General features: G+C 36.4%; 2 protein-coding genes across 2 annotated transcripts; both read right to left on the bottom strand.

The window, feature by feature from the left end:
* Positions 1–36803: 36803 nt before the first annotated feature.
* LOC104215094 (COP9 signalosome complex subunit 4) lies at positions 36804–44678 on the bottom strand. The gene is made up of 14 exons (XM_009764841.2): positions 44446–44678; positions 43973–44124; positions 42789–42892; positions 42628–42688; positions 42024–42116; positions 41839–41939; positions 41319–41427; positions 39744–39788; positions 39505–39573; positions 39324–39415; positions 39182–39224; positions 38588–38647; positions 37901–37960; positions 36804–37378 (listed from the first exon to the last, which is right to left on the bottom strand). The coding sequence occupies exons 1-14, from the start codon at positions 44573–44575 to the stop codon at positions 37304–37306; spliced, it is 1194 nt and encodes a 397-aa protein (XP_009763143.1). The 5' UTR covers positions 44576–44678; the 3' UTR covers positions 36804–37303.
* Positions 44679–47659: 2981 nt separating this feature from the next.
* Positions 47660–48073, bottom strand: LOC138890476 (uncharacterized). The gene has a single exon (XM_070173865.1). The coding sequence runs from the start codon at positions 48071–48073 to the stop codon at positions 47660–47662; it is 414 nt and encodes a 137-aa protein (XP_070029966.1).
* Between the last annotated feature and the right edge of the window lie 24016 nt (positions 48074–72089).

Below are 72089 nucleotides of genomic sequence, written 5' to 3'. Positions count from 1 at the left end.
AAATCTCCTAGGAATGGATTTTTATATTGACAGTAATTAAGATTTCACCATATCCTTTCTTATGCGTGTGCTGATTATAGTATTTGTACTACATTGGTGATGAATACTTGTTCTGAAAATCATCATAATAGTTCACGGATGTATCTATAAAAGGTCTTTTACAACTTCTGTGTTGGTACTTGGAATATTTTTGAAAATACATTTTCATTTTTATCATTCAACCTCTGCTAATATCAGTCACTATCTCTTTCTGAAACTTCACCTTTGTAAGTTTGAGAAAAGCATATTAGCTATTCTAGGCTTTTTGTTTGCACCGGATTACACCTTACATCTCTTTTGTAAGCTTTTACTTTAACAACAACAATGGCCAGTGTAATCCCACTAGTGGGGTCTGAGGAGGGTAATGTGTATGCAGACCTTACCCCTACCCCGAGGGGCAGAGAGCCTATTTCCAGGAGACCCTCAGCTTAAGAGGACGACAAGAGACGATATATTAGTACCATCAATAGAGTCATAATAAAATAACAGCAATATAGGAAATACGAGATAGATGGAAAGTACAATAATAACCAGTAGATGATGCCATGCATCAGTAGATAACCACTAGCATCCTAAAACAAAATCCTAACTGTCTAGCATCCTAAGCTGTTACTTTAAGATAAAAAATAATACTAGCTTGATGAATGATATGGTATTGTAAAGAAAGGCAAAAGTTTTAAAAGGGGAGCATGACTCTTAAATTTTGAAGAACTTTCTAACAATGATGCCTGTTATTTGTCCGTAAGGAAGTTGCCTTCACGACTAGGTCCTTGTGCTTATTCTAATATTAGAGGATGCTGGCTATGTAGTTGGAACACGAATCTTGGAATTTCTCTACTACAGGGTATGAAATTGCTTTTGCAATTTACTTCCTGCTATTTTATTTTTAAGTATAACCGGAGAATATATATATCTAGAGAGTCGGGAGGCTGGAAAAATATAGAAAAGGAAAAAGCAAGAGCAAGAGCTTCTGCTTCGGAGGACTCTTCTTAACATTCTTTGTTTGGTTCAGTTCCAACATCCAATCAACGCAGTTATTTTCATTTGGAAATTAGGTAGTCTATTTACTAAGCTTGTGGTATTTTAGTTTACCTTTCATTGTATATTGGCCTTTCAAAGAACCAGTAAAAATGAAGTTAATAAGATTTTTGGTTTAGTAGGATCATTTTGGATCGTGAATACATATTTGTGGCACCACATCACTACTGGATGAACACATACATCCACTTGCGCAGAGAACTTTATCAGAAATACCAAGAACCTTAGCTTCAGTAATGTCAAGGCTATGTTTTACTTAAGAACAACGCATATCGGCCCAAAAAAAGAACATTGTTTCCAGATGTTTAAGCAAGCAAAACTGATGCTTATTTGTAGTAATCTGAGGTGACAAGCATCGACTATTGTTTGTAGTAGTTGTTCTGAAATATTCATAATGTTGCAGGGAACGGAGGAGACTACAACTTGGCATTTATCATTTCTGCATAGTAGATATATGTATATATATATTGGCGCAGTCCAAAAAAAAATATAGGAGTGATCTGCCGAACGTGAATATCCTTTGTAAATTCTGAAGATCTATTTAGTGTTTTGAAAGACTAGAGCTTGTGTAGACACCAAAATGATAGAACATAAGAAACATTTATCTTACTAGTTTTTCGGCACGCGCTTTGCGCGTGTGTTCCACCTCGTAATTTTTGTTTAAATCATAAAACCGAATTCATAAAAAAAAATTATGTTTGATCCATAGAATAAAAAGTGAAAGACAAACATTTAAATACAAGAAAATAATTATTGTTGACTTTGTTTAGCTAACCAGTAAAGGACGAAACTCTATTTTGGAAGTCATCCGTCAAAATTGTCAATTTAAAATTTGTTCAAGCTTTATAATTTCTTTAAATCAATTTTATAAGTTATCATGCTTCCTTTCTAGTTAGCAATAACATATAATTCTAGAAAATTTAAAAGTTTTTATGAATTTTTTTGGAAAGCTATTTATAATTTATTCTTAAATACACAAACATCGTCAACCAACTAAAAAAAGATGCCTTTTCTCTGGGCGAGCAGAATTTTTTTTTGTTTATTTAATATATAAAAGAAATACTATAGGAATTGTCTCAAGCATATTAGAAAAGCCAGAATCCAACATTTACATTTTGATTAATCTATTTTTTCTTGATTTTACAAATAATCTCTATCCAATAACATAACAATGCATTAGATATTATCTTTGTTTAAGCGAAATTTTGTCATTATAGTTGAATTACCTAGTGTTGATGGATTTTAAATATGTTAAGACTATCCTAGTTAGTGAAAATATGGAATTCATATTAAAATAACAATTAGAATTTATTCTTTCAATCTATTCCAAAAGATATTTATGTTTTAGTTTTTTGTGTATGTCTATAATCGGTTCCCATTTAAGTAGGAACCTTTTAAGAGTAAATCTGGCTTCATCAAAAATTTATATTTGTTATTTATCTTTTCTACACAATTGGTTCTCATTTAAATAGAGGCCTTTTAAAAGCAAAACCTGACTTCATCAAAAACCTATATTTATTGTTTGTATTTTTTGATAACATTTTAAATATTTTATGAAAATTATGATTTTTTTAGTTCTATTGTATTTATATTTTTACTTCATAAAACATATTTATGAATGTTTTTCTATCAATCATAACTTTAGATTTCTTTCCATTATTTTGTTTTCACGTTTATGGCAAGTGTTTTCCTTCACGCGAACAAATGCATGACAAAAACAGCACAGAGATTATACTCCTCTTTCTCTTTTTTAATCTCCAAAATAGATAAAGGAAAGAAATTAAACCAAAAACTGATTTTTATGATAGTAATATATAGATGTCAAGCTAAATCAACATATGCAAGGGAAAAAATTAACATCGCGTGCTTCAACATATACTAAGTAATGAAAGTTTTTTTAATTTATTACACATGAAAAGTATTGAATAATAAAAAACAATACAAAACTATTGACATGAAAAAAAATTGTACTCCTGCATTTTTTCTCAACCACAAACAACACCAAAACAATCCTATAAATTAATAAGCCACAACATACATCGAAGGTGAAACAAGAAATAGCCACGACAAGAAGAAATAAAAAAACAAAAGAAATAAGTTCATCCATACTTACCATTGGAAGAAAAATATTCAGTGCATGCATTTCTAAAATAATGAGGCAACATTGCAGCTAGTGATAGATTTGGAACTTCAATAATATGTAGGAGTCTTAAAGCATATGATAATTTATGTGTTATTAATTTTTGCCGGTATATTAGTGTTATTAAAATAGTAAATAATTTTATGGATATTTTGTATAAATCTATCAAAAGAATGAGGAGTGACAATTTGTAGTTTAGCTTTGGGTAGTGACGATTTGTTTCTTTAACTTTGGGAAGTGGTTATTTGTTTCTATTTGGCTATGTAAATGGAATGGTCGTGACTATTAATGAAGGGGTATGAAGCATTGTTTTGTCGGTTCTTTACAGCGTAAGTTTTTTATTTTTTATTTTAATATTTAGAAGGGTATTTTTGTAATTTAACTTTTTGGTTTTGGGTTTCCCACTTTTAATATAGTATGATGATGACGGGAGTCATATTGCCAAAACTAAATCTGACTCATGTTTGAAAAAAATTTGCTCCCGTTGGGCCCGTTGCGATGCACGGGCAAGCCCTGCTAGTATAAGAGCCCGTTTGAATTGACTTATTTTAAGTACTTTTAAGCCTAAATAGCTTTTAAGTCATTTTGTAATGTTTGGATAAAGTAAAAAAGTGTTTTTAAGCACTTGTTTTTAAGCTAAAATGACAAAAATAAGCCAAAAACTAAAAGTTAAAATCTCTTCTTAAGGATTAGTTACCTCCTATAGCAAGTTGATACCTTATTTATTTTGAATAAATACTTTTTAAAAAATTATATTTCATAGCTACCTTTATATTTTTTGGCCAAATATCTATTTATAGTCACCTCCTACCCTTAAGCCATAAAATAAGCTTTGTATTATTTTTCTCTCTCCCATCAAATTCTAATAATCACTAAACATTTCTCTAATCTAATTGCACGTTCTCCCTCTCTGCCCTTAAAACCTAGAGGCTTAGGGTTAGGGTATCTCTCCAATACAGTAGAAGCCAGAGAAAGCATAAGAACATGGCAGCATCAGCGGCGGCTCCGGCAGCGGCAGAATCAGTTCAATGTTTCGGGCGGAAAAGACGGCGGTAGCAGTAACCCACTGCAAACGCGGGAAAGGCCTCATCAAAATCAACGGCGTTCTGATCGAGCTAGTCCAGCCTGAAATCCTCCGTTACAAAGCTTTCGAACCAATTCTCCTCTTAGGCCGCCACAGATTCGTCGGAGTGGACAAAGACAGCGGAGTTGGGGGCTGAGCAACTTGAATTTTCTGTTAATATATTTCAATGTATTTTCAATGTATCTTGCTGTATTTCATTGTAGTCAATGTCTTTTTTCATTGTATTTCAATGTATCTCGTTGTATTCTATGTATTTCATTGTATTCATTTGTCTTTTTTTTCATTGTATTTCAATGTATCCCGTTGTATTCTATGTATTTCATTGTATTCACTGTCTCGCTATATTCCATGAATGTATTTATATATTTTTTTCTAATTAATATGATTTATGTATTCAGATGTATTATATAATTTCTTTGAAAATTGCTATGTTTTTGGGGTGTTATTCGGTTGAGAATCTTTTTTATAACTGGAAATACAAAAATTGTGTATTATAATTGAGTTTGTTGAGTTATATTAGGAGTCTATTATGTTAATTGATTCACTTTCCGTTTAAAAACAGTGTAATCTCTTGTTTCACGCCGTGAATATAGTCGAATACAATAATCTATCCAGCTGTAATCCCATATTTCACGCCATGAATACAGTCGAATACACTCGAATACAAAAATCTATCTAGCTGTAATTCCCTGTTTTACGCCTAGAAATGCTACTGTATTCATGAATACAGTAGCTTAAATACACCGAATACACTCTAAAAATCTAAAAACATAGCTATAGGAAGTAATATAATAAATTGTAGCTACAACTAGTTAATAACCACTAAAACATAGTGATTTCTGAAAGTTTCTCAATTCTTAACTTATGGCTTTTAGCTTAAAAGTCATTTAGAACAAGCACATCCAAATGAGCTCTAAATATACCGAAGGCATAAAGATGACTTAGCACCACTTTCTTTTCTCCTTTTCTTCGGCTTTCCCTTCTCATTTCTTTGTATATGGTATTTTTAATAGCCCAAAATTAAGCCACTAAATACAATTAGTTAACTTTTTGGGAAGTGTTGGAACTGAAACCTTTTGTCATGTTTCCTCTTCATATATTCAATGTCTCGATATCAAGTAATTGAGAACTTACACCCCAAGTAAAATAGAATTTTTTGTTTAATCATTCTAGAATTAACCCAAAAATATTAGCAAGTCAAAGTATTCATCTGTGGTTTTCAGTTATGTTCTGTGCCCTTGGGTGGTATACCTTGCTGCACTCTATTCATTTAGATCCCTTATTCACTGGTACTCTCTCAATACTGTGGAAAGGTTTTTTTTCCTTTTTTCTATATCTAGAGGTTATTTGATCTAATTTTACGTATTTGTTTGCCTTTATGGCTAAGACTGTGAAAGCAGAGGTGAATACTTTTCTGTAAGGACAATAAAAGAGAAAACTACCATTTTGATGATTAATCTTCTTCCTTCAATTCTTTTGGACAAAAGAAAATGATTTGATAATTGCAGCACAATGAGTCAATGATTATATAGGATTCAACTGAAGAAAGGTAAATATCTTTATATACAGAGAGAACTGAATGGGGAGCAATTAATTCTGAAGTTTGGTGATTCTGTCAACTAGTATACATACCCGCGCGATGCGCGGATCATTTTAAAGGGAAAAAGAGCGAATGAATATATTAGAAACAGATGTATATTGCTACAGAAGTACTTGGCTTTAAACGGATTAGTACACCTGAAAAAGTAAAAAAATTTGTCTCAAGTTATGATTAGAAAAAATAAAGGACAGTTAAACACATCTGTAATTCACAGTAATTAAGACAACATCTTTTGATGTGTTGTACTTTGGATCAGAAGTATATGAGAACATGAGCAAGTAATCATGTTGGTCGATAATATAAACGACGACTCGCATGGATAATCAAGATCTCGAAAATACTCAATCCTGGGTAGCAGAATCTATATAACAGTTTTAAGTCTTAGATGAAATGCATACAATAAAAACATTAATTCTCATCAAGATTTTATGTCAATTACCGACATAGCAGTGATGTTGTTGTACCAAATGAAAACACCTTCATCAGAAGCTACATGTTCCTTTACAGCTGAGGCAAAGTTCTTTGTTGCATGCTTAAGGTAACTTTTCTTACATTGAGAAATAAATGAATATTGCAGACTTTACTTACAATATGTAGAACATTTGGTATTCTTAGTGAAACAAAACAATGTGAAACATCAGCAGACTTTACTTACAATATGTTGCCTTTATTGCTCCAGTTGAATCCACCCCCAACCACTCATACAAAGTTGCATAAAGGATGGCAACATCCATTACATCCATTCCAACGACTATCAATGCTGAAAATCTACTAACACGGACAACTATCTACCTTCAAAAGATCTCAAGTCAATTTATACAACAAAGGACCTTAGTGTCGCTCCTGTTGAAATTATTTTGAGAAGTGAACAAAAGATCCTGCAAAGCCTCTCGAATATACCCAGTGTTATCAAAGGCGAAAAGCGCAAAAAAACTTTAAGGTCTGTTGGAGCTTTAAGCACTAAGCGCAAAAAAAACGTGGACTTTAATGAAGAAAGGCGCTAATGGAGAAAAATGATAAATATGTATATGTAGTCCAAGACTAATATCTATAAGCATGAATACCAAATATACAGACAAAGAAATTGAAGAAAATTTACGATAAAGTAAAATATCAATTGTTTAGTATCATCTCTTCAAGATTACGCTCATTGGCAAGGAAAAATATACCTTAGAGCCTTGATGACAACACTGAAGCACCCACAAAGTGAGGCAAAGTGCTTAACATGTTTTGAGTCTCGTTTCAGGGCTTAAGCGCGCCTTTAATAACACTGAACATACCGCCTTGCTACACCTGATACTCGAACATTAGCATGTATTGACATCCATATACCAATGTTTCCAACAACACCAGAACATTGAGCACTGAAAAGAAAAGTAGAGACAGTAATATAAGGTCTAATGTCTGTATTTTTGTTTGTTGCAGGAAAATCAAGAAGAAGAAGAAGTTCTTAGGTTTGTTCATACTACATCTAATATAAGAGAATTATGGTATTCTTAAGAAATCAAGCAATCAACAAAGACATGCTCAAAAGTAGAGTGTACGCGAACTTTACCCCTATCCTGGGGTAGAGAGGTTGTTTCTGAAAGATCCTCGACTCAAGAAGAAGAAAAGAAACAATAGACAATAGATCAGTGACAACAACAGAAATCAAAAAAATAAAATAATATCAGTATCGTAGAAACCAAAAATAAATGTAAAAGCAATAACAATAACAAGTACTAATGCCATAGGAAAAAGTGTGGCAGCTACCCAACTGTGCAATTGCTAAACTGTTCATTCATTATTAACAAAAAGAAGATATTTGCACCCAGTACTTATACCAATTTTAATAAGTAGTAATATAAATTTAAGTGTCCCAAATTAAGCTGAGAACCATGGTGAGAAAGAAGGGGAAAAGACCATGCGCAACAGCACATTTTGCACCCCAATGATTAGCAGTCCTCTTTCCAGTAAATTTTACATCCCTTTATTACATTTATGAGCACGTGATTTTTGTCTCATACAAATTACTCCAAAATAATTCCCAAAATTAGGTCATTTCTTTAATTATGTGTTATTTTTAGCAAATATTGTGCGATTTTCCTGTTTGTTTGCATAGATCTGTGTGCATGTTTAATTTTATTAATGCATTAAAAAATACAAAAAATATAGCATTTGCATTTAGGATTGGATTTTTATATTTTGGAATTAATTAATAATTAGGTGTTTTACAAAAAAATTCACAAAAATAACATATTATTTGTATTTTGGTCAAATTGTGTGATTTTCTTTTAATTTAAGTGTTTAATTATTTGTGATGGGTGTTATTTAAAGTTAATTAATATTTTTAAGTTAACTTAGGTCTTCTATAATTTAATTTATGATCTTTAAGTTTAATTTTTGAGAGAAAAAGAAGAAAAGAAAAGAAAAAGAGTTAATAAAAAGAGAGGAACTCAAATTTGGGCCAGAAGATCCTCAAGCCCAAACAAAATCCGTCCAAACCCACGCCAAACCAGCCTAAACCCGTCTACCATACCTGGTCCACCCCCACCAGAACCAAACGATGTCGTTTGGACACGTTTCAATCTGGACCGTTGATCTCAGCCGATCAAACGGTCCCAAAGCTTTGACCAAACCCGACCCCCGACCCACTTACCCCGAACCACACCCGCCCCAGCACTACCCCAAAACGACACTGTCTCCCTTAAATGAACTAATCCAGGCCATTGATCGTGCCTGATCCAACGGCCAGGATTAGACCATCCCTTCCGTATATAAACCTAACCCTCTCCTCACACCCCCCTCTAAGCCATACCCTGTTCATCGTCTCTTTCAGAGACGAACCCAAGCAACCCTCCCAAACCCTAGCCGCTCTGAAACCCCTTCGCTTGAAAGCCGGCGGCAACAACGCCGGTGACCACCAAAATAACACCCCTGAACCTCCTAACCACCCTCTCCACAAATTCCTTAACCGTTTTGCTCGAATCAGACTCCAGCTTCTCGAATCTTCAATCGAAGATTCGAGCAAACTTGAAACCCACCCCAACCAGTCCCAAACTCACACCAAGGCACCCCCTGACCACCCTCGTTATGGATCTTTTAACCATTGTCCTCGAATCATCATCGACTTCTTCGAATCTTCGATCGAAGCTCAGGACCCAAAACCCTAGTTCATCTAATGAACCCCAAACTCACACCAGCTATCCACCTGACCTCCCTCGTGACTAAAACGCCCTTGGTTTGGCTCGAACCTTGCCAGAACTGTTCGAATCCCAAATCAAACAAACAGAACCCTAGAAAAAACCAAAACTGGTTTCTGTCCGAAGTTTGAGGCAATTTGGGTGTTTAACTGACCTTACCGTTTGACCTCAAAAAAGTTCAAATTCGAGTCGATTCGAGTCCGTCTGTTCCTTGTTCCATTTAAGGTATTTTTCCTTTTTTATTTTATTCTATTTTCTGATGTTTTAAGTGTCTGTTTATGTGTTTAGTATTGTTATATTAATTTTTCAGTTTTGTCGATTATTCTTTCCTTCTCCACCAGACCTTTTTATTTGGTCGAATTTGTTTTTGTTCTTTGTTGTGTATAATTATATGTTGTATGATCAATTCAAATAAGTTTCGTCGATTAGTTGTTTTATTATAAACCTCTGTTCTTGTCAATGCCGATTGAAATTGCCTAATTATCTATTTTTAGATTGATTGTTATCAATTGTTGTAGGTAATCGGTTAATTAGTTCTCGTCGATTAATTTGTTCTTGTTTGTAAACCAATAAGTTCGTCAAATGGCTGTTGTGTATGCTTGATCTGTGGACACTTAGCTTCAGGGCATTGTCAGTAGGCTGACAATGAACCTGCATTCATGTTCATTTTTTTATTCAGTTTTCAGTTTCAGTTATAATGATTTTGTTGAGTTCTGTGTTGTGATTTAAATTCAGTTGTTAGGAGAATTGGCTATAGCTGTTAATCAGAATTAGTTTTAGACAATTGTTAGTTTGAACAAGATTTTAGAGTTAAAGGTTTTAATGTAGATGAATGCTTTGTATTGGGACAAAAATATTAAGGGGTTTCAGGGGTGATTTGGGAATGAAACAGTTAGGATAATATTTTAATGATAGTATTTTGTTAGTGGGATATTAGTGCCTTTAAATTAATATGGTAATGGGGAACAAAAGGGAATGGGGCTGAAAATAAGGAAAAGTTTTCCTTAGTGGGATTTAAAGTGGAATGATTCAGATTTTAGTGGGAAAGGGGGGTAAGGCAGTAAGTTAAAAAGGTCGGGCAGGCCTGTATAAGAGGGAGAATCAGGTCTGTAAAGAAGGGGGGAATTGGAAGAGCTGGGAAAGTTGAAAAATAGCTACTGCATTTTTCATTGCCTGGTTTAGGATCTGAAATAGCTAGAACTTTCTCCCTTTTACTTCTGCTATATACTTGGGGAAGTATAAAACTGCTGGTTATTTGTTGCTGCACTGCTGTTGCAACTTCTGAATGCTACTGCTGCTGTTGGTTACTGCTGATACCTCATTTTTCTGCTTCCTTCTTTTATTTCCAGGTACATTTTTATTCTACCCGCTGTAAACCCTTATGTGAAATGGAAATCTGAAGCATGTTGGCCATTTAACCTCATTAGAAGAGTTTAATTCTGTCTTTATTTCAAGTTTTAGTTTGAACATGTGTTGCGTTTGAATGTTGGTCAGTGATAATGCTTCTAGAGGTTGAGTTTGGTTTAAAATAGATATGGGATTCGATTTTGGTCGAATATTCTGTAATCAAAAACCAGCATTGTGTAAATAGACCAGGTCATAATGTTTAAACCTGTTTAAAAAGTCAGGACATCATGTTTGCTTAGTTAGGTCATTAATGGAGTTCTGCATATAATTTTGAGTAGTCATTTGCTTAATTAGATATTGAATGATCAAATATCACTAGATATGGTAGCTTCTGCGCAGCAGCAACGTGATTTGTTGCGTTGTTGTGAAATTGAAATGGCTAAATTCCATTCCCTTTTGTTAATCGTTGAAATTGGAGTGTAATCCTGCTTTCATAATCAAACCATTATTAGGTTTGATTCGTTTGGCTTTTAAGTTTGAATGGAAATCTGAAGTATGTTGAATTACGATCCTCCATTTCTGCTGCAATGGATTTGTTGTAATTTCGAAATTTGGTTGGTATATGTTTGTTTAAGTTATTTCGATGGCTATTCTCTTTTAAGGGCTTTAGATATAAACTAGTAATCATTTTAAGCCATCAATAATCGGCAGATTTGTATTGTTCTCTTGGTACGTAAGAATTGAATAAATATAATTTGCCTCCTCTGTATTTATTTAATCATTTGCTAGTATTCATAATTTTGCTACAATATTATGTAGCTTCTATCTTTAGTTGGAAAAATAAGTTGTTTGAAAAAATGTGAATTTCGTTAAATTGAATTCCCATTGCCTCACTAATCGATAGGCTGCTTGGTTAGCATTTACTTTGGTTAGGCCGTTTGTTAATCTTAGGAAGATACAAAAATTTGATTGGGATTAAAACAAATATGATCTATTGGTTCGAGCCATTTCGCATAGGCATTGGTAAAGCAATTAAGTCATAAAGCTAGCATATTTTCCCCATTTAGCAAAATAATCACTTATGAACATCCTTAGTTCGTTTTGGCTGAGTAAAACAACTCGAGGTGTGCCATGTTGAATAAAATCCCAAAACCCATGGCCCTCATTTAATTAGTTTTAACTCTTTAGAAATTGAGATTTGCCATTTTGTTAAATAATCTATGGCCCTCAGATAATTAATAATAACTCTTTTATAATTGGGATGCGTCGTGCCAAATAAAAATGACAAATGCGTGGCCCTCATATAATTATTTCTTTCAAAAAACTTAAAATTTGAGTAATGCCACTTAGCTAATTTTCAGGTCCCTCGCAAAGTTAATAACGTGTTAGTTGCTTTAGGCACGTCTAATATACTGTCGTGGTTGTGGACACGTTCGCGTGACATGATTACAATTCTAAAGACAATTCGGAGTATGCGTTCGCGCAACTTCGAACAAATCTTCTCAATAAAAAATGGGTTTTCGGGGGTTATTAAATTAAATTATCTCATATAGTCTGAGGCGCGCCGCGTACCATTTAATCATACAAAAAATGACAAATGTTCGTAGTTTGTTTTAAGCACGCGCAACTTCGGCCAAATTCGTTTTTTATAATAAAAAATGTTATTAATTTAATTATGTACACGTACGCGTGACATGATTCCTTACATACAAAAAAAATAAAACGAATATACGTACGCTTGATTCGTTTCAAGACAATTCTATAATTACAAATAATCAAGCTAAAAGCGGTAATAAAAGTTAAAAATACGCAATAATTTTAAAATGTGTAATAAGTCAGATAATTAGGCCAAGTATAAATTGTTAAGCGACCGTGCTAGAACCACGGAATTCAGGAGTGCCTAACACCTTCTCCCGGATTAACAGAATTCCCTACTCGGATTTCTGGTTCGCGGACTGTTAAACAGAGTCATATTTTTCTCGATTCGGAATTCAATCGGTGACTTGGAATACCATAAATCTCCCAAGTGGCGACTCTGAATTTCTTAAAATAAATCCCGTTTTGATTGTCCTTTAATTAGAAAAAAAAATCCCTTTACGTATACCCTTTTCCGGGGTGTAGGAAAAAAGAGGTGTGACAGCTCTGGCGACTCTGCTGGGGACTTTATCAACCCAGAATCTCTGGTTCAGGATTCAAGAATTCGAGCTTAGAATAATTGTATTATTTGGCTTTATTTATTATCTGATTTTTACATGTTTGTGCCTAATGTGCTAAATGTTGCTTTTTACCGCTTTGATATTATCAGAATTGTATATATAAAACTGCTACGAAACCATTCTTCTTTCTGAGTCTTCTGAATTTATGGTGCACATGTGCGCGTGGCCCACCTTTCTATTAGAAGTCATACCAAATAGAACGAAGTTGGGACAAGTAACTAGGTCGGGTAGACTTTCGTGCTCCCGGTACGTTGCCCCCACTTCGGCTCAAGATGTTCGCTTGGATAAGCCAGGTCTAGAACAGTATACCCCAGGTTTTTAACTTAGAATAACTCAGCTTCATGCCGGATCCCTAGTAGGAACGTTGTTTGCATCATGTGCATTTGACTTCGGAGACTTAACACAGGGGTTGGGTCTGTCTAGGACAGGTGCACCCAAAATAAAAAGACCATCCTGATGCATCTTAATTGCTAGTTGTGCATTCATTTGTTTTGGATTTGCATTTTGACCAGCTTATAGGAAAAGTTAGAAAAGGAAAATCAATGTGAAAACCAAGAAAGAAAATTGGCTGTTTTCGAAAAAAAAATAATTTCCAAAATAGTTTGAAATTCTGAAAAGGAAAGGAAATGTCGTGTTTTTTTAAAAAAATGGTTTTATTATTTCGAACTACGTAAGTTTGATTCTCGCCAGATGTGAGATACGTAGGCAACCCACATCGGGCCCAATTATTTTTTTTAAAAAAAATAGATAATAAATAATTAAAAGTGTGGGTACATAAATGTCATTGTGTTGTAATAATTAAGGCGATGCCATTCTTGTCCAAAATATGTCGAATGTCCCCAAAAGGGCGCCGGAAGGCTGTTTTTGCAAGAACAACATCCTTTGGTCGTTTTTCTTCAAAAAAAAAATATTTTACCGGTCAGCAAACACAGCCTTTAAACCTTCTTCATCGAATTTTTTTTTTCATATTAATGATTTTTTTTTCAAAATGAGTCTTGATTTTGGGTTTTTAAAATTAACATCGCTCATAGGTACAAAATGAGCACCATCCAAAACTCATCGTTCACAGATGTAGATGAGTTTCTATTTCGGCTTCAGATGTGGTGGCATGAGTTAGGAGGAGATGGTCAGAAATGGGTCATTAAGTATTTCGGAGCTCTGACAGATATTATGAAAGTTAAACCACGCAATGATTTGATTACGACGCTAGTGACTTTTTGGGACCCTGTTCACAATATCTTTCGCTTCTCTGATTTCGAGCTTCCTCCCACATTGGAAGAAATAGCTGGATATTCCGGTTCTGACGGAGATTTGAGAAGCCAGAATCTTATATTCCCAAAGGCTCCCTCAGTACACCAACTATTTAGTCTTCTGAATATCAATAATCAAATCAGAAAAAGCAACGTTGTCAAAGGGTGTTGTTCTTTCAACTTCCTATATTAAAGGTTCAGAAAGCCGGATGGATTTGAAATTCATGAAAAGGGCCTTACCAACAAACAAAACAAGGACACCTGGCAGATTCACCGACGCTTCGCTTTCATGGTGGTTTTTCTGGGAATCATGGTTTTCCCAAACAAAGAGCGGACGATTGATATTCGCATAGCCAGAGTCGTACAAGTCCTCACTACCAAGGAACGTCACACCCTTGCCCCAATCATTCTCTCAGACATTTATCGGGCGTTGACTTTGTGTAAATCCGGGGCAAAATTCTTCGAAGGGTGCAATATTTTGTTGCAAATGTGGTTGACTGAACATCTCCGACATCACCCCAAGTTCATGCAGTATGGTCCAAGCAAGGACAATTTCATCGAGAGTTATGAAGCAAGAATAAAAGATTATAAATCTCCAGAAGAGGTGGAAGCTTGGATATCCCATTTAAGATCTTTAATGGCAAGTCAAATTGAGTGGACTTTGGGATGGCTCCCGGTAAGAGAGGTGATACACATGTCAACCTTGAAGAGTTATTTGTTGTTGTTAGGTTTAAGAAGCGTCCAGCCGTATGCACCACAGAGAGTTCTAAGACAGCTAGGGAGATATCAAGTGGTGCCTGATGATGAAGATTTGAGTATGCAAGTGATCGAGCTACACCCCGAATCCACTCTCCCTGAGGATTTAATCCAGTAGATTTGGAATGGTTGTCGATACTTGAAAGATGATACTCAAGTTCTAGATCCTGCGAAAGGCGAGATAAATCCGGGATATGCTAGGTGGTTTGAGAAAAGATCCCGCGTGGATGATGCACCAGAACCTGATCTTAGAAGGCCCATAAAAAGACCGCATGTTCAAACCTTTGATGACAAAATCCAAGAACGGTTGGCTTGGGGTGAAAAGGAAAAGGGGTACAAAGCAACTATTCATGCCTTAGAAGAAAGCCTGAGGAACCTCAATTTGGAGAAAGACTTACAAGCACAAGAAGCAGAAGGTGAAAAGAAGAGTCTGATTAGCGAGAATAAAACTCTCCGCGCTCAGTTTCAACAGATGAAGAAAGCCTCTGAAGCGCCAGTGAGAAGTTGGAAAGATCAGAAAATCATTGCCAATCTGATGGAAAAAAATGCAAGATTATGACTCCGTCTTGACAAAGACTGAAAAGGCGTTAGATAAAGCTAAGGGAAAAATCATACAGTTAAATGAGGAGGCCAAATCTAGTAAGGAACGCCAAGTAATAAGATTCGAAGAAGACATGGCTCAATTCAAGAGAGAGAAGGACCATTGGATACATTCAGAAGCTCAACTCCATGCACAGTTGGAAGAAATAAAAAGGTACAATAGAGAACATCAGCACGCAGATATTGATAGGGAAAGAGCACAGGCAAGACTCGATCAGGCCAGACTATGAGCTCAATTGGAGTCAGCTTTAGATCGCGAAAACCGCATAAGAGATATAGCCACCACTCGCCAACAGCAATTGCAAAACCAAGACCAAAATCTCCAAGATTTCAGAGCACAAATCCATGATTTGGCTGTTTACACCTCTCAAAGTTATGTAAACTGCCAAGGGATGGATTATGAAAGGTTTCTAGAGCATGCACCTACTTTTTCCCGTCATCTTGCAATGGAGTTAGAAAGAATGTACCGTACACTAGGAGGTCAGCCAGGTCAAGCCCCACCATGAGCAGATGTTCCAGTGATTGAAAGCAAAAGATTGTGGAGTGGAGCATAGTCATAGTTGTTGGAACTTTTTATATAATAGTCATGTTTTAGTTTGAGTCCGTGTCAAGTCTTTTAAACCATTTTCTTAAAGTGTTGTCCAAATGTAATGTCATTTCTGTCTTTGTACTGTTTCATTTGTTAAAAAATAAATAAGAGTATTAATAATTGTTTCCGCCAGAACTACGCACGGTCTGATTCATACGGGGACATGATACGTGGGCAATCTCTATAAGATTCGACCACAACCAAAAGAAAAGAATAAAATGAAAAAGGGGAGGGAAATAAAGATAGGCGTGAGTGACAATAAAAGGAAAGATCAGGAAAAGCTGGGATGACACAAGCAACCGAGCAAATACATGATAGAAAATGGTTAATTGCCTAGGTGCATTGCATCCCAACGTGTAATTGCATATGTGTTAAACTCTAAAAACTAACAACTTTGTTGTTTTCCAGAATTCAAGCAGTTAGTTTATCTAGAGTATACTGGCACATTATCATTACCAAACCAGATCAAAAGGACCAATACCGGAAATCATGTCTATCCCGGATGTCGACGCAAGTGTTGAGGTAGAGGAGCTGGACGTCAGTAAAATGAAAGAGGAGATGCTTAAACTTAAGCAACAGATGGCCGAGATGTATCAGGCCTGGTCTAAAGGACAATCACCCCCAGCTTACTCTGCTAACCCTGCTTCCACCCCACCACCGGCTCAAACTCAGGATCATCCTGCCACCGATCTATCCTCGAGCTTTCCCATTTACCAGCATTACCGGGGCACCACTTCTCATACACCACAATCTCCACCCCCTAAACCAATTCCATACCCTCCTCCACCAGTAACTCCTGTCTTCGTAGCACCTCCACCAGCTACACTCCACAAATCTCCTAGCGTGCCTATATTCTAGGCCCAGGACAACCAATACTACCCCTCAGAGCCCACTTTCAAAGCTTCAGAAACCCACTCATATACTCCTCGCTTTGACCTCCCAATAGAAGCTGATAAACCAGTCAAAAAAAACGAACATGAGGAGATGTTTAGGAAAGTTAAAAGCTTAGAACAATCGTTCTGAGACATGCAAGGGTTAGGAGGGCAAGTCAGTGTGGCCTACAAGGACCTATGTCTGTTCCCAAATGTGCAATTACCAGCCGGTTTCAAGATTCCCAAGTTCGATCTGTACAACGGGCACGGCGATCCAGTAGCCCACTTGAGGATTTTTTGCAGCAAGATGAGGGGAGCTGGAGGAAAAGATGAATTGTTAATGGCTTACTTCAATCAGAGTTTGAGTGGATCAGCATTGGAATGGTATACCCGCCAAGACCATGGGAGATGGTACACATGGGATGATCTGGCGCAAGCATTTGCTTGTCACTTCCAGTACAATCTTGAGATCATTCCAAATCGACTGTCCTTGACTAAACTTGAGAAGAAGCACAGTGAAAGCTTCAGAGAATATGGTTTCAAATGGAGGGAGCAAGCGGCAAGAGTAGATCCCCCAATAAAGGAAAGTGAGATGGTAGATTACTTCCTACAGGCTTTGGAACCTACTTACTATGGCCATTTGGTCTCAGCAGTGGGAAAGTCATTCAACGAAGTAGTAAAGATGGGGGGCATCGTAGAAGAAGGCCTCAAGTCGAATAAAATCATGAGCTATTCGGCTATCAAAGCGACTACTCAGGCTATTCAAGGCGGCATAGGAGGGATTGGGAAGAAGAAAAGAGAGGAAGCGGCAATGGTTGATTCAAGAACTTGGTCCGGATCCAGAGGTTCACCTTACCACTAGAATCAACCTCGACCCCACCAACAAACCTATCACCATAATCCACCCCAACACTACTATCCCTCATCGGAACCTCATTTTTTCGTCCACCATGCACAAGCCTACAACCAACCTCCTGCCCACGCTTAATGGCGCGCTCATGTCCTATCAAATACTTATCCACATCTACGAGCCTACCAAAATACTCCCGGACCAAGTTTCAGGCCGAGTCAAGCACTCAAGGGTGAAAGGTTGCAGAAAAAGAAAACCTTTACTCCATTGGGAGAATCATACACTAGTCTGTTCCACATGCTAAAACAGCTAGATATGCTAAGGCCGATACAGTCTAAACTGCCAAATCATCCTCCAAAGAATCTTGACTATACTGTCAGCTATGAGTATTGTTCTGGTACTCCGGGTCATGATACAGAAAGGTGCTGGCACTTGAAAAATGCGATACAGGAGCTGATTGATACCAATAAAATTGAAGTTCAAGCTCCCGAAGCACCCAATATCAACAGGAATCTGATGCCAGCCCATCAGGAGGCGAATATGATTGAAATAGTGCATGTGGAGGGGGAACCCAAGAAGCCATCACAAACCGTCATGATGATTCGGTCTAGTGGAGTGAAGACAGATGAACAATCAGCAAATGAGATGTTGGTGCTCAAGTAGAGCAAAAAGAGTGTTGAGTCATCTGTGGTAGTTGAAAAGGGGTCTTTAAGCAAAGTTGCAACGAAACATGAAGGGGTAAAGGTGATTGTACCGGGAGCGGCCAGCAAACCCATCATAATCGTGGAAGGAGACCGCTCAGATCGGGTTATTATCAAGCCAGTAACCCAGCTACCAGTAATCAACAGCAAGGTTATTCCATGGAATTACGAACAGGTAACAGTGATGTACAAAGGGAAGGAAGTCAAGGAAGAAATCTGTGAAGTACTGGGTTTTACTCGCTCGGGAAGGTGTTTTACTCCCGAGGAGTTAAGAAGAGCTAAAAATAATCCAACACCAATGAAGAAAGCCGTAACTGAAGAAGAAACAGAAGAATTCTTGAGGAAGATGAAGCTGTATGACTATTCTATCATGGAACAATTAAGAAAGACGCCCGCTCAAATTTCATTATTGTCATTACTGATCCATTCGGACGAGCACCGTCAAGCTTTAATGAAGATCTTGAATGAGGCACACGTTCCCGATAAGATCTCCGTGAATCACTTGGAAAAAATAGCCAACAAAATCTTCGAAGCAAACAGAGTCACGTTTTCTGATGATGAATTGCTTGTAGAAGGTACTGAGAACAACAGAGCTCTTTACCTCACATTAAAATGTGAAAACTCTGTGGTGACCCGGGTATTGGTTGACAACGGGTCAAGCGCAAATATCTGTCCTCTCTCCACTCTAAGCAAGTTGAAAATAGAAGAGGAGAGGATCCATAAGAACAATATTTGTATGCGGGGATTTGACGGCGAAGGTAAAGATTCAGTTGGGAACATAGTGCTGGAGCTGACGATAGGGCCAGTCGAGTTCACAATGGAGTTTCAGGTGCTGGATATAGCTGTTTCCTATAACTTACTGTTGGGTCGACCCTGGATCCACGCCGCTAAAGCGGTCCCATCAACACTATACCAGTTAGTCAAATTTGAATGGGATAGACAAGAAATAGTTGTGCATGGGGAAGACAGTTTATGTGCTCGCAGCAATGCCATCGTACCAGTCATTGAGGTGGAAGATGACCAGGGACCATGGGTTTACCAGGTTTCTGACACGATGTTGGTAGAGAATGTTTCGGAGGGGAAATACATTCCAAATCCAAAGATAACCGCCGCATCAGTCATGGTAGCCTATGAGATGTTGAAGAATGGTTTTGTACTCGGTAAAGGTTTGGGCTCGTCTTTGCAAGGCATCATACAGCCGGTGTCTCTTCCTGAAAACTTGGGAACATTTGGTTTGGGATTCAAGCCCACTGCTGCAGACATAAAAAAGGCCAGAAAGCTAAAACAGAAGGCCTGGGTCATTCCAAAGCCAGTCCCACGTCTTTCCAAATCATTTGTCAAGTCCGGTACCAGAAGTCGCCCGGTAACAACAATTCCCAGTTCTATGATTAATCCTGACGAGGAGTTAATTGAAAGATTTGAAAAAAGACGGTGTGAACATGGTGGAAAACGGTGAAGGTCCTAGCAACGCAGAAATTCAATTCGTTGGGCCAGAAACAAAGCTTAATAATTGGAAAGTCACTCCTCTCCCCATTCGAAGGGAGTCTTGGTAGTTTATTTTGATTTTTCTTCTGTTTATTTGGGTTATTCCAGGGTTGTAATCCAGATTTTTATCTTGCAATATGTTTGAAGTGTGCAAACCTTGTTATCTTTCATCATTCAATGAAATGCAGTTTCCCTTTCTTTATCACTCCTGATAGTTTTTCTTTTGTTTTTCTTTTCTTTTCTGTACAGTTCTTCTTACGCTGGCTCTAGTGATATGACATGCATAAGGAATCCTCAGCCCAGTCTTAAAAATCAATCTAATTCCAAAATAATAGTTCAAGAAGTAGATTGTGATTACGAATCAGAATACGATGAGGATGAGGCCTTCGAAGAGATTAGTAAGGAGTTAAAACTTTGAAGAAAAACCCAAACTCAACCTGAATGATATAGAAGCCGTCAAATTAGGAGACAGATAATATCTGAGAGACTAAAATAAGTGTCCACCTCGAGCCAAAGATCCGGGAAGAGTTAATTAAAGCACTCATCGAATTCAAAGTTTTTTTGCATGGTCATATGACGACACGTCGGGTTTGAGCACTGATTTAGTGGTCCACAAATTACCCACTGATCCAATGGTTCCTCCCGTCAAGCAAAAGTTGAGGAAATTCAAAACTGATATGAGTGTGAAAATTAAAGAAGAAATCACCAAACAGTTGGATGCAAAGGTCATTCGGGTCACTCGATATCCTGTTTGGTTGGCTAATGTCGTTCCTGTGCCAAAGAAAGACGGTAAGATCAGAGTATGCGTCGATTACCGCAATCTCAACAAATCAAGTCCGAAGGATAACTTCCCATTACCCAATATCCATATTTTGATCGATAATTGTGCCAAGCATGAGATAGGATCTTTTGTGGATTTCTATGCCGGGTATCATCAGATTCTAATGGATGAAGAAGATGCAGAAAAGACGGCATTCATCACACCATGGGGAACTTATTGCTACCGGGTAGTGCCATTTGGTTTGAAGAACGTCGGGGCAACTTACATGAGAGCAATGACTACGGTTTTTCATGATATGATACATAAGGAGATTGAGGTATACGTGGATGATGTGATCATAAAATCAAAGCATTAGGCCGACCACGTTGGGTATTTGAGGAAATTCTTCCTGAGACTTCACAGATACAACCTCAAGCTTAACCCTGCCAAGTGCGCATTTGGTGTTCCATCTGGAAAGCTGTTGGGATTCATAGTCAGCCGGCGAGGCATCGAGTTGGACCCATCAAAGATCAAAGCCATCCAAGAATTGCTACCTCCGAGGAACAAGACTGAAGTAATGAGTCTGTTAGGGAGTTTGAACTACATCAGCAGGTTTATTGCTCAGCTCACGACAACTTGTGAGCCTATTTTCAAATTGTTAAAGAAGAATGATGCGGTCAAGTGGACTGATGAGTGTCAAGAAGCATTTGATAAGATAAAGGATACTTGTCAAACCCACCCGTGCTGGTTCCGCCAGAACTAGGAAGACCTTTGATTCTTTACTTGACAGTCTTGGAAAATTCATTTGGTTGTGTACTGGGGCAGCATGACATCACCGGCAGAAAGGAACAGGTCATCTACTATCTTAGCAAGAAGTTCATAGCTTATGAGGTTAAGTACACTCATCTGGAAAGTACATGTTGCGCCCTAACTTGGGTAGCTCAGAAATTGAAACATTATTTGTCATCCTACACTACTTACCTCATTTCGCATTTGGATCCGTTGAAGTATATCTTTCAAAATCCTATGCCGACAGGGAGACTTGCGAAGTGACAGATATTGCTCACAGAGTTTGACATCATCTATGTGAATCGGACTGCGATGAAAGCCCAAGCATTGGCCGATCATTTAGCCAAAAACCCGGTCGACGAAGATTACGAGCCATTAAGAACTTATTTTCCCGATGAAGAAGTTATGCATATCGATGAACTGGAGCAAATTGAAAAACCAGGCTGGAAACTCTTCTTTGATGGGGCTGCTAACATGAAAGGAGTGGGGATAGGAGCCGTGCTTATTTCTGAAACAGGGCATCACTATCCTGTTACAACTCAACTTCGTTTCTATTGTACCAACAATATGTCTGAGTACAAAGCATGCATTTTGGGTTTAAGGCTAGCTGCAGACATGGATGTCCAGGAAGTCTTGGTCTTGGGAGACTCGGATCTTCTGGTACACCAAATTCAAGGAGAATGGGAAACACGAGATTTGAAGCTCATACCGTACCGACAATGTTTACATGATCTTTGTCAACGGTTTCGATCAGTGGAGTTCAGGCATATTCCTAGGGTCCATAATGAGGTTGCCGATGCTTTGGCTACCCTGGCATCAATGTTGCAACATCCAGACAAAGCTTATGTCGATCCACTGCATATTCAAGTCCGAGATCAGCACGCTTACCGTAACATGATTGAAGAAGAACTTGATGGTGAACCATGATTCTACGATATCAAGGAATACATCAGAATGGGGATATATCCAGTGCAAGCCACAGGGGATAAAAAGAGAACAATTAGACGGTTGGCAAATGGATTCTTCTTAAGTGGAGGGGTTTTGTATAAGAGAACACCAGACCTTGGATTATTAAGATGCATAGATGCTAGACAAGCTACGGTTGTCATGTCCGAAGTACATTCAAGAGTTTGCGGACCACATATGAGCGGATATGTGTTGGCAAAGAAAATTCTCCGAGCAGGCTATTATTGTCTTACCATGGAGCGAGATTGTATCAATTTTGTGCGCAAATGTCATCAATGCCAGATACACGGAGATTTGATTTATTCTCCACCATCGGAATTGCACACAATGTCAGCATCATGGCCCTTCATTGCTTGGGGAATGGATGTCATTGGACCAATTGAACCAGCAGCATCCAACGGGCACAGGTTCATTCTGGTAGCCATTGATTATTTTACCAAGTGGGTTGAGGCCAAAACTTTCAAATCGGTGACCAAGAAAGCAGTGGTCGATTTTGTTCACTCAAATATCATCTGCCGATTCGGAATCCCAAAGGTGATCATCACAGATAATGGTGCTAATCTTAACAGTAACTTAATGGAAGAGGTATGTCAACAGTTTAAGATTACACATCGCAATTCTACCCTATATCGGCCGAAGACGAATGGAGCAGTCGAGGCAGCCAACAAAAACATAAAGAAGATACTTCGGAAAATGGTAGAAGGTTCAAGGCAATGGCACGAAAAATTACCATTTGCGTTGTTGGGATATCGCACTACTGTTCGCACTTCGGTAGGTGCAACTCCTTATTTGTTGGTATATGGCACTGAAGCAGTAATACCTGCAGAAGTTGAAATCCCTTCCCTTCGGATTGTCGCTGAGGCTAAGATTGATGATGATGAGTGGGTCAAAACCCATTTGGAGCAGTTGAACTTGATTGATGAAAAACGATTGGTAGCAGTATGTCATGTTCAGTTATATCAAAGAAGAATAGCAAGAGCATACAACAAAAGGGTGCGTCCCCGAAAGTTTGAAGTGGGTCAGCAAGTGCTGAAACGTATTCTTCCACATCAGGTTGAAGCAAAAGGCAAGTTCGCCCCGAATTGGAAAGGGCCATTCATTGTGACCAGAGTATTATCCAATGGCGCTCTATGCCTAACAAATATCGAAGGAAAATGCATAGACATGGCCATCAATTCCGACGCGGTCAAGAGATATTATGTATGATTTCTTTGTTATAATTGTTGATTGTTTGTACTTGGCATTGTTTCAAATATTGGAATGACGAAGGCAATTTGTTCTGCTATCTAAACACTTTACCCTTTGTTCCCCCTTTTGAGCCGCATTTCTTTCTTTCATACCCCTCTTTTGGAATCAATAACAAAAAGAAAAGGAAAAGAAAGAAAAAGAGAAAAGAAAAGAAGTGAAGAGAGAAAATATAACAACAAGGAAATTCAGGTGTGAACTACGTTTGACCTGATTCCTGTTAAGGATACGTAGGCAGCCTCACGGCTCGGTCATAGTAAAATAAAATATCAAAAAATCCCCAAGCAAGAAACTAGGGCAGAAGTTGTACTTGTAATAAGAAATGTGATTCCAAGAGTTGTAACTTTAAACCCATGTCAAATTGTTTTGAGCCTTTGATACCCTTTCTTTCTAACCCCATCCAAAAGCCCACATTACGGTCCAAAGAAAGACCTTCCGATCAGTCTTCGAGAGATGCCAAGTTGAGCAAATAAAGGTGATTCATATCAGGATAACACTCTGGTCTAAGCAGGAAAAGTAATGAAAATGAGAGAGTCTTATTGGTGAAAACCCTCATGGGCACCATGGGGCGAAAGCTGAGAGAAAGTAAAAATGAGAGAGTCTTATCGGTGAAAACCTTCGCGGGCACCATAAGGCGACAAGGAACTGAGGAACAAATGAATGAGAGAGGATTTGTCGGTGAAAGCCCTTCAGGGCACTGCAAGTCGAACAAGGTCCGTAAGTTGGCGGAAAGTAAAATGGGGTTGTGGAAATCTTGGAGAACAAAGTAAAATAATTGGAAAAGAGACTGGTTAAATAGACTAGGCTGATTAATCCAAAATGCATACCATGATCATTGGTGCCAGTGACTCCACTCAGATAAGTTCCTTGTTTCTATCTCCAACAATCATCCAAATTTGGATTTTCTTCTTTATTCTTAATTTTCAAAATCGTCGCATTTCATTGCTGTTAATTTTTACTCCTCTAAAGCTCTTCTGAGGTTAGCCTTGTTCCAACAAATAAGAAGGAATGTCAAGGTATACTACCAAGATTCAAAATTGCACAAGGCAAGATACGGCTAGGATATGCTGGAGGCAATATGATGAAAAATGAGACATAGGGTGTAAGCAAAAGTTAAATCGATGAAATGGTTCAGTAATTTCATGAGAGATGTATGGTTACGAATAGAAGGGTCAGAAGTGAAAACAACAGTTGGGGATCCTGCAGTTAAGGATCAATCATGAGGTTAAAACAGTCCTTTCGACCGGTTCAAGGCAGTCTGATGAAGCAAAGCAAGGCAAAGAAAAAACCCTCCCCAGAAAAAATGCCACAACTAACTACCACGTTTTAAACTGACAAGATTTTCTTTGATTTGAAAGCAAGGGCAAAGACGGCATTTGTTTTAGGAAGCACCCTGTGAGGAAAGCAAGTACCATGCAGGTTTGATCGTATAAATTCTCAGGACCTTCCTGGAAAATGCGACTTAGCTTTAATTCAAAACATTTATGAATACAAGATCTGGCATAAGCTCTACTTCGTGAAAATATAAGTTGGTTTGAATTTTTTTAAGACAAGACTCAATTAGAAACTTCAGGACCCTCCTGGAAAATGGGACCTAGGTTAAACCTTAAAACAATCATAAGTAGTAAATGTAGGACAAATGTGCACCAAAGGGAATATAAGTTGGCTTCAAAGTTCGCGTAAGAGTTATCAGGACCCTCCTGGATAATGGGACATAGTTTAAAACTGCTTTAGATAACAAGATTTAGTAGAAGTCATGCCTTTAAAAGATATAGCTTAGATTTAAAATTGTCATTAATTAAGAGTTGTCAGGACCCCCTGGATAATGGGACATAACTTTCAAATTCTTAATAATATTTGGTAATATGATTTAGTTTTACAATCACATCTGTCCCCAACTACCAAACTGGGGCAGAAATTTTTCTTTGCTTTTGTCTATTTTGTTGAAATCAGGCGTCCACCTGGAGAACAAGGAACAACAGTTGAAGTTTCAGCAATTAGGAGCCCACCTGGAGAACAAGGGAATACATTTCGAGTCGCAGCAATCAGGAGCCCAACTGGAGAACAAAGGAATACAATTCAAGTTTTAGCAATCAAGAGCCCTGGAGAACAAGGAACAATAATTCAAGTTTCAGCAATCAGGCGTCCACCTGGAGAACAAGGAACAACAGTTGAAGTTCCAGCAATCAGGAGCCCACCTGGAGAACAAGGGAATACAATTCAAGTTTCAGCAATCAGGAGCCCACCTGGAGAATAAGGGAATACAACTCAAGTTTCAGCAATCAGGAGCCCACCTGGAGAACAAGGGAATACATTTTGAGTCGCAGCAATCAGGAGCCCACCTGGAGAACAAGGAACAACAATTCAAGTTTCAGCAATCAGGCGTCCACCTGGAGAACAAGGAACAACAATTGAAGTTTCAGCAATCAGGAGCCCACCTAGAGAACAAGGGAATATATTTCGAGTCACAGCAATCAGGAGCCCACCTGGAGAACAAGGGAATACAATTCAAGTTTCAGCAATCAGGAGCCCACCTGGAGAACAAGGGAATACAATTCAAGTTTCAGCAATCAGGAGCCCTCCTAGAGAACAAGGGAATACAACTCAAGTTTCAGCAATCAGGAGCCCACCTGGAGAACAAGGGAATACATTTCGAGTCGCAACAATCAGGAGCCCACCTGGAGAACAAGGGAATACAATTCAAATTTTGAGTAGTCAGGAGCCCGCCTGGAGAGCAAGGGAATGCAATTCAAATTTCAAATAATCAGGAGCCCGCCTGGAGAATAGAAGAAAGGAAACAATAGTCAAAGGAAGACATTTAAAGGGTCGGCAGTCAGGAGCCCGCCTGAAAAACGGAATGGTGTTATATTTTTAAGAAGTTGTTGAAATCAGGAGCCCGCCTGGAGAATGGAGGTGCTATATTTTAAGAAGTAATTGTTGTTGAAGTCAGTAAAGCAGCGGGAAACAACAAAAATCCACAGCAGAGGAAGGCAGTTCAAGATTCGAAGGAAAATAACGCGAAGGAAATAAACTGTTCGAGATCGGCGATCAAGGGAGAATGCAAGTCAAGTCAGAAGTAAAAGCAACATCAGAGGAAACACAAGGCAACGAGGCAACACCAGTCACATGACCAAGTTTGAGAATAATTTTTTGCAATGCATAGATCATAGCTTATTATAACATCTTTATCTTTCATCAAGGTGTAATAAGGAGGTCAGTAAGAGGTAACAACAGTAGTAACAGCAAAAGGCAGTCCCATGGTAGTCTCAGCTACCCAAAACTTTCCGAACTACATTGACCTGATTCCTTTATAGTCAAGGATATGTAGGAAACCTTTGAAGTAGAGGTTCGGTCAAATCTTTCAAAAAATGCTTCCCACGGAGTATTCAAACAGGCAAAAATCGCTCGTATCCGCTCACTTTATCTTTGCACGAAAACTCTTCGTGTTTCCGGACAAAGAGGGGCAGCTGTGAGCACGTGATTTTTGCCTCATACAAATTACTTCAAAATAATTCCCAAAATTAGGTCCTTTCTTTAATTATGTGTTATTTTTACGAAATATTGTGCGATTTTCCTATTTGTTTGCATAGATCTGTGTGCATGTTTAATTTTATTAATGCATTAAAAAATACAAAAAATATAGAATTTCCATTTAGGATTGGATTTTTATATTTTGGAATTAATTAATAATTAGGTGTTTTATAAAAATGAAAATTCACAAAAATAACATATTATTTGTATTTTGGTCAAATTGTGTGATTTTTTTTTAATTTAAGTGTTTAATTGTTTGTGATGGGTGTTATTTAAAGTTAATTAATATTTTTAAGTTAACGTAGGTCTTTTATAATTTAATTTAGGATCTTTAAGTTTAATTTTTGAGAGAAAAAGAAGAAAAGAAAAGAAAAAGAGTTAATAAAAAGAGAGGAACTCAAATTTGGGCCAGAAGATCCTCAAGCCCAAACAAAATCCGTCCAAACACACGCCAAACCAGCCCAGACCCGTCTACCATACCTGGTCCACCCCCACCAGAACCAAACGACGTCGTTTGGACACGTTTCAATCTGGACCGTTGATCTCAGCCGATCAAACGGTCCCAAAGCTTTGACCAAACCCGACCCCCGACCCACTTGCCCCGAACCACACCCGCCCCAGCACTACCCCAAAACGACACTGTCTCCCTTAAATGAACTAATCCAGGCCATTGATCGTGCCTGATCCAACGGCCAGGATTAGACCATCCCTTCCGTATATAAACCTAACCCCTCTCCTCACACCCCCCCCCAAGCCATACCATGTTCATCGTCTCTTTCAGAGACGAACCCAAGCAACCCTCCCAAACCCTAGCCACCCTGAAACCCCTTCGCTTGAAAGCCAGCGGCAACAACGCCGGTGACCACCAAAATAACACCCCTGAACCTCCTAACCACCCTCTCTACAAATCCCTTAACCATTTTGCTCGAATCAGACTCCAGCTTCTCGAATCTTCAATAGAAGATTCGAGCAAACTTGAAACCCACCCCAACCAGTCCCAAACTCACACCAAGGCACCCCCTGACCACCCTCGTTATGGATCTGTTAACCGTTGTCCTCGAATCATCATCGACTTCTTCGAATCTTCGATCGAAGCTCAGGACCCAAAACCCTAGTTCATCTAATGAACTCCAAACTCACACCAGCTATCCACCTGACCTCCCTCGTGCCTAAAACGCCCTTGGTTTGGCTCGAACCTTGCCAGAACTGTTCGAATCCCAAATCAAACAAACAGAACCCTATAAAAAACCAAAACTGGTTTCTGTCCGAAGTTTAAGGCAATTTGGGTGTTTAACTGACCTTAGTCGAAGTGTTCTCAGTTGAGAACACTCGATTAAGGTCCGTTTGACCTCAAAAAAGGTTCAAATTCGAGTCGATTCGAGTCCGTCTGTTCCTTGTTCCATTTAAGGTATTTTTCCTTTTTTATTTTATTCTATTTTCTGATGTTTTAAGTGTCTGTTTATGTGTTTAGTATTGTTATATTAATTTTTCAGTTTTGTCGATTATTCTTTCCTTCTCCATCAGACCTTTTTATTTGGTCGAATTTGTTTCTGTTCTTTGTTGTGTATAATTATATGTTGTATGATCAATTCAAATAAGTTTCATCGATTAGTTGTTTTATTATAACCTCTGTTCTTGTCAATGCCGATTGAAATTGCCTAATTATCTATTTTCAGATTGATTGTTATCAATTGTTGTAGGTAATCGGTTAATTAGTTCTCGTCGATTAATTCGTTCTTGTTTGTAAACCAATAAGTTCGTCAAATGGTTGTTGTGTATGCTTGATCTGTGGACACTTAGCTTCAGGGCATTGTCAGTAGGCTGACAATGAACCTGCATTCATGTTCATTTTTTGATTCAGTTTTCAATTTCAGTTATAATGATTTTGTTGAGTTCTGTGTTGTGATTTAAATTCAGTTGTTAGGAGAATTGGTTATAGCTATTAATCAGAATTAGTTTTAGACAATTGTTAGTTTGAACAAGATTTAGAGTTAAAGGTTTTAATGCAGATGAATGGTTTGTATTGGGACAGTAATATTAAGGGGTTTCAGGGGTGATTTGGGAATGAAACTGTTAGGATAATATTTTAATGATAGTATTTTGTTAGTGGGATATTAGTGCCTTTAAATTAATATGGTAATGGGGAAAAAAAGGGAATGGGTGGCTGAAAATAAAGAAAAGTTTTCCTTAGTGAGATTTAAAGTGGAATAATTCAGATTTTAGTGGGAAAGGGGGGTAAGGCAGTAAGTTAAAAAGGTCGGACATGCCTGTATAAGAGGGAGAATCAGGTCTGTAAAGAAGGGGGAAATTGGAAGAGCTGGGAAAGTTGAAAAATAGCTACTGTCTTTTTCATTGCCTGGTTTAGGATCTGAAATAGCTAGAACTTTCTCCCTTTTACTTCTGCTATATACTTGGGGAAGTATAAAACTGCTGGTTATTTGTTGCTGCACTGCTGTTGCAACTTCTGAATGCTACTGCTGTTGTTGGTTACTATTGATACCTCATTTTTCTGCTTCCTTCTTTTATTTCCAGGTACATTTTATTCTACCCGCTGTAAACCCTTCTGTGAAATGGAAATCTGAAGCATGTTGGTCATTTAACCTTATTAGAAGAGTTTAATTCTGTCTTTATTTCAAGTTTTAGTTTGAACATGTTTGCGTTTGAATGTTTGTCAGTGATAATGCTTCTAGAGGTTGAGTTTGGATTAAAATAGATATGGGATTAGATTTTGGTCGAATATTCTGTAATCTAAAACCAGCATTGTGTAAATGGACCTGGTCATAATGTTTAAACCTGTTTAAAAAGTCAGGACAGCATGTTTGCTTAGTTAGGTCATTAATGGAGTTCTGCATATAATTTTGAGTAGTCATTTGCTTAATTAGATATTGAATGATCAAATATCACTAGATATGGTAGCTTCTGCGCAGGAGCAACGTGATTAGTTGCGTTGTTGTGAAATTGAAATGGCTAAATTCCATTCCCTTTTGTTAATCGTTGAAATTGGAGTGTAATCCTGCTTTCATAATCAAACCATTATTAGGTTTGATTCATTTGGCTTTTAAGTTTGAATGGAAATCTGAAGTATGTTGAATTACGATCCTCCATTTCTGCTGCAATGGATTTGTCTTAATTTCGAAATTCGGTTGGTATATGTTTGTTTCAGTTATTTCGATGTCTATTCTCTTTTAAGGGCTTTAGATATAAACTAGTAATCATTTTAAGCCAGCAATAATCGGCGGATTTGTATTGTTCTCTTGATACGTAAGAATTGAATAAATATAATTTGCCTCCTCTGTATTTATTTAATCATTTGCTAGTATTCATAATTTTGCTACAATATTATGTAGCTTCTATCTTTAGTTGGAAAAATAAGCTGTTTGAAAAAATGTGAATTTCGTTAAATTGAATTCTCATTGCCTCACTAATCGATAGGCTGCTTGGTTAGCATTTACTTTGGTTAGGCCGTTTGTTAATCTTAGGAAGATACAAAAATTGGATTGGGATTAAAACAAATATGATCTATTGGTTCTAGTCATTTCGCATAGGCATTGGTAAAACAATTAAGTCATAAAGCTAGCATATTTTTCCCATTTAGCAAAATAATCACTTATGAACATCCTTAGTTCGTTTTGGCTGAGTAAAACAACTCGAGGTGTGCCATGTTGAATAAAATCCCAAAACTCATGGCCCTCATTTAATTAGTTTTAACTCTTTAGAAATTGAGATTTGCCATTTTGTTAAATAATCTATGGCCCTCAGATAATTAATAATAACTCTTTTATAATTGGGATGCGTCGTGCCAAATAAAAATGACAAATGCGTGGCCCTCATATAATTATTTCTTTCAAAAAACTTAAAATTTGAGGTGTGCCACTTAGCTAGTTTTCAGGGCCCTCGCAAAGTTAATAACGTGTTAGTTGCTTTAGGCACGTTTAATATACTGTCGTGGTTGTGGACACGTTCGCGTGACATGATTACAATTCTAAAGACAATTCGGAGTATGCGTTCGCGCAACTTCGAACAAATCTTCTCAATAAAAAATGGATTTTCGGAGATTATTAAATTAAATTATCTCATATAGTCTGAGGCGCGCCGCTTACCATTTAATCATACAAAAAATGACAAATGTTCGTAGTTTGTTTTAAGCACGCGCAACTTCGGCCAAATTCGTTTTTTATAATAAAAAATGTTATTAATTTAATTATGTACATGTACGCGTGACATGATTCCTTACATACAAAAAAAATAAAATGAATATATTTACGCGTGATTCGTTTCAAGACAATTTTATAATTACAAATAATCAAGCTAAAAGCGGTAATAAAATTTAATAATACGCAATAATTTTAAAATGTGTAATAAGTCAGATAATTAGGCCAAGTATAAATTGTTAAGCGACCGTGCTAGAACCACGGAATTCGGGAGTGCCTAACACCTTCTCCCGGATTAACAGAATTCCTTACTCGGATTTCTGGTTCGCGGACTGTTAAACAGAGTCATATTTTTCTCGATTCGGGATTCAATCGGTGACTTAGGACACCATAAATCTCCCAAGTGGCGACTCTGAATTTCTTAAAATAAATCCCGTGTTGTCCTTTAATTAGAAAAAAAATCCCTTTACGTATACCCTTTTCCGGGGTGTAGGAAAAAGAAGGTGTGACAACATTTATACCATAACTATTTCTTTTTGTTTATAATATATACATGGGTTTGGTCCATGCTCAACTGATTACATAGACAATTGCCTAAACACTATCGAAGTACAAAAGACGCTTAATGTTAGAGATATACCCATTCCTGGGAAAGAGAACATGTATTAAATAATATAACCTACAAAAAAGAATACAGTGAAATAATTAAAAACTCACCCAAATACTTTTATATTAAAAAATAAGCTTTACTTACGTCGATTCTTTTTCGTCGTCCTCGATAAATACACTTTCTCAAATTATAGAATTTTTTAATCCACTAAAACTAATTAAAGTATAAAAATAAAAATCTTATTGCATCATTCGTCATATTTTCAAAATCGTTCAAAGCTTCAAAGTACTGCACTTATCATTACAACTAAATACTATTATACTTAGCTTAAGCTTTTGGCTTAGCAAAATCAATGTGATTCATCTGTGACATACATCATGTAGTTATGCTTTTTTATGCAATTATAGAGATATAAAGACAAATTTGTCAAGCAAAAAAAATAACTTACACCGTTTGCTCTGATCTTTGTCCTCTTTCAGAGTTTTTATAGCCATGAGAAATTTCTTTTCTTTTTCACTTTTATAGCTCAATTTATTGCTTATTTCCAATTTTAGGTTCATGCTAGTGCTCGTTGGTAAGACCCAATATCCTTATTAATGTATGCATTTTACTGTTGCGTTTCACACAAGGTGTAACACTCAATGACACACAAAGTGTTGATCTTCACACTTCATCTTGGACAAAAATAGCCAAAGACGCAGCTCAATATCGCACACAAATTTTGCACCACTTGGTTCCCTTTGCAGCACATGAAACAAAAAAATTGAGCTTCACAGTGGAGTTTATAATTTTTTGTGAACTTTATCCACGTACAAAATTATTGACTCGATTTATCGGCTACACAAGAAAATGCATAAAACCCCAAAATTGCTACTAATAATAACAGAAGTGCGTGATGGTATGGTTGTCATACTTGAATACTCTTCTTCATCTATGTTCATCTTCTATATTAATTTGCGGTTGTCCTATTATGTGTAAAATTTGTGAGCGGGTATATTGATCTAAGCCTAATAATTTTTTTCTTAAATTCAAGATGTTAGATTTAGATAGTCACGTCAAAGTATGATGTCAATACCTGAAGGTAAATCAATATCTCCTAGAAACATACCTTGTATGACATTGCAACCTCGATTTCTAGTGAGAGTATTACACTAATTAATTGCCAGTAATCTTAACATTGTAGTTTAATTTTAACTGACAAATAAATGAGAATTTCAAATACTTACCTTCCATTATTGGAGTTTCATTCATATCTGGTAGAGAATTATATGTTTGCATATCTACAAAGTAAAAAGATTATTATAACTAATTGGAAAAAGCCTATTAAAGTAATGGTTTGTTAAGTTATGGTATACTTTGGACGAAAAATTAATATGATGAACAAACTGTTAATACCTTCTTCAGTTGAAGCGTCACTTAAAATCAGGTAATATATTACCATTGTGCATACCTATGATGAGATTGTATAATGTTTATCAGTAATACAGATAGAAGAAAATAAGTGAAGAAAAATATATGTGATAAAGATTTTAAATAAAGAATAGAACGGAGGTAATAACTTTGCAATTCAGGAATTGTGTTTAAATCAAGGAGAAGATGATGTATTCTCATGTCTAGACAATGAGTTGCATATGCATCATTAGTTGTATAAATATTAATCAACTGAACCAAAAATGGTAATAAGAATAAATTATAGTAAAGTAAGTTGTAACAACACAATTGTAAATATATGAAATCGATGATAGTTTGACTAACCATTCAGACAAATGAGTAGGGGTGTCAATGGTTCGGTTCGGTCAAGAATTTTATAATATTTGTACCATACCAATTTTTCGGTTATTCTATTATGTATAACTAAAATTAGACTTTTCGAAACCGTCCCAATCATGTCGGTTTCTCTTCGGTATCGGTACGGTTCGGTAAATATTCGGTAATTTTTTTAAAATGTCATGTAAAAATCACTATTATAAGTAGAATGCAATAACATACGTACTTTTATAGGACTTAGCAAAACTCTCTAGATATTTTTACAGTTTAAAAGGTGATAAATTAAGAAAATATAAAAGATGGCTAGAGTATAGATCCATCAATTATTCTACATTAGCGTAAAAGAAACTAAGTAAATACAAAAAATATAAATCACACGAGTGGAAAGATATTAACCAAGATGGGTCTCAAGAATAAAGTCTATACAAGATTAAATATCCAAAAAAATAAATCTTTACGAGAGGAAACATATTCAATACATTGTAGTTTTCTACTCATAATCACTACAATATCTTGTGTTTTGCTAGTGAATATGTTGAAAATAATTTAGTTTCAAGTAGCATAATAGATTTGAAAATTAGGATTTTAAGTTTAATTACTTGTTGGCTTGTAACTATTTAATAATCCCAAGGTCACAGAAATTTTTTAATGCTTTATCATTTTTAAACGTAATATATAAATATATTTTTCACATTGTAAATTTATTTGGTACGGTTCGGTATATTTTTCGGTTTATTTTTATTTATAAAATAAAAACCTACCCTAATTATCGGTACGGTTATATATTTATATAAAAACTTACGATTTTATTAAAAGAAACCTAAAAATCGGTTCGGTACGGTACGGTTCGGTCGGTTTAGTCGGGTTTTAAATATCCATTGACACCCCTAAAAATGAGGAACTCTTTCTTCACTTTCAACAAAATAATTTCAGTTTTGGAGGGTTCAACTTTATCCGTCGAAGAAATTTGTATGTTAGTTTAAGTCAGCTTTTCGAAGTAAAATATATGTAAAAAAAAATTACTTTGCATAATCTATTGACTAATTCTATTACGGATCATATTTGTCACAAAAAAACTAAAAACAGTAGAGTGTTTTTCATGTTTCTTTTTTTTTTCCTATATTGAGCAAGAGAAAAATGCAGGCAATAGTGTCTTTAAAAGTCTCTCCACTCTAGCATTTCCCATTGAAAGTATAGAGTGAAAGCAGAGTGAATAAGAAAAGCAAACAATTTGACCAATAAAATAAAATTAAGCAGAAATAGAAATAGCAACAATGACACAGAAACAAAAACAAATATTTTATTATCTTTGAAATAAAAACTAATACATTCATCTTTTAGTGATAGCATTCAAAGTTTCATCAATTAAAAAGAGTAAACTTGAAAAAAGTGTAGAGTTCAAATTCTTGTAACATATAATACGATAAAGTATTCAGGAGTATATAAAATTATTTTTTATACATAAAAAATTATGTTGCTTTTCTGCTATTCAATATGTCATATTCAGTGAATCAGAGAACCAATATATTATAAAAATAATAAAGAGCATGTTTCTCCTTATTTGCCGTGAGCAATTTCTTTTATCACTTTAAACTTTTAAGCAAAATGTCCAAATTCTTAATTAGTTATAAAATTTCAGAAACATATTGTTATAATTGTTTCTAAGAAGTATAGTTACAAAGTGACATATATAACTATAAAACCAAGTAACATAAATTGGAGGCACCAGAGGATGATTTATTAGAAAATAATGACATAGAAATAAAAGATGGTAAAAGGCAGAGCTATTAAGAAAATTACACAAGCCAGAAGATAATAGGAAAATAAATTTGGCAACCCCATAGATTTAAGCAAAGATTTCGATGAGTAAGACTTCCTCAAAGATTACCAATGTTTGCTAGCACATGTAACACGCGAGACCAAAGGAATTCATAATTTTGCCTTTAAATTCAAGAAAATAATCAATTATATCTTCTTCCCCCATTTATATACAAAGAAGATCAAAGATTTAGTCTAATGGCCTTATAGTTATATGCTTGCAAACAAAAAATACATAAAAATTATTTTAAGAGATAGTAGTGATAATCAAAGAACAAATCTTTGGCAACTGAAGTTTTTTTGCGTCGTTTCTAATTATATATGTTGTATCTGCTTGGTGTGGAAAGGGGGTTGTTTGATTCTCCATGGAGAAGAATCCGTGAAAGTGGATTACTATGCCTTTTTAAAAGAAATTGGAAGTAAGATGAAGTGGTTTCATAATTTTGACAGATAAAGTGGGCGTTCAAAAAAAAGATCGACTTTTATTGAGAAGAAGAAAACGGTTTTTGACTAAGCAGTTTGAGTTTGCGTTGTCAGAGCATCGTGAGTCTGAAGCACGAAAACGATAGATGTTGATATTTATTAGGTCAAAGACGCGTATGGAGTTATATTATGTGTTGGTTTCAGAATAGTATGTTATTTTTTTGAAATTTAAATTAAAGAAAGAAACTAATTTTACCTAATTTAACTAATATTCTCCTAAAATTTCCACATGATATTTTCTTAATGCGACACTTGGCAAATTTTTATGGCTGACTTCTTTCCTTTTAATAATAGATTAGTCCTTTCTAGTTATGTAGAAATTGTGTACATACAAAATAGATACACGAGTTTAGCCTTTCTTGTGGATACAACACGATCATGCATCTTTCATAATTTGGAGCAAATAGGTTCTTTGATACACAATCATGAGAGTGCATTAGAATGTTACCTATGATGTCATACTCTTGTCGAGGGTCTATCGAAAATAACCTTTCTGTTCCATCGGAGTAAGAGTAAGGTTTGCGTACACATGACCCATCGGAGTAAGAGTAAGCACATGACCCTTGAGATTTTACTAGGTCGTTGTTGTTGATGTCATACTGTTGCATATTCTCTCCTAATCTTAGAGATTTCTCACGCATAATACTTATACATCGTTCACTTTGATTGTTAATAGTCACATGCCATGTGTTGATTTTTTGACGCATTTAATCCAAGTAATATGATCGATATACAAGTAGCAGATGCCCTCTGTTTTAAGAGATTAAGAATTTATACCACGTGTCCAACCTTAATACTTATATAGAATACTAACTACAACAATTACAAAAGCTTAGCCAACTAAGGAACAAAAAGGTCCAGGGAAGAGATTTAAAAGAATCCTCTATGGTGAAATAGAAAATACTGGCTTTAACAGCTCATTGTGATCATTGGCTAGAGACAACAATTTAAAATAGTAATTAACCAGTGGAGATGTCATTTGAGTTTATACAGGCGTCCTTTGTATATCGTTATGTGGAGCTCCTAAACTACTAAATGGAAGATTTCTCGGTGGTCTTTAGATCATGGAAGACTAATATTTCAACTCCCTTTTCACATTTCTGATCATGTCTCTGTATTCATGTCATTTCTTGATATTGCAACTTTTGACTTTTTTCTTGAATATTTGCACATCTGAGGCATACCCAAAAGAATACTTCCCCACAAAACCAAGAAGAGCCACATTTGCCCTAGAAGCACATCTCACAATTTCAGTAAACCATGTAATCTAGAATAGCTCATATTACAGTGAGCTGCCGTACCTAGGATTGCAAAAACAGGTATCTCATGTACAATTAAAAATAACTAGGATTAAAAAAAGTTAAACTAGTGAAAGCATAGAATGACATGGGTAGAGTAAATGGTGCCTCCAAAATCGCCACAGCATAAACAAAACTAGACAGGAATAGGGAGGCCCTTCTTCGCCATGCTATCAAGAACATCATTGAGAGCTTGGCAAAGGCCCATGATCTGCAAAGATTAGCATCGTTGTCAGCACTAGTATCATTTCAATAAATGAAAAACAAGAAAAGAAGGTTTGGTATGACGGGATCATTTTCCAGCAGTTGAAGCAAATAATATGCAAGTTTAGAGTCTAAATAGTTTATAAGGAAAGACTTTCTCGCTCATAAATAAAGGGAGTCAATTTCTCCAATTTAAGGGAAAATGTTTTTCTCCAAGAAAATGACTCCCAGCATACCAAACTCCCCCAAAGACTTAAATTTCAAATAAGAAATAACACTACGAGCATATAGAGTAAATTGCCCAAATTGGTCAATTATTACGCCTGCCTCCTATTCAGATGTTGATAACTTCTATGACTTGTTTATCACCAAAAACCAGGGTAAATTGATAGAAGAGTTAGAGTAGTTTGACGCCTTTTTGTTCTTTTTCTTTCTTTTTTTAGGGTCACAAAGAAATTCCTAAACTTGACACAGCTAATGAAAAGAGAAACATAAGATAGATTTCCAAGCATGTTAGAAAATAAATCACCTGTTGATCCCACTGTTGCAGTTCTTCAGTGTCATCCTCAAAATGTATGACACCTTCAACCTGACAATAAAATCAACTTAAAGCAGAGCATGTCGAGAAGAGAAGATGAAGGATACAGTTGCCTTAACGAGATGCGGATAGGGAATTAAAGAGGAAAATATTGTACATGTGCTTCCTACCTTTTAACACAAGAAGACATAAAATTGACCAGTTTTCATGAGACAATAGATGGTACAACTACAAAGAAACTCAAATTGTCTCCAAACCGTATTTATCGTAATTTGACAATACAATGCATGTTAAATACAGTCCTATAAATCTCTAGATTTGCTACTAAGAAGCAAGATAGCCATTTAAAATTATTTTTTTATCAGCCGTCATTGGGAATTATTATACAATTAAAACCTTTAGCGCCAAATAGTATTTTGTCAATCATATAAGTTATTTAAAGTGGCCTAGAAACAAATTTATCATATGCAACAATATCTTACACGTCAAACTACGATCCAAGCGTACTCACTATCAGCACTACAGGTAGGCGGACATGGAGATCAAGAATGTATACATGGCATGCATGGACACCCTATACCTAAAACTAGCCAGTGACAAATCATCATCCAATATCATTCCTTCCTCTCTTTAAGGACAAAGATAAGGGCAGATGGCATCACTAATTGAGAAACTTACCTGATCAATAGATCCTCGCATTCTATCTTCGAAAATCATTCTTGAAGCAATTTTCTCAGCCTGCATAAATTTTTTGTTAGAATTGACTTGGTTTACAGATGGAAATGAAGTACTTATAAAGCAAGCACAATTGCTAATTGATCTTGACACAAGCACAACCACGGCAAGCAATAAGCAAGTTATGGAACATTTTACATTTCCCCATTTAGGAATGGTTTAGTTAAACATGGTGATTAGATATATGTAAAGCAAGCTCAATCACAAATTGATCTTAGTAAATATAAATGGCAACCAATGAGCGAGAATAGGGAGTACAACCATAAGATGTTGCCCGAAAAATGGTCAAGGGGACTAATCACTTATTGCAAATAGATCAACTGCGCCATCTACCGCCCAAAAAACATCCATTTCTCATATAATTCCTACACCAGCCACACCACTCAGAGCCCAGCCTATAATTACCAAACATAGCCCAAGAGTACAACCACTATGCCTCAACACAGGCTACTTGGGATGCCATGGAGGCACAACCCAGAAAATTAGCTCAAGAACAGACAGAATTAAGAAAAAGAGCTTAGCAACATCATTAAGTACCTTTTGAGGGGGAATGCCCAACAAAGTGCCCAACTCATCAAAACTGTCACAGGTCAACAAAGGGATTAGATTAGATGATAGCACCGCATGAACTATGAAAAATCCAAATCACGAACAAGGAGAAGATAAGCTTCCATTCTACCTTATATTTGTATAAAGTTTGCTAGCACTCAAGAGATTATGTTCAATCATAGCACGATCCAAAACTGTGAAGTTATCAGGCAAAAGTGCTTGCTGTAGGAAACACAAAAAAAATTCCATAGAGAGAAAATGAGATAATGTATTTTGACACTTTGAAAAGTAATTAAGGAAAAAAAAGGGACCTGATGTGGCTTCAACTCTTCTGCAAAAGCATCAATTTCAGGTTTTCTCAAGATTCTCTCCAGATAGACCTGAATATTTCAAATTAAACACAATTTAATTAAAAATAATATCTTAATAACAGAACATCTGACGAAGCACTATATGCGCATCCAAAATAGATGATAGCGCAAGGAAGGGCAACTCAGGCATGAGAGCAAGAGACTTAGCTATGCAGTTTGTATAAAGCTAAGTGAAGTACCTTCTGCAAGATTGGATAGATTTTTAATTTGGAGCAACGCTCATCCTGGTATCAAATAAGGAAAAAAGAAAAATATTTAGCAAAAGGCTGAACAAATTGCACGGAGGGGATCAGTATATCTTCTTTAGTCAATCATTTAGGACCCCCTAAAAAATCTGATGAACAGAACTTGACATCCTAATATGACAATATGATGGAAAATCTAAACTGGAAGTTGTCCAAGAAAACTAATTAATCTCAAATTTCCAATGGTTATGGTGACAGTTAAGTTTAGAAGATCTTAAGCCCACAGAATGACATGTCCTCCAACTATCATCACCTAATTCCACTACCATTTCCTAGGTGTTATGCACTTTCCATTTTCTGTCAGTTGTCTGAAATTCTAAGCGAATGTGAGCAACTATCAAATCATTGAATTAGAAAGTTCATACAATTATGACTGAAGCAGTGTCTCTAAAAGCGAAAAGCGTAAGAAAGTCACAAAATTTGAGGCTCAACCAAGAAGAACAAAGCACACTCTTCTTTGAACTAGGCCCTTGATTTACAGAAAATATAAAGGTTACAAAATACATAATATATCGGAATATAGCTTATAACATCATATGTAGGATTAACGTTACTAATTCCAATATCCAAGATACAACCATGATAATATTAATCCCAATAACTCAACTATATATCATCAAATTATTAATTCAACAACCCCATGGAAGACAATTTCAAATTTTGGTTGTCAATTAATTAGCCATAAAAAATCATATCACAACATCATTTCTATGTAACTGTTTCAATAAGGATATTGAAAATTAGCTTTTATGCAAGGAGCAATTTTATTATTAATAATACTGACACTTAGCTTTAAGTCTTAATTGCAAAGAGCCATTCTGATATTCTCCTAACATTCGACCTATAATCAAGAAGTGGAGAATAGAAGATGATATAGAAAACAATCAAGCATATGAGAAAAAGATTTATTGAGAGCAAAGAGAGTAAAAGAGAGGCACAAGGGCATAATAGCAGAAGCAAGTGAATTGCACAAAGAAGAGGAGAAAAAGAAGAATGAATCATATTGAGAAAGAAACACAATAAGGAAGAAGCAAATCTAGATAATCAAAGAATAGTAGAAGAAGAGCCATTACAAACCGGAGCATAGGAAAAAACAAAGAAAAAACTGCAGCATATCTGAAGAGAATTTAAATACTCTGAATAGAAAAGGCCCTATTCTATCTTTTTTCTTGCTTTCATCTCTTAAAGCCAATTCAAAGAAGTGTCCCTCCTCAATCAAAATATGCCTTACTGCCAGAAGCGCACTAAGTTGATCCGCTTCACCCATGCAAAGCGAGAACCCTCACTTCACATTGTCTCATTACTTTAAGCAACGTAACAGTAGCTTTTAACAGCAATAGACTAAAGAAAGCTCAATAGAGAAATGGACACAACTTAAATCTAGATTGTTTCACAGTAGCAAAAGCACAGGACAAGTACAAAAAAACTCCCGCCTGCCAATTAGCTGCTTAGCACTATTTGAAAATAACAATAAGAAAAGATTAAAGCTCTGAGTCCTTGCATCCTTACTTTGTACAGTGTGGCAAGTACACGAGATCGTTGAGGACCTGCTGCAGCCAAAATTGTGCACGTCACAGCAGCTGCCAGAGCTTGCTCTAACGCAGCTTCATCAATTTCTCTGTAGCACAAAAGACCATCAAACAACATGCTGTACTCAAGTATAAAATGATAGGCATTGTAACAAGGACAAAGATCAGACATCATAATGTGTGTAACATTGATTATGATGCATGTAACATTATTCAAGCCAAAAGCTAAACCTTTGATCTCGGCACATTAAGTTAAGCATATTCTTAGTTTTCCTAAGCTGTTGACCTTATTAGTTTCGCTCGCATCATAGATTCTACTAACACGGAATTCCTAAACTCAACAAGTACCCATACAAAGAATAAGAGTTAAAGGGGCCGCTGCCTTTTTCCTCGGGGCTTATAAACATTCACAATCACTAAGAAGACAAAATTTTAAACAATCAAAAATTGTTGAAGGAGCATTGTTTTAACAACTACTAGTATATTCTGGAAAACCTTACTCGTCACCAATTTGTCGCTTCTCAATCTGAGAAATGTCATAGTAACGCAAGGCAGCTTCCAAGAATTTTCTCTTCAAATCTAAAATTCTAGCATAGCAAACCTGAAATGATTGTTCACGAGATATAAGCTGGTGACAGTGACATGCTCAAACATGAAAAGAATGCCTATATCATATGACAGCAACCTTGTACTGCAAATTCAATACTTCATTCTTGATTCCGTTAACTTTAAAGGAAGCTTTATTAATAAAAGCTTCTGCATTAACTGCATCATCGTCCTGCCAAACAAGGAGTTGGACACTGTTAGAATGTCAAAGAGAGAACCAAAATTATGGAAGTAAACTGAGCTTCCACAGATCAATGCATCTAAAGAACACACCAATAGGAAGGTACATAGATCTAAAACTCTAACTCCCCTTTTGATAGGTAAGCAGAACAATGCATTTGAAACGGAACCAAGGGGACACTAAAGTTAACAAATCACATAAGTACCATACAAGGCTTTACTCGTCAAGAAAATAGACATCATTGGTACAATTTGCAGAATAAGTTCCACAGGAGTTGTGTACTGCACACTCATTTGTATCCTTCTAGAAAAAGATCAGTACAAACTAGTTTGTTTCCTACTAATCCAAAAAACACTCGTCTTTGCTCTTTTTGGAATCCATACAATTTTTCCAGAGCCATCCAGCAGGGAAAAAGATTTTTTACTGTTGTGATACTCGTGAATGTTTACTTGACATCAGAAAAATAGGAAAAACGAAAAAGAAAAAGAGAGAAAAATCCAACCTCGAGATATAGACGAGCAATTTGGACACATTTTGAAACTATGAAAGTCTCATCAACAACTCTGCAGAACAAGAGACACCGGGAAGATAGAGATTTCAGGTTTCAATGAAAATTTAAGAGACACAGCAGGGAACAAAAGATAAGTAAAAATATAATGAAACCTCATTGCAGAATCTAAATCGATGCCACTGAGCATCTGGGCTGCTTTTGACCATTGTTGTTCAGACTCGTATAACACTGCAAGTTTTTCCCGAATGATCAACACCTACAAAGATAGGATGTTGTTTAGAATCTTGCATTAAAAATATAAAAGGCCAAAAGAACCCATATGTGGAGGATCTCTTGTTAATGTGCAGAAAAATAAATAATTTCCAACACCAATCTTCGTCTAAACGTTTTCTCAAAACTAAAATACTTGAGAAACATCAATTTCTAAGATGACTATGACTTCCGGGGGGTTGGGGGGGGGGGTGTATTGATCAGAAGATAAAGAGATATTTCAGTGACTTTGGTGATAACCCACTCTCACAAAATTCAGTTCTTAATATCATTTCCATCAAAAAGGAATCGAGGTGTAGATATGCAACAGTTCCCATCAACGTACCAACTCTAAAAACACACCCATTATAATCAACGACGCCATGGTCCCAATGTGAGGTGTGCCCTATGTGCTGCATTCTAATTCTTTGTTAGCCTGTTATTTTAACTGGTTTTAGCAAAAATTAGGAAGCTAAAATCTGATCGGTCAATTAGAAAGAGGTTATTTTCTGAAAGTTAATTGTTTCGTATCTTCGCATCCCTTTTTTCTGTAAGTACTTCCCATTCCATTTATGGAACACAGGGAACAAAAGAACATGATTTCAGTCAGCAAATACGGGCCTTCTCCTTTTACATGATAGAAATCCGGATTCAATATTTATCATTCTACATATATCATGTTCATCTCTGTACATTTTCTAGATAGAGTATTCTTATTATTTTCTTGAGAAGTTCTCAGAGATGAAAGTACAAACATCCAATGCTACAACCTTAGAACTACATATATGCCACCAATGAGACAACAGATAAAGCAAAGAAACACAATTACAACACTTTTTTTACGGTAGTGGCTGGGCCACCTTGAGCCAACGGCTCACCTCCCCTATTCCACTGAGTACCTACTACCTCTCACCAGCACAAGTACCAATTAACTTTGCCGGCAAATAGGACAAACTCCCTAATGTTTTTCAATTTCACCACAATTTAAACTGACCGTAGTAGAATAAATCATTCTGAGGCACCAAAACTTAGATTAATTTAGAGTTATATAAGGCATTAATATATGAGTCCAAAAATAGTAGCAAACCTGTTCTTCAAAGGACACAACACGAGGCTGTATCTGATTGAGAGTATAATGCGCTACTTCCTTTTGAACCTCTGCTTCCAATCTCCCAAGTTCTTGTGCAAATGTCTGCAATAGCTGCCTTGATACCACCAAGGGCACATCATCCGATAACACTACATAATTGTACACAAATATCAATTGCTGTATTATTATTTTTTAGACCATGGTGTCCGGGCCAGCTTGTGCACTACCTCCCACCAACAAGAGGTACCATTTAGCTCTGTCCATCAAAGCTCGGACAGATGTAAAGAAATCACGAAGTGTTTTTGTCTTCGCTGGGATTGAACCTCATGTTCATTGACCACTAGGCCACGCCTTGGGTGCACAAATATAAATTGATATATAAATCCTCTATATCTATTTCAACTGAGAATTATATATAGCATGAATATAAATAAACAGCAAACTATGAGAGAGAGAGAGAGAGACTGAACTGTGATCGATGAATTGCTTGGCTTGTAGAATGTCGCTAGATGCGAGAACGGTGGAGAGAATGTGCTTGTACTGTTCGATTTTCTGGCGTTGGTCGCTGATCGCCGAGGCGCTAGCGAACGCACTCTCCATTGCGAATTAGGGTTTCGTATATCTCTCTGGGCAAAACCAAATCTTCTCGACTACGTAATTGTTGCGAATGTCGTCGAGTTCTTTTTCAAAGCGTTAATGGAGCTTACCAATTTTTGTTTGGCCTATAAATAGGGATTTGACGGTCATCTGTTTGCCTGCTTTGGTATATGGGCTTACGGGTGTTCAATATTCGTTCTCGTTATATTTGATTTTAAAGAATTCGCTTCGTTATTTTTATTTTAGAATTAATAATTTGGAGAATTTTAGAATAAACAAATAAAATCTGTCATGTGATTCATAAAATTGATTTTCGAACTCAAAAAAAAAAAGGGGAAAAGGTTTTCTTTTAAAAATCATTAGACCAAATTATCAATGATGTGACATTTTTAAAAGGGAAAATGCCATTATTTATGTTTTTTGTAATTAATTGTATTATTTACCAAAATATCTATTTACAAGCAGTATTTCAAACCTCGATTTGGACAGATGGCCCCAAAATTCAAGTATCTCATCTCACTACCTCTTATTTCTAGTTACATGACCTATACTAGGGGTAGAAATTTAATCTACTCAATGTTCTATACAATCTTGGCTTCAAACTTCCTCTATAGTGTACTTCCTGAATAATCATTCTTGTAACATCTATGTTGCTTCTCTTCTTCTGCTAAAAAGTTCTGTAGTTCCTTTCCATCCAAATTTGGTATATAGCAGCAGCTAAGGTAGTCCGATAGGTCTCTACTTGTGCTTGCCTCCCATTTGCGTGTGTAATGGCCCAAGTAATCTCATCTTCTCATCCCTGCGCTTGTCTGTTTATCCCTTGCCATGCAAGTAGTTTCTGTCACACAGTTTCTAAGTATATGCACTCAAAGTACAGGTGTTGGTGGCTTTCTAAAACTATTTCACATAGTAAGCATGTTTGACAAGTTATGACACCCCGTTTGCTCAGCCTGTCTCTAGTATACAGCATGTTCTGGATTGCAAGATACAGGATGAACAGCCATTTTGGACATCCTTGGTTGTTACATGTAAGTTGCCTCCATGTTACTTTAGGAAAATCACCACGAAGCTTGTTATACATTTCCCTTATAGAATAGTGTTTATCATATGGAACCTCTCTTTTGTTGATCCCTACTTCATTCAGATGCTTTGCAGCTGGTAACACCTTCTTAGTTGTCCAAGCAGCTTGACTTGCTTTACTTTCCCATGGCACCTTCCCTTTTATATAGTACTCATGAATTCACAAAATCCACAATCTTTCCTTCTTTTTACATATATTCCAGAGGTGTTTTATAAGAACAGCCTTGTTCCATATGAGCATATCTGTAACATTTAGGCCACCTGCAGACTTTGGAAGACATACTTTTTTCCATGCCACCATAGCTTTCTTCTTTGTATCTACCTCCCATGTCCAGAGAAACCTTCTACATATTGTTTTAATTTTATGTAGCCCTGTTTTGGGTAAGGGAAAAATTTGAGCCCAAAATGATTGCACATCAGTTAATACACTTTTGATTAGCTGCAATCTCCCTGCATTTGACAGAAACTTGGTAGTCCAACTGATTACCCTTCCTAGCATCTTGTCAATCAAAGGTTGGCATTGCCCAACTCTAAGATTTTTAGAGCTTAAAGGAACTCAAAGGTACCTAAAGGGTAAAGAATGAATAGATAATCCCAAGGCTTGAGTGATTTCATGTTGGGCTTCTAGTGATACTCCTCCAAAGTAAATGTTGCTTTTAGATTGATTTGCAATGAGCCCGGATACCTTAGAGAATTGTTGAAAGCATATGTATAGCATCTTTACTGAAATTACATCACCCCTGCAAAAAAAAAAAAAAAAAAGAAAAGCTAGTCATCTGCAAAGCATAGTTGTACTATGTGAAGCCTTTCACATCTAGGATGATAGTTAAAATCTGGCTTCTCCTTCAATGTTTTCAACAATCTTGTCAAGTACATTGACAATACAAATAGATATGGGGACATTGGATCTCATTGTCTTACCTCTCCCTTGGCTGCAAATGGGGGGTAGGACTTCCATTGATGATTATAGAGTACGATACTGTTTTAACACAGCCCATGATCCATCCTACAAATTTCTCAGGGAACCCCAATTCTGTTAGCATATGTTCAAGAAATACCTATTCTATAAAGTCATATGCCTTTTGCATGTCTATTCAACATGCATCTAGGTAATACTCCTTTCTTGCCATAACCTTTAATCAATTCATGACTGAGCAATACATTATCATCCAGCACTCTACCAGGCACAAAAGCGGCCTGGATGTGATCAACTAGAATCTCCATAACAGGTTGCAATCTACTAGTAATTATTTTTGACACAATCTTATACAAAGCAGTGCAACGGGAAATAGGCTTGTACTCCTTAACTGAGAAAGGGTTTTTCACTTTAGGTATCAAAGTAACCGAGGTAGTATTTATAGGCTGGTACATAGCACCTGTTTCAAAATATTCCAATAGTGCATCGGTTACCTCATCTCCTATAATAGGCCATGTCTTCTTAAAGAAATATGAATTAAACTCACCCCCTCCAGGTGCCTTCATATCATCTATTCCTTTAAGGACTTGGAATACATCTTCTTTAGTGAATGGTTTTATGAGCTGGAGTTATTGGTTCCTGTTTAGTTTGGCTCCATGCTATAGGACACCAGGGTGTATGGCTGGCAAGTTTTCAGACGTTGAACCCAACTATTGCATATAGAAGCCCATTATTTCCTTATGAATCTCCTCAGTATTGTTGGTTATTTCTCCATTCTATGTTGCAAGCATTCTGATTTGATTCTGCACTTTCCTCCCTTTCATGCTGGCAAAGAAATATGCAGTGTTTGAGTCCCCCAATTTGATGTTCTGCACCCTTGATTTCTGCTTATATATGTCTTCTTCAATGAAGCTCCATTTTTCAAGTTGCACTTTGAGACTTTTTCCTTGTCAAACTGCTATGGACTCACATTAGTATCCCTCATTTGGCTCTGCAGGTCTTTCAGTTCAACTCTAAGCTTGTGTATCATCTCAGTAACATTTGTTCTATCATTGTAGCTTCTTCATTTCTTTCCTGATTTCCTTTAGATTCTACCATATCCTAGCCATCTTCCCATCAGTCAGGGCCCAATTCTCCTGTATTATCTTTCCAAAGTCTGGATGTTCAGCTAGATAATTGAAGAACTTAAATGGCTTTTTCCCAGTTTCAAGTGATGTTGCTATTTGTATACTCAATGGGGAATGGTCTGAGAAATAGGGGTCCATTATCTGAGCCTGTAGTGGAGGCATATTGACCATCCAAGCAGCATTTACAATAGCTCGATCAATCCTACTATATACATGGTTATTAGTCCATATATATGTCCTTCCAACAGTTGGTAATTCATTCATCCTGCAATCTTCTATGAATTCTTTGAAGTCCTTGGTTTCATGTTCCTGTACTTCACTTCCATGGCTTCTATCCTCAGTATACAGATACAATTGAAATCCCCCATGATTAACCATGGACTTGTCATTTGTGCATCCAAACTTCTTAGTACTCTACAACTCACCTTTAGTATGAATCATGTGCAACCCATATATAGCTGAGAAGTGAAATTCCCTTGTCTTTATCTTCACTAGACCATGAATCACTTATGATGATGTATCCAGAATAGTGAACTGAATATCATCTGGATTCCAAACAACCCATATTCTGCTTCTTGACCCATGGCCTGCATTATACACCACTTCCAATTTGGCATGACCTTATTGATGATTACATCTGCTTTATTGTCTTAAACTCTATGCTCACTAATTGCTATTAAGCTAATTTTGTACTTCTTTAAAAACACCTTCATCTCCTTGTGCTTGAACACCTTATTGAACCCCCTTAGATTCCAGGCAACTATCAACATGCTTGAGGAGTATGAGAGTTCCTTTCCCCTGCACCCTCTCCATTTGCATCTAGTCTGGGTTGAGCATGTTGACTTGAGCTCTGTCCATCAGACTTTCCTCCTTCAACCAGCATCTTGAATATATTTATGACAGTTATATGACTGCCATGTTGAGGCACTTGTGGATTTTTTGTTGCTGATCTGCCCCTCATTTCCCTCCAATCTCCAGCATCATCAGGCATAGTTTGCTTTGTTGGTGTTTCATCCTGTTGAGTATGCTTTGTTGCTTCAGCTGTCTCCTGATTCCTTATTTTATCAGTAGCTCCAATCACCTTCCATTCTGTTTTCTGCTGTTGTGGTTTTGTCTTTTGTTGTGGCCCTGGCTTTTTGTCATTCAGATTTTGTCTCTTTGTTTGACACTTATGTCCTAATTGCAAGCACTTATGACAATATATTGACTTCCAATCATACCACAATGCTTGTTCAAACACCCTCCCTTTTGGATACTTAACCTTAACACTATTAGGTAGTTCTCTAATGACATCCACTTCCACAAGAATTCTAGCAAAAGATATTCTAGTAGAATTTATTGTGCAATCATCAGCATATAATGGTTGTCCCAAAAGTCACGACCCTAAATCCGGACCCGATCGTGATGGTGCCTCTCGTGAAGACAAGGCTAGCCGACATTCCGCATTTCACTATTTAACAGTAAGAAACAGTCTAATGCATGATAAAATAAACCAAAGTTTAAGCAGATAGTAGCATAATTTGTGAAATACAACCTAATACAGCCCGATACCGGGATGTCACTAGTCATGAGCATCTATCAATCCTGATAGAAGTCGAAAAAAGTCTATAAGCTATTACAAAAGGTCTGATAAAGAGATATAAATGATAAAGGGGGAGAAACACGGGACTACGGACGCCAAGCAGCTACCTCGTGGACTCCGAAGTCTGCTGGGAGCTCTCAACTCGCACTGGCAGGATCAGCAATGCCTGAATCTGCACACGGGGTGCAGGGAGTAAAGTGAGTACTCCAACTCAGTGAGTAATAATCATAACTAAGACTGAGTGATAGGAAATCATAAAAAGTACATCAACATGCTGTATAGAGTAGTACAAAACCAGTAAGAAAGAAATGAAGCTGTGAAATCTCTTAAAGCATCTTAGCTCAGTTTAAACTTCTTTAAAAAATGACTTTTTAATAGTTAAACAATTGAATGCAAAGCAATTAGAACAGATAAGCACAAAAAATCTGCCCCTCGGGCTCAAATACACAATTAAACAGGTAAATGACAGATAAGCACATAAAGGAATGCCCCTCAGGCACAATGTCAACAATACCAGTCCCTCGGCTATATCTCACATCACAATGGGTACCCGCGCTCACTGGGGGTGTGCATACTCCTGAAGGGGCCCCTTACGGCCCAAGCACAATATCAAGCCATCTCGTGGCATCATCGCTAGGCTCTCGGCCTCATATCAATCAAGCAACCTCGTGGCGTACATATCTCAGGCCCTCGGCCTCAAATCAAGCTCAATATTTCCTTACAACATAGGCCATCGACCTTACTTAGTCAAAATCCTCAAAAGCCACTCGGCAGTAGTAAAACAGGATTTCTCAGCCCAATTATCATTTAAAAGTTCATTTAAGTGTTAAAACATAGTAGACATGGCTGAGTATGAAAATAGTGAAATATATCATGACCGAGTTCAAGTATAAAGTCAAAAAGGTGAGGAAATATCAATAAAAATCCTCGAAGGATTCAAATAGTTGGCATTCAACCCAAATAATGACGATAGCAAATAGATTTCAGTCAAATACGCGGTAAAATAGTCATTCGGGATGGACTAAGTCACAATCCCCAATAGTGCACGACCCCACGCTCGTCATCAAGCATGTGCATCACCTCAATATAGCACAACGATGTGCAAATCCGGGGTTTCATACCCTCAGAACATCATTTACAATCATTACTCACCTCAATCCGGTCAAATCTCTAGCCCGCGATGCCTTTGCCTCTCGAATCGGCCTCCACTTGCGTCGAATCTATCCAAAATCAAAATCACGACGTCAAAATATTTTAAGGGAATGAAGCCCAAGCGAAAATAATCAATATACGACACAAATCCCGAAATTAGCAAAACCCGACACCCGGGCCCACGTCTCGGAATTTGAAAATTTTTACATCAACGGGTTCCTTATCTCCCCACGAGTTCATACATACCAAAATCATCAAAATCCATCCACAAATGACCCCTCAAATCTCAATTTCTAGGTCTCCAATTTCAAGCCCTAGTTCTTCAATTTTAGGCTTAGATTCCATGATTTATTAGGTAGATTTCACACTAGAGTCGAGTTTTAAGTCCAAGAATCTTACTTCCAAGTGATTCCTCTTTAATCCCTCTTTAATCCTCTTCAAAAAGCTCCAAAAACGACCAAAAATGGAAGAAATAAACCTCAAAATCGCGGACAAGACGACTATTTAAACCTTCTGCCCAGGCCTGAAATCTTTCATCGCGATCGCGGGACATCCTTCGCGATCGCGAAGCACAAATTCTCAGAACCCAAAATTAACCCTATGCGAATGCATAAAGTCCTACACGAACGCGATGCTCAGTCATCCTACTCTACGCGATCGCGGACAGGGGACCGCGTTCGCAAGAACAAACTCCAAGTCAAAACCCCTGGTCCACTTAACTCTACGCGAACGTGACCTTATCCACGCGTTCGCGATCAATAAACTCGCCACCTTATGCGATCACATCTCTACCTTCGCGAATGTATAGAACAAACTGGGCTGCCCCCTCAAAAGCTCTACATGATCGCGAGACCCCCTACGCGATCGCGAAGAGGAAAACTTTGCGACAGCTGAAGCTCCAAAATTTGCAACTCTTCAAAGCATGAAATGGTCTAATTGACCACCCGAAACTCACCCGAGGCCCCCGGGACCTCAACCAAACATACCGACATATCCATAACCTCATTCAAACTTGTTCCAACCTTCAGAACGCTCAAAACAACATCAAAACAACAATTCGCATCGGATTCAAGCCTAAGAATTCTAAAATATTCTTAATTACGCTTTTGATCAAAAACCCAACCAAATCACGTCTGAATGACCTGAAATTTTGCATACACATCCCAAATGACACAAAAGAACTACTGCAATTCTCTGAATTCCATTCCGACCCCTATATCAAAATCTCACATATCAACCAGAAATCGCCAAAATACCAATTTCGCCAATTCGAGCCTAAATCTACTCCAATCCTTCAAAACTCATTCTGATCATGCTCCTAAGTCCCAAATCACCTAACGAAGCTAACCAAATAACAAAAATTCTGATCCGAGATCATATACCAACAAGTCAAACTTTTCAAATTTCAAGCTTCAAACTGAGAACTGTTCCTCCAAATTCATTCTGGTTACTCTGAAAACCAAAACCAACAATATATATAAGTCATAATACATCACACGGGGCAAGTCATGCCCGAGAACTGGCGAGCAAAGTGCAAAAGCCCAAAATGACCGGTCGGGTTGTTACACCAAACCACTCACAATTTTGCTCAAAGCAGCAAGACTCCAACAGCTTAATGGGAGGTTTGGTAGCTTTACCCAGATTGGATTTATTCTCAATTATACATCATTAGAATTAAACTCAGGGGTCCATGGTTTTAGGATTAAAGGTCTGTTGTTCAACATATGGGACCCTTCATATAACAATTTATTCATGTCTTTTTCATAATTAAAGCTGATCACAAAATAGCCTGAATTGTGATAGTATACCTTTGGTTTATCCTCAAAATTGCCTTGTGCTGCTACATATCGCTCCATTTCTCCAATTGTAGGTGTGCCTCCAATCATATAGCCAATTAGGGCATATTTCCATTTCTCCTTTTCACTGACTACATCTTCTTGGGTTAACTCAACGACCTTTTCACCATTGATAATTGTTGGTGGAATAAATTTGAGTTTCATTCCTTTAGCTGCCATTTTGTTCCCCTTAACCAAATTTGCCCATGTTCTCCCTCTAGGATCCTTTTTCTCCCGTTGCTACCTTCTCTGTGTACCTCCATTTGCAGGTCATAATTTCGATGGCCGCTCTGTTGGTACTATGATCTCTCCCACTGATTTGTCTATTCCTCCCCCAGTTGGTTGGCTTGAAGTTTGCCCAATTTGAGCAATTGCATGTCACATGGTAGCTGGTATGTTCACAATACTCATTTATGTTTTAGTTCCTTCAGCCCTAGCAAGTAATGCAGGCCAGATTTTTAGGTTTGGACTCATCTACTCCTTCCCTTTGGTCACCATCCTTTGCATATTGTGTGATCCTTTATTAGTGTTCTCTAATTCCTTAATTCCACTCGATCCAATTGGCGTTGTGACTTTGATTTTCCCTGCTTCCATTAGCACCGTCGGTGTTGTAAGCAGTGTTTCCCCTTTCTGGATTAGCAAACTTTTGGGTGTGATATTCATCCCCCATTATGGCACTTCGTCCCTCAGCAAGTTTGATTTCCTCCGTCTGAGCTTTCTTTGCATTTTTGGTTGGTTGTCCCCTTCCCATTTTCCGGTTGGCGTACGTTAGCGTCACGCTAATCGTGGTCGTACCTTCCCCATTATTACCCTTGTACTATTGTAAATAGTACACATTTGTCTTCCGTTTCACTTTACCTCCAAACTCACCCTACCATTAACAAATTTGATTAGATTGCCCCTAACCCTAACGGATGGCCAACGTGGCAGCTGGCCCACTCTGTTTTTTCCATGTCAGCTGCCAAGTCATCCTAGTCTCCATTAAAAAATATTAAAGATATCCCCCAACCCTACCTAGTCGGGCTCCCTACTTCTTCTTCTTCCATGAAATCTTCATCTTTGCTTCAAATTTTTCAATCAAAAAAATTTAAATTTTCATCTTTCCCTATTCAAGCTCCAGTTTTTATTTTTTTCACTCGATTTCAGTAGGAAACAAGCAAGAATTTCAGATTCTTGAGTCTTTTTTCAACTTAAAATTTTGGCAACCCAAAAAAAGGAGTACAAATTTGTTCTTCACTTAAATCTATGAAATTAATATTTGATTCATGATTTTAATCTGTTACCTCTATATATAATCAACAAATCGAATTGTCAACTTCAACTTTTTCGACACCCAAAGAACACACCATAGTGGGTTTCGAGATTCTTACCGCTGAATTTCCAAACTTGAAGGGTCACTGACTTTCCAGTGGCGAACGCAGGTGGACTCAAAACGTTGTGCTTTTTCATAATCATTCAATCAGATAGATACTTAGGAAAAACTATACTCACAACTTATTTAAGCACAACATTAGAATGCAAGTCCAAACTACTATAGCAACAACACAATTGAAAATTTAGTAACAACAATTTCAACCATCCAAGATGTAGCATCTGACAAACAAGAGCAGTCGAGAAAATCATGGGCTAGAGACGGATAAATAATGAAAGTGTGAGCGACACCAAATCATGGTCAATCACAAGCAATCGATGAAGCATACCAATTTCACAACAAAAAAATCAAAGCAGTAGGCTAACGAGCGACGTCCAAAACAACAGGATCATCGAAAACTTAGCAGTCACCAGAGTTCATGTATTTCGGCTAGATTAAGAGAAAAGAAAGGCCACTAAATGACATGCCGGTCATATTCGTTCAGATCCAACCAGATCCAAGGGTTCCGGATGGACCTTCAACAAGATGGAGTTTCTAGTGATAGAGGTTCCACCATTTTTGGTTGTTGCGTTTGTCGTAACCCAAGGAGAAAGAAAGAGAAGGGGAATAGTTGAGTGGAGACCAGGCTGACTTGGCAGCTGATATGGAAAAAATAGAGTAAGTCAGCTGCCACATTGGCCATCCGTTAGGGTTTGGGGAAATTCCATCAAGTTTGTTAACGGTAGGGTGGATTTTGGACGTAAATTGAGATAGAGGACAAACATGTACCGGGGTAATACTGGACTTTTTTTCTTTTTGAAACGATCTCATTCTTTTCTTGAATTAAGAGAAAAAAAGGAAAATATTTGACGAGAAAATATTAAAAAGCCAAACATCTTGGATGTCAAATTTAAAAGGAAAAATGATATTGTATAGCTACTATAAAAATGATAGCCAAAAAATATATAAAATTTGTACATTTTTTATATATACATATTCTGTATGTTATATATAAAAATTATACAAATTTTATACATTTTTTTGGCTATCACATATAAATAGTTTCTGGCGGACGTTAAAAGTGATAATACCCTAGTTTAAAAGGAATATATTTGCTCATTCAGCAAACTAAATCTAGTGCAACAAAATTCACTAATCATATTTAATATTAAGGAAACTGCAAAATAAAATAAGAGCAAATTTATTGGCTAAGACAAGTAAATGCTCATGAACACAAAAAAAAATAGGTTTTGTTAAGAAACTTAGCTCAAAGTAATAATATAAAACTAGAAAATAGACAAGAATGTAGAGAGAAAGAGAGGAGAGATTCTTATCTCTTTCAAGTATTCAAGTGTGTACAATATCACTTCATCCTCTATTTATAGTATTACATAGAGGTATACTAAAGAATGTCATAAACATAACATTAAAAATTTTAGATCATGGAGGAAGATCATGGGGATGTTATGGAGGTATGGGAGTTACAAGCATAACTCCATAAGTATTGGAGTAGTGGGAGTTATGGAGATAATGGAGAAGAGTAGTGGGTAATACTATTTTATGAGTTATGGACATCCACCAATAAATAATTATTTATAAAACTCCCCCCTTGGATGTTCATGGATAATATGTCTCGTTAAAACCTTACTAAGAAAAAACCTTGTAAGGAAAAAATCTTAGTGAAGGAAAAAGAGTACACATATTTTGTAATACGCATTACTTGCTGCCTCATTAAAAACCTTGCAATAAAAACCCAGTGGGATAAAACCTTAGCCAAGAGAAAGAGAGTACAGCGCGTATTTGCCTCCCCTGATGAAAACATCACTTTATTTCTCAGAGACGAAAAATTCCAAGCTTGTATAACAACTTCTCTAATCTTGAGACCGGCAATGCCTTGGTGAATTATTCCGCCAAATTATCACTTGAATGAATTTCTTGAACATCTATTTCACATTCTGTTGAAGATTGTGTCTGACAAAGAACTTTGATGAAATATAGGATTTATTTTGTCTCCTTCAATTTATCCTTCTTTCAATTGAGATAAGCAAATATCATCGCCTTCACTATTATTAGAATCTTCTCTTCAAGAAAAAGTCACACATCTGTTGTGTGTTGAGTCACTTGTTTTATCAGTTGATACAAATAGATTGTTTGAAGAACGAACTTCAGAAAATGCCTGCATTTGCATAACCAACAAAATCTTGACAGTATTTGTTAGAATAAACAAATCTATATCAATGATTCCTTTTGCAATATAATATTAATAGTATTCCAATATCTTCATATATGAGTAAAACTATATCTCACTAGTATATTGTTATACTCATAGTTCTAGCGAGATATATAGTGCACCAATTGCAATAGACACAAAAATAAATCATGTACGCCATCATTGCTCTAATCCACATAAAGATTTGTTGAAGCTTTATTTAATGAATTTCTTTGGAACCTTAATATACTTCAGAGCTGTTTAAATCCTTCAATGATTTTTATATACGCACATCAAATTTACCGGGTATTGCCAGACTAAAATCTGAAAGCAAATGTATCCACCACAAGGGAACATGTTTCCATATAATCAATGTCAGGACATTTACGTAAACTCTTGTGTCACCCCACTGGCTTTATACTTTCAGGTGTTGGGACTATCTGTCCAAAACTTCACATTTTCCAAGTGAAGTCAATCTTGATTGCGTATTTTTAATTGATCAATCATTTATCTGTCCAAATTCCATGACAGATGTGAGCTCAAGATCCTCGTCAATATTAAAAATATTGAGCACTACATTATATCAACAATATCATCGATGATCATTTCACATTGGCTCCATCATCACACAATAAAGACATAATTTGCCTCCTTATTATGACCATCTTGAACATTTGCTTCTCTCCTTCTTCAAGGAGATGTATATTTGAAACTGATTAGTCTATTACGCTTCATGTGTGCCATAAACTTTGTCCATCATGGATGTTATTCTATTTGGAGCATTAGCAGCTGAAATCTGACATTTATCCGGGTTAGCAAATGCGCCTGACAATATTTTACAAATAAATTATCACTTGAACTTCAAGTTCACATTTTCTTGTACGAGGATCTAAATGTATTCATAATAATTCATTCCACGTATCACTTTTTCAGCTGCCCATTTTCTCCCCATAATGTTGGGATCACAAACACATATCCCAACCTTCTTTGGGAACCCATCTTTGTACATTGTGGTAGGGTAATTAAATCATATAGAACATCCATATTTCTAGATGGAAACTATTTGGTTCCTGACCCTGAACTAATTGTGATAGGGAGAATTTATCATAACATGGCTAAATACGTACAAGTGTTGTTGTATGTTAAATAATGCATCTCATACCCAATGGTTTAACTATAATTGGAGGCATACAATTTCTGCTAAATCAAGTTGGATTTAAACCAGCATTATCAAGATAAATTATCATAGTTTATATTCTGGAACTGCGCTCTAATAATTTGAGCAATCAACCTTGCAAAATTCACACAGCAAGTTGACAACAAACGCACATGTGACCATACAATAGATGCATCTTTTAAAATCATATAATAGTAAACGTTCAACATGGTATATATATATATATATATATATATATATATATATATATATATATATATATCGCCTTCTATTCATTCCAGAAATTAAGGGATTCAATCCCAACCTTAACTGGTATATCATGAGAATAAGCAGCACAAGAGAATTCTTGAAGAACCTTCTATTTCTTCAATATATGCCAATGTGAATTCTCAATCAATTTTTCGGATCATAATTGAACCGGGGTGGCCGACCGGTCATGCCAACTGATACTTACTTAAGTAGACATCTAATTTACTATGGCATGTGATTCTATCATCATGCTTATACATGTGTAGTACAAATAGAAGAAAAATTGGGTAACCTTTCATATTTACCCGGTATGATTATAATAATATGAAGATATTCAATCCTCTTTTCATTTATAGTCTCAAATGCCAACCACTTTGGTTATTATATTTGAAACTCAAAAAGTTTCTTTTGAGACTTACTACAATATCAATGTCATGAACAATTTTATTTATCCGAGTAGTAGCAAATTAGCTTTTTCGGAGCTCTTAATTAATTTTGTACTATAAAATCTTTTGTCATATCATCCATATAATGAATGTCTCCTTCTCGGAGAAAATTATATCATAATAATTGTCATGGTCAAAATCATCATAAGCAAAATCATTTCTTGCTTTAGTTTGCCTTTAACAACTTTTTATAAAGCATGACAATATATTTTTGGCATACCACATGTACGCGACCAATGACATATTCATGTAACCACATTGTAATATTCATGATCTTTATTTCTCTCAAACCTCCCTTAGAAGTGAGTTGTGGTATTTATACAACCATGCATAAGCACATTCTTATGCATAATTTATATCACATGTATATTTTCACATTCACTTTCAGGAATGAGTCTGCATTTGCAATGCTTGTCACAAGTCGCATTCTTTCAAAAATGGACTATAATTGTCTGAGCGTGCCTCATATTTACAAACTATATTGATACACAATTCCTTCACTTTTGAAGGATTATTTTGAGAACCCTTATTGTTCTATTTTTTATATTTACCATAATGATGACTATATTATTTTGGTCTTTGGCGCACCCACGTCCATTGGTCAACCACTTGTCTTATTTAGACTTATTATGCACCGCTAGCTACTCATTCACTTCAAGAATGGAGCAAATCAAGTGGGACAAGTTTCATACTTTTTCATGAAAAATACTTTATTTTTCTTTAGTCATCATTATATTATCAATATGGTGCATTGAGATTCAAACCCACTGCTTTACCCATATAAAGGCATGTTAGGCCATAATGAGTTGGGACTCAAATCTAACTCTTATCATTATAGTGCACCAGGACTCAAACCCGATGTCTTACCTTATACAATGACATAATAAGTCTAAGTGGACTCACCCTTGAGCCTTTCATGATATACTACTTTCTAATAATCAATTATTATTTTCCGAACTTAAATGAAAGTTCACATTGATCTTTTTCACGAACAACTACAAGATCAAAAATAAAGGGAAAAAAACTATCTTAGTTATACAAAATTTATTCTGACCACAACATAAATTTAAATTCTTATTATTGTTATAAAATTAATTAAAAAATTTCTCAATAGTCAACAGTTCCATAATCTTGTCTTGCAAACTGTCGGAGCAGTACATATGGGAGATGATGTCAAGGCATCGTAATATGCTCTTGTTTGTCACTCTAAAGCAGGTTCTCCATATGTATACATCTGCACAAATGAAACTAAATTGTTAAGTAACTCAAATTAAACCAAGTCATAAATATTAACATAAGTTAATTGTAGAATTCATGGCAAATGAAAAATAATACTCCCTATAAAATAGAAGCAAATACAACATTGATATGGCAACGAAATGCCCATATTTTCACAGACTCAACTAAATTGATTCAAGGTTGTAGCTCCCATGGAAGACTTTCGTCTATTATAGAAAATATAAGAAGAATATAGCAATTCGTGTTGATAACGTATTAAGAAACTTAGCTCAAAGTATAAATATAAAATAAGAAAATAGACAAGAATGTAGAGAGAAAGAGAGGAGAGATTCTTATTTCTTTCAAGTATTCAAGTGTGTACAATATCACTTTGTCACGATCCAAAATCCACTAAGGGTCGTGATGGTGTCGGACACTGCTATCAGGCAAGCCAACCAAAATACTTAATTAAATTTTCGTTTTAATAATTATGAAAGCTATGATTTTCCTTCAATTCTACTAGAAAAGCACCGGAGGAAACACAAGCCGACAAGAAAGCAAGGCAACAAGAACAAATTTTAGTCTAGCCTAGCTTCTTGTTTTCTTTTAAGCACGGTGTAACAAGGAGATCGGTAAGCAGTGATAACAGCATGCAACAGCAGTAACATCGCAGTCCCACGGTAGTCCCAGCTACCAAAAACTTCCCGAACTACATTGACCTGATTCCTGTTTAGCCCAGGATATGTAGGAAACCTTTGAAGCAAAGGTTCGGTCAAATCTTTTTCAAAAAATGCTTCACACGGAGTACTCGGATGGGCAAAAATCGCTCGCTTTATCTTTGCACGAAAACCCTTCGTGTATCCGGGCAAAGAGGGGCAGCTGTAAGCACGTGATTTTTGCCCTATATGAGAATTACTCCCAAAAAATCCAAAAATAAAATGATTTTTCTTTGGTGTGCAATTTTGTGATATTTTGAATAATTATTTGTATTTGTCTGTGCGTGTTTATTTGATAAATTAATAAAAAATACAAAAATATGTCGCATTTTGCATGTAGGATTTAATTCTACAGTTGTTAGTAATTAAATTTGTTTTACAAAAATTAAAAATTACAAAAATAGGCATCGTTTGCATTTTAGCATTTAATGTCCAAATATACAATTTTATGCTTAATTATTACTTAATTGTGCGTTAATTGTTATTGGGAGTTAATTTGCACTTTTATAACTTAATTTAATTCTTAATAATAGTTTAAGTATTTTTATAATTTAGTTTTAGAGAAATAAAAGAAGAAAAAAGAGCGAAAATATAAAGAAAGTCGGAATTGGGCCTCTTCTTCGATTTCAAGCCATAGGCCCAAAAAATGGCCCAATCTTCCCTACGACCCAGTCCATTTCGAACTGGGTCGACCCAGTCCATAACCCAACACCCCTATTATCTTACAAACAACACAAAACAAAAAGAAAAAAATGAAGAAAACCCTAAAAAATGTTAACTCATCCGCCACCCCTCCTATTGGCTTCATCTTCTCCAACCTTCAAACCCCACCTCCTATGGCTTCCCTTTGCCTTCAACTTCAAGCAGCCATGGCTACACACACACACGCACGTCACCCTCACGACCCCGGCTTAACTAAATGACCCCAAGAGCCATAGTTACTGCTGACCACGCAGCTATCTCGGCGTCGTCGCTTCATCTTCTTCGTCCTTCGTCAACCACGAGTTCGAGCTTCGACATCCATCCATGGCTGTCGTTGCTGCTGCTCAGACAGCTATCGCCATAGCCGCTTCTTCGGCTTTCAGCTTCAAGCGAACCAAACAGACCCATCACACGAACCGCTGCCTCACCTTCATCTTGTTCGCCACAACCAAACGCAGCTGCTTCTGTTTCGCGGCACGCTGCTACTGTCTGCTCCTCCATCGTCGCAGTTGCTGTATTTTCATCGCATTGCTGCCCACGAACAGCTTATTTCGAGTTCGTCCTCGTTTGGTCGAGCTTCATCTTCTCCGTCATGGTTGCCATAGCTGCTGCTCCATTTGTTGCTGCTGCGTTGTTCTTCTTCGTCTCCGTCGCGACCAAGATCACGCAGCAATTGCTGCTGCTCACGTTTCCGCCATGGACGAGCAAGCTTTGATGTTGCCATGGCCATCTGCGAACTGCTGCTCCTTCCTCTCCATCTTCTTCGTTTATTCGTCGTTGTTTCGAATCGGTTAGTTGGTTTATGTTTTCAAATTTCGTCCATATTTTTTTGTTGTTCGTTGTTTTTCGGATTCAAAATCGATAAATGATTCAATGTTTGTTTTGTTTGTCCGTAGTTGAAATAATTTTAGTTTGTTCATATGTTTCGTTAAATTAATTTTCAGATTTCAAAATAGAAGTTTAATTAGTTGTTTTCATGTTTATTTCATGTTTGTATTATTGTTTAAGTAAGTATTTGTTAGTTTGATGTTTGTTAGATTCAAATTGAAATTTAATCAACTATTTCTTCAATTTGTTTCATGTGTTTATGTATTGTTAGAAATTGTTAATATTGTTAAGTTCAAGTTTAAGTTCATAATTGTTTCTTCGTCGATCTTGTTATTTGTTTAAAGAATTTAGTTGTATTAAAGGAATATATTGTTTTAATCGTTTAATCCGTCATGTTTGTTGTCTTAAAATAGATTCATTCATGTTCATACTTTGTTTGGATGATCTTGAATCCGAATTTTGTATAGTTTGATTTCTTGTTTACCATTTATAATTATTGCTTGAATTGTTCTCATAATCTTGTTTTAAGTTTAATATAAGAATTGTTTGTTGTAATGTTGTTAGAGTTGATTTTAAGTTCAATATGATTGAATTTAGAAATCTTCATACTTTGATTGTTGTTGTTGTTGAATCCGAAAATAGGATTGTTTGTTGCTAAAATATTGTTCAATCAAATTTTAGTTGTTCTTTGTTGTTCAATTCGTGTTCATGTGATTTGTTGTTGAAATGTTGTTAAAATCGTGTTCATGTGATATTGTTGTTATGATGTTCATCCATGTTCATATTGTTGTTTGAACATTGTTAGAAATTGATCATATTGTCTATATTTTGGTTAAGTTTGATTAATTGATGTGTTATAGCTGATGGGTAGTTTGGTAAATTTGTAGTACGTTCAGGGGTAGTTTGGTAATTTCAGTAAGGTCGGAGGGGGTAGTTTAGGAATTGTACATTTTGAAATTGTTTATTTGAAGCATGGGGGACAAAATGAAATGGGGTGGGTTGTGATATGATTATTTAATATAAAGGGGGGACAAGATTTAAATTAAAGGGGAATCTTGCATTATTTTAAATAAAGCATGGGGGACAAAATATAATGGGGTGGTGTGATATGTTTATTTAATGTAATGGGGATGAGTGGAAAGATAATGGGTTGGGTAGAGAAAAAGTATTGATTTAATTGATTAAAAGATTTATGGGATGAGATTATATATATGTGAAGTCTTGAACACAAGACAGAGGAGAGAAGAAAAATAAGGAGAGAGATACGAAAAAAAAAATACACACACAGATAGAGAGAAAACAATTCCGAAAAATATTTAAGCTTTCAAAATAAAATAAAACTAAAAAAAGAATCTACTGCTTTCTTTCTTTGTTTGAAATCGTATTAATGGTTGTTGTTTCATTTAAAGCTTAAAGCTTTTGTTTTTGGGATTACTACTCCACCGGTCTGTTACTGGGTTGTTACTGCTGCTGGACTATTGTTGCTGTATTGTTATTACTGTCGCTGATTCTCATCATCATTTTCTTTTGCTTCCGATATCAGGTACACAACTGAAAGCTGGTTATTGTAATCCGAATATGAAGCATGAATACGAAAAAATAAATAGTTGAAATTTTGAATTAGTTTTAATTATATTCTGAATTTTATTTGTATGTATAATTTATTTAGTTTGCAAAAAAATCAGAATCGTGTAGCTATTTAATACATATAGTGGAATATCCGACGATAGCTTAACGATTGAACTACCTATATATTGCCAAAAATAAATAAATGGTGTAGTAACTTCGTCAAGTAAAAATCAAACGAATAGGCCATCTAGTAAGAATTTGGTAGAAATATTGTTTAGTTAAATAATATTGGTTAAGTTCAGCATGTAAATGGTCTAGGATTAAAATTGGATTGCTATTTTTTAATTTGACAAATTGAGAACATGCCTAGTATAATGTAACTAGGTAATAACATGTAAATAAATTAAGACATTTTCTCTTTATTTTGTAAAGAAAAATTTCAACAGAAAATGTAGGCATTTTAGGACTATTTTTTTTAATAAAATGAGATGAGTCTCGCCCAATAAAACACACTAATTGCGGGGCCCTCAATAACTGTTTAATTGATTACTTAGACTTTGGATGGGCCGTTTAACAAATTTCACGGCCTTCCCCAAAGTAAATAAAACGCTAATTGCTTTAGGCGCGGTATAATAATAATTCCATTCTTAAACATGGGTACGCATTTATGCGACCCAAACTAATTTGCATAATTAGGGATGCGTTCGCGTGACTTGATTATACTTCTAAAGGCATTTCGGATTATGCGTTCGCGCAACTTCGAGCAAATTTTTATTAAAAAGGGGTTCTTCGGAGAATATCAAATTAATTTCATATAACCTGAGATGTGCAGTTCACTATTTAATCATACAAGAGCGACAGACGTTCTTAATTTTATTTTAAGCACAATTTCGAACTTAAGTCTATTTTTATAAATAAATAAAAATTTCGAAAATAAATAAATAAATTATATTATCAATATCATTGTGTATACGTACGCGTAACACGATTTTTCACGTTAAAAAATATATAATATATAAAAACGGATACACGTATGCGTGATTCGATTCAAAGAAGGGTCCTTAATTACAAGCAGTCTAAATAGAAGCGGTAACAATAAAATTGGGCAATAAATATGCATTTAATAAATCAAAGTCAAATATAATAACAGTTAAGCGACCGTGCTAGAACCACGGAATTCGGAAATGCCTAACACCTTCTTCCGGATTAACAGAATTCCTTATTCAGGATTTCTGGTTCGCAGAATAACAAAAAGAGTCACATTCTCCTCGATTCAGGGATTAAAAATTGGTGACTTGGGACGCCTTAAAATTCCCAGGTGGCGACTCTGAAACAAAATAAATAAATCACGTTTCGACTGTCCTTTAATTGGAGAAAACTCCCCACGCGCCCCGCGGGCGCGGTGAAAAGGAGGTGCGACAATATGTATCAGCTAAATACATTAGATTACGCTACAATAATTAACGTATGTGATAGTGTGGACTGGCATAAATTGCAAAAAAAAGCCACTTTTGAGGGTTGAGAAATACCTAGATCATGACATGTACCTCCTGTTCAGTCATAGCAAGGATCTCTACAGCTAGTAAATTATCATGCCAGAGTATCACAATACCACCCGCTTGGCCCGTAGCCGGTACTTCATAAAAGTTAGTGAAATAAAAATCATCACGTAACACAGTATGATCATGCATATGAGTTTCAAACAATACAACTAAAGTCGGGCCATGATAGTCTAGTAATGAACGAAAATTACGACAAAATTCATTGTTATGTGCTCCACGACAATTCAAAAACATAAAGTTCATCTCTATTTGAGTTGGGGTGGTTTCCTCTGAAGTTTCAGGGAAAGCATGGCTTATCGCACCCAGAAGGAGAGCTAGTTGCATGTTCTGCTGGTAAGTTGTCTCGTGTAGTGTGAGCACGTGATTTTTGTTTCGCACGACAATCGCTCCAAAAGAAATAAAAAATAATAATAATTGGCCCTGCTGTACAATTTTCGGATTTCTGTGCGGCACTTTGTTGATTTATTTGTGACTTTTGCCCATTTTTATTTTTTTTCTTTCTTATTTATTTATTTAAAACAAAATACAAAATGTGTGTGGCATGCATAATTCGAACCGTAATCCGGTCGTTAAATAGAAAATCATAAATAGGCATCTTCGTCCGTGATTTTGATTTGTTCGATTTTACCTGTTTTGAAATATTTTAGTGTGTGTGCAAATAATTGTATTGAGTGTGTGTTTAATTTTAATTTGATTTTTGCTTAGTTTTGTTTTTAAAATAAATAAGGAAAAGAAATAAAAATAAGAAAAGGTCCCTTCTTCTTCCGGATTGGGCCAATTTATTAAAATTGGCCCAAATAAACAATACCCAAACCAAGCCTGCCCGGTCCAGTCCAGCTGATGCCCAGAGAGTCCAAACGACGTCGTATTGATACAGGTTGATCTGGGCCGTTGATCTCGGATTGATCAACGGCCAAGATCACATTTCTCATACCCACGAACAGAACCCGACCCGTTTCCACCCGGACCAACCCAAACCCTTTACCCTCGAAACGACACCGTTCCACTTAAGTCATTAGATCTAGACCGTAGATCTTGATTGATCTAACGGTTGAGATTCGCCTACCCACTAACTATATAAGCCCATAATCTTACCCTGCCCGCCCCTATCCGAACCCCAGCCTCGTCGTCTTCACCAGAACCCCCAAACCCTAGAGCCGCCCCTATACTCTTCACCATGAAAACCGGCGGCATGGACGCCGGTGACCTTGCCCCTAACACCATAGAACCCCCATGCCGTCCTGAACCCAAATCTACCAACCACACACCTCGAATCCTATCCCACCTTCTCGAATCTTCATTTGAAGATTCGAGTCGGAACCTAATCTACACCGATCTGCCTTAAATTCATACCAGACACTCCCCAGACCCCCCTCGTGACCAAACCATACTTGGTTTGGTCCGAATCTGACCAGGGAAGCATGAATCCCGGATCTGGTTTTCGAACCTTAGGGTTCCTCGTCACTGGTCCGTTGTTTTGTTCAAACCGAAGGATTAAGGTCTAATGGACCTTAATCGAAGTGTTTCTCATCTGAGAAACACTTCGATTAAAGTCCGTTCAGCCTTAAGAAAGGTCTGTCCAAATCCGAGCTCAAACTTTTGATTTTTCGAGTTTTAAGGTGAGTTTGCTCTCTTTCCTTTACTTGTTTTGGTCCGTGTGATTTGTTTTAAAAGTCTGTTCATATTTGTTTTAATTTTATCAACTTTTGTTTGTCCACTTTACCTGAACCTCTGTGTTTGTCTGAATCCCCCTCCTATTCTGATAAGGCATATGTATTTGTTGTGTAATTAGTTTGAATTTCAAATTTGTACTGATTAACTGATTCCTCGAAGTACAGTTCTGTTTAATCAGTATAAGTCGAGTCATGTGTCCTATACTTTTGAATGTCTGATTTTTGGCTACGATTGTATGTGTTATGATTAATATAGTCGAGTCGACATGTGTCGTCAAATAGTTTCAACTGTCTGAACAAAATGAATCGATTTGCTTCTGTTGAACATTGCCTGAATCAATTAAGAACTAAGTTCATTTACTTATAGTTGTTAATGTGATTTCAGAAACCTAATGTTTAGGCTGTAATGGTAATCTGAACTGGAGGGCATGTGCACAACATGGGCATAAAGGCCCTTTTGAATTAAATAGTTTGACAGCATGTGCTGTCAGACTACATCCTGCTGCCCATGCTTGCTTTTAGTTAATAAAATGGGAAAGATAAGTCTGCCAGGGAATGTTGATGGGGTTTAATACTTAATTAGCTAAAGTGGAACTGAAAATGGAAGGCACATGGGAGGGGTATGGTGACATTCTAAACAGGCTGTTAAAAGGGGTAGTGTTAAGGTTTATAAAAGAGGAGAAGATTTGAGAAGAAAAAGACACACTGTGAGGAATTTTTGAAAGAGAGAGCTGAAATACATACAAATAGATACACACAGAGCATATAGGAGAATTGGAAAGAGAGAGAAGGTGATACACATTGAGTGATATACACACACACATAGAGATAGACATTGACAAGAACAGAGTAATTTGAGAGGAGAAACTTTCAGGAGAGTGAAGTTCTGGAAACAGAAAACTGGAAAAGAATTTTTGTCTGATAACTCAAACAGACAAACTAGAAATTGCTTTCTTTCCTGTTGTTTTGATTTCACTGAATCTGGGCATGTTTGTGTAACACTGTTTTCCTCCAAATCCCAGCTGAGTCTGCTTGGTTGTTGTTATTTTACTCGAGGATTTGGTCTAGTTGAGTATTTCAGTTGAGGTCTTGATCCCACTCCAATTGTTTCGTGTGTTGTTGTTGCTGCCATTCTGTTCCCTATCTCTGCTGCTATTCTGTCCTGCTGCTATTGCTAGCTTTGTTTCATGCTGCTGCTGATTTCCGCATCTTCTTCTTCTTCTCCTTTGCATTTTCAGTATTTCCAGGTACACATTTCAAGTCCCATATTGATGTAACTGAAACAGTTTGAAAGCATGAAATGAAAAAGGTTGAAGAAGTTCAAAGTTATTTGTTGTAAGATTCATGGTATATTAATGGGCCTGTGTAGTTGTTAGTTCCCAATTCAATAGTACGGAAATGTATGTTAACTAATACTCGTTTGAGCTTGGTCCTTCTTGTTTTAGTTTGTAGCTATTTGTTAATACGGGGTATGGATACTCCAAACTTATACTGCTGACTTGTTTTATTTTAGTCTTTTGCTGGGTCTCGTTAGGCAGTACATAAGATCATATTCAAATCCCATCAGTAACAACGCTTAGTAGATAATTCCCTTAATTCAGCCCCAATAAGTCTAGTTAAATTCAATTCAAGAAACGTTTGGACACAGGTATCATATTGGGTCAATCTCGAATGTAATTTCTTTGTCCAATTAAAGTATGTTTCACAAGTTATGACATCCCTCCATTTTGTAAATAATTAATCAGGAATTGATAAGAATCCGGATTAGGCAAAAGCATATAGTTAAATTAGCATGTTCCTTTTCTTTTAGTCTTAGGGACAAACGTAACAGAAATGTAGTCACTGTAGGATACCCTTCTAAAATAATGAGACGAGCCTCGCCAAATAAAAATGCAAATTGCGGGGCCCTCAATAAATAACCATAATAAATATTTTAGAATCCAGGCTAGGCCGTTTAGTGAATCTCACGGCCTTCCACCAAATAATAACGCGCTAGACTCTTCAGGCACGATTTAAGTAAATTATATTCTTAAATTCGGGTGCGCATTGATGTGACCCAAATCCAAATCTCAACGGAGTCAAAATGTGTCGACGACCACGGGTGCATTGATTGTGACGTGGTTCGAGATGCATTTTTACGACGTTGCAATTCTATAAAAATAAAAGATAATAATAAAAACGGTTTCAACTTAATAAAAGCACACAAGTCACAACATGTATTTGAATCAGATATTTAACCATTATAACAATTTAAGCGACCGTGCTAGAACCACGGGATTCGAGGGTGCCTAACACCTTCCCTCGGGTCAACAGAATTCCTTACTTAGAATTTCTGGTTCGCAGACTTCATTTGGAAAAGTCGAAAATTTCCTCGATTTGGGATTCAAGATAAACCGGTGACTTGGGACACCAAAAGCCAAACTTTTCCCAAGTGGTGACTCTGAATTAAATAAATAATCCCATTTCGAATATTGTCACTTAAATTGGAAAAACTCCACCCGCGCATCTTACCCTTCGGGGCGGGCGCGCAAAAAGGAGGTGTGACAGCTCTGGCGACTCTGCTGGGGAACTGGCTATTGTGTAAGCTATAACCCAGAACCATTGGTTCAGGGTTTAAAGAATTCGAGCTTAAAATATCTGCATTAATTGGCTTTATTTACTATATGATTTTCAACTGTTTATATGCTAATATGCTAAATGTTTTTTTTTTACCGCTTTAATATTATTTGAATTGTGAATATATACAACTGCTACGAAACCCCCTTCTTTCTGAGTCTTCTAAATTTATGGTGCACACGTGCGCGTGGCCCACCTTTCTGTTAAAGTCATACCAAATAAGACGAAGTTGGGACAAGTAACTAGGCCGGGTAGACTTTCGTGCTCCCGGTACGTTGCCCCCGCTTCGGCTCAAACTGTCCGTTTGGGTAAGCCAGGGCTAGATCAATATGCCTCAGGTTTTTTCACTTAGAATAACTCAGCTTCATGCCGGATCCCTAGTAGGAGCGATTGTTTGCATCACGTGCATTTGACTTTGGAGACTCAACACAGGGGTTGGGTCTGTCTAGGACAGGTGTACCAAAAAAAATGACCATCCTGATGCATCTTACTTGCTGCTACTTGCGCATTTATTTGATCTGGATTTGTGTGTTGACTGACTTTTGAATATCATGAATAATATTTTAAAATTGAAAAAAAAGAAATAGCGGTTAGGGAATTGACTGTTTATTTTTGAAAAAAAAAACCAATGCCCAAATACTGTCAAAACTCTGCCGAAATTTTGAGAAAATGAAAAAAAATGTCTTATTAGTTTGTTTTATTAAAACCAAAGAAAAAATAGAAAGAAAAAAAATCGTTGTTTTGTCTTATTTTTCAAAAAAATAATATATATATATATATATATATATATATATATATATATATAAAGGAAAATAGTTTGTCTTCCCCTGAAAATGACAATGAAAAAGAGTCTTACTTTTAAAATAGTTTTTTTTTATTCGTTTCTGAAAAATTCAAAATAATAAAATAAAAAGAGTCGCGTTGAAAGTGGTTTTATTATTTGTTGCAAATATATATATATATATATATATATATATATATATATATATATATATATATATATATATATATATATATATATATAAATCCAAAAAGTTTTTCTTTATTTCCAAAAATGTATATATATCTTTATTTGTTGCAAAAATATTTGTCCTGCCAAAAAGTCTAGAAAAGTTTTTTTTAGACTCCCAATTTTCAAAACAAAAAATCCAAAAATATTTTCCATTATTGACTTCTTTAAGAAAATCTTTTTAATTATTAAAAATATATATATATATATATATATATATATATATATATATATATAATAAAATAAAACAAATTCGAAAATATTTTCCTTCTTCTTTAAAAATTGAAAAGAAAATTCAAAATTCAAAAAAATATTTTTTTTTAGAAAGCATTTCATTTATTAAAGGTAAAATTCCAAAAAAATATTTTCTTTCTTCTTAGAATAAGAAAAAACAAAAAAAAATCTTCCTTTTACTTTTGAAATTCTCAAAGTTCAAATCAAAAGAAAAGGAATTCTTAGAAGTCTTTCTTTCAAAAAGAAAATCAATCAAAAATTCAAAAAAATATATATACTTCATTTCTTCTTTCAAAGCAGTTCTTTTACAAATTCAAAATAATAATAATTTAAAATTAGTTTACTTACTTTATTCATGACCTGCCCGAACTACGCGGGTTTGATTCTCACCGGATGTGAGATACGTAGGCAACCCTCATCGGGTCCAACCCCCATTTTTGCTAAAATAGCCAAAAACCAATAAATAAATAAAAAACATGTCAAAATTTTAATTTTGTCATAAATAAGTCGGGTGGTGTCCAACCTCCCCTTTTGCTAAAAATAGCCAAAAAAAATATGTCAAATTTTAATTTTGTCATAAAGAAGTCGGGTGACGCTGTTTTATCAAGGCATAGCCGAATGTTCCCGAAAGGGACGCCGGAAGGCTGACTTTGCATAAACAGCCACCTTTGGGTCATTTTAAAAAAATTTGGTCCAGTTGACCCACACAACCTTAAAAAATCTTCGTCCCCAAGGCGCTGAAGGGCCGTGTTGCAACACCTGGTTTTTATTGTAATTTGAAAAAAAAACAAAGAGTCAGCGGTCAGGTGAATACCGTTTGAATTTTGTCATAATAAGCCGAGCCAGCTTCGGCCGCGTCTTAAACCGTTCTTGCCGAAATAGCCTCAGAGTATCTTTCAGTTGTCGAAAGGCTATTTTCGTAAAAGAACGGACAAGTGTGTAAAGTGTCATAAAATAATCCTCTCCGGCCTCAAAATTTGGAAGGGGCCACATTTGCAAAAATAACCGTTTGGTTGCATTTGTCAAATGGAGAAAGGAAGCTGGCCGTTTGTTTTGGAGTTTGTAAAACTTTTGATTATAATATGTGGGTCGTTTGATTTTCAAGTTTGCAGGTCATTTTTAAACCTTTGAAACCCAATATGAAAATTGAAAAAAAAATGATTAGTATTGCTTATCTTTTACTGGTCCGAACTACGCAAGGTCTGATTCATGCGGGGGCATGATACGTAGGCAATCTCTATAAGATTCGACCACCACAATAAAATATATATAATAAAATAAAATAAAATATAAGTGAATAAAATTTTCAAGAAAACTGGGACGACACAAGCAGTCGAGCAAATGCATAATAGAAAGGGGATATTTGTCTAGGAGCATTGCATCTCAACGTGTAATTATATATGTGTTAAATTCTCAAAACTAACAAGTTTGTTCATTTCCAGAATTCAAGCAGTTAGTTTCTCTAAAGAGTATACTGGCATATTATCATTATCACACGAGATCAAAAGGACGAATACCCGAAAGTATGTCTATCCCAGATGTTGACACAGGTATTGAGCTAGAGGAGATGGATGTCGGGAAAATGAAAGAAGAGATGTTTAAACTCAAACAGCAAATGGCTGAAATGTACCAGGCTTGGTCTACAGGGCAGTTACCCCTATCTTACCCAACTAACCCTGCTCCATCAATGACCCAAACTCAGGATAATATTACCACTGAATTATCCCCAAATTTCCCCATTTACCAACACTACCGAGGAACCACCTCTCAAACACCGCAGTCTCCACCTCCAAAACCAGTTTCATACTTTCCTCCACCTGTGACTCCTGTTTTCGTAGCACCTCCCCCGGCTACATTCCACAAATCTCCTAGTGAGCCTACATTCCAGGCCCAGGACAACCAATATTACCCCCCGGAGCCCACCCTCAAAGCCTCCGAAATCCATTCAACTGCTCCTCGTTTTGATATCCCAACCAAAATTGACAAGCCAGCCAAAAATGCTGAACAAGAAGAAATGTTCAGGAAGGTCAAAAGTCTAGAACAATCATTCCGAGACATGCGGGGATTAGGTGGGCAAGTCAGTGTAGCTTACAAGGATTTGTGCTTGTTCCCAAATGTACAATTACCAGTTGGTTTCAAGATGCCTAAATTTGACCTATACAATGGGCACGGCGACCTAGTAGCCCACTTAAGGGGTTTCTGTAGCAAGATGCGAGGAGCTGGGGGAAAGGATGAATTATTGATGGCTTACTTCAGTCAAAGTCTA

The sequence above is a fragment of the Nicotiana sylvestris genome, chromosome 4 (genome assembly GCF_000393655.2).
Source record: "Nicotiana sylvestris chromosome 4, ASM39365v2, whole genome shotgun sequence".
Classification (NCBI taxonomy): Eukaryota; Viridiplantae; Streptophyta; class Magnoliopsida; order Solanales; family Solanaceae; genus Nicotiana; species Nicotiana sylvestris.
This window is presented reverse-complemented; position numbering and strand designations above follow the sequence as displayed.

Coding starts and splice junctions, on each gene's coding strand:
- LOC104215094 (XM_009764841.2), bottom strand. CDS start 44,575: ATGGAGAGTGCGTTCGCTAGCGCCTCGGCGATCAGCGACCAACGCCAG. Junction 41,428..41,838: donor AAGCGACAAATTGGTGACGA/GTAAGGTTTTCC, acceptor TTTGTGCTACAG/AGAAATTGATGAAGCTGCGT. Junction 37,379..37,900: donor TGCAACAGTGGGATCAACAG/GTGATTTATTTT, acceptor TAATCTTTGCAG/ATCATGGGCCTTTGCCAAGC.
- LOC138890476 (XM_070173865.1), bottom strand. CDS start 48,073: ATGGTTAATCATGGGGGATTTCAATTGTATCTGTATACTGAGGATAGA.